Below are 62,225 nucleotides of genomic sequence, written 5' to 3' on the forward strand. Positions count from 1 at the left end.
CTGGATTTGAAGCCTCTGAGGTCTCTCCCTGGATTTGAGATCTCAGAGGTCCCTTCCCTGGGATTTGAGATCTCAGAGGTCCCTTCCCTGGGATTTGAGGGCTCGGAGGTCCCTTTCCCTGGATTTGGGGGCTCGGAGGTCCCTTCCCTGGGATTTGAGGTCTCGGAGGTCCCTTTCCCTGGATTTAGGGGCTCAGAGGTCCCTTCTCCCGGCAGCCGCATCCCTGTCTCCGCTCCAAGCCGCCGCGGGAAGAGCTGGAGCGCGATGGGAAAACCGGGATGGGGGTTTGGATCTCCGATCCCAACAGCTGATCCCACCCGGCGGGGGCTGCCCCACCGCTCTCCCCGCAGCCAGAGGAGATGAGTGACCTCCTCCGCCCCCCAAACACCTCTGGAGAAGCATCCCTCGGGCTTGGAGAGCTGGGAATCCGCTTGTGGGGATGGAGAGAGAGCTGGAAGGAAGAGCCGGACAGCGGAACGGGCGCTGCTCGCCTTTATCAGCCCCGGGCAGCGGCGGCCGGCGAGGCTCTGCTGAGGAAAAGCTCTTTACCCAAAGCACTCGGGTTTGCTGGAAATAGGCTGGAATTTCAATGGGAATAAATCACTTAAAGGACGGAAAATGGGAGGGAGATGCTGCTCCCGAAGGGAATTTCCAGCTGTTGCATGAAATGAATGAAATTTGGCTGGAAATAAACCCTGTTGAGTTCCGAGGGATCAGAGGGGCTGGGGGTGATTATTTTAATTCCTGATTGTATCGAATTGGGCACGAGAAGTGTGGTCATGTTCAATAAAAACCTTCTCGATCAGATGCCCAAAAATGGGGATTACTGAAGGAACAGAAGCAGGTTCAGAAGGGAATCTTCTCCTCGGATGTGGATCTGGGCAGAAAGCTGGGTAATAATCATGGATGAGAGAGCGTGTATTTAATTAATCTCTTTAGCATACACAAAGTGTGGGCCTTGATATTGAAATAAATCTTAATCGGACAAAAGCTATTTTTTATTTATGTGGTAACAGAGGTAAAGCTTTGCCTGCCCTCCTAGAGGAGACTGGGACGGGATGGGGACTTCGGGGACATCGTTTGTCACAGGGACTGGAAGCCCGGGCATTGACAGGAGCCAGACCTCCCCTGCAAGGACTCAAGGCTTCCTTTGATTCGCCGAGGACACCGCGGTGACAAATTGGGCGGCGTGGGATGACACAGAGGGGAACACGCGTCCCTCGAGAGGCCGGACGAGCCGCGGCACCCGCGGGAGGGACACGGACCCGTCTGTGCGTGACCAGTGACTGCCACCAATCTACAGGGCAAGTGCGACAGCGGCAGAGCTGGTCACACCCCCAAGGACCCGGGATGAAGCTGAGGAGGAGGAGGAGAAGGAGGAGGAGGAGGAGAAGGAGGAGGAGGAGGAGGCAGCGCTTCCCTGCCAAGGAGCGGTTCAGATCCCGTTTCTCCTCGGGGTGCTGAGCTCAGCACCGGACGCTGGCACTCGGGTAGTGCCACGCTCGGTTTGCTGCGGGCTTGGATGCTGACGGCTGTCAACCCCCCCCCCCAGGGCTGCTGTCCCCCCCTCCAGGGCTGCTGTCCCCCCCTCCAGGGCTGCTGTACCCCCCTCCCCAGGGCTGCTGTACCCCCCTCCCCGGGGCTGCTGTACCCCCCTCCCCGGGGCTGCCACCTCCGGCCACCCTTTTCCAAGGAAAACTCACTGCGGTGAAAGCCACGCTGCCGCTGTGGGTCCAGGATCCCAGAGGGGCACTGGAGTAGGGAAAAGCACTGCTGGTGAAGGCTCTGGAGTCACCACCGAAGTCCCGTTCCCTTGGGGATCAACTCCGGCTCTTCTCCGCTCTGGGACTCTGCTCCATCTCCGCAGGACGTGGCACGGCTGGAGGGGTTTGGCTGGGAACTGTCCCAGCGCCGGCGAGCCCGGGAGCTCTCGGCGTCCTCATCCATTCTTCCTTCCTCACCTTCGGAGCTGGGAAGAGGAGCCGAGCCCCTGTCCCGTCCCGCTCCCCGCCGCAGCAGAGCGGGGCCGCTCCCTGTTCCTCCCGCGGGGCCGCTCCGGGCTGTGCCCAAGCTCCGGGCGATGCCGCTGGAGTCGCCTCCCAGCTCCAGGACAGCGCAGGCGAGAGCTGGGACCGGGCTGTGGGGTGGTTTTGGGGCAGAGCGGCCCCCAGCCCCCTTCCCGGGGGTTCCCCATCCCGCAGGAGCCCGGACTGTCCCAGGCGCTTCTTTGTCCCAGCGAGTGGTGCCAGGAGTTAATTGCCCTGGGATGAGGCCAAGCAGCAGCAGGTGCTGCGCAGCCCTCCCCCCTCCCCGCGCCGCTGTCACCGCTGTCACCAGAGCTCTCCCCACCGGGACAATGGCACCCCTGCGACCCCCGAGGCCGCTGTCCCCAGCTCTGCCCATCCCAGTCACTCCAGTCAGGCTCCCTCTGACAAAAAAGGTGGATGAATTCCTCCGTGATGCCCCTCCAATATCCCCCATCCAGGGAGCCAAACTGGGGCTTTGCCCTGCTCCCCGTGTCCCGGTGAGGGGTCCCGGCTGTCCCTGGTCCCACAGCCGCTGTCCCCGGCCCCGCAGCCCTGCAGCTGCATTCCAAGCCTGCAAAACTTACTGGAAATCCTGTGGATGCAAATCCTGGCCGCCGGTCCGTGCCAGGAACTTGAGCTGCAGTCCCGAGAGGGTAGTAGGCTCCAAGCACAGAGGCCGCCCCCTCGCCATTCCCGGCCTCTGGAATTCTCTTTAAAGTCTCATCAGAGCGGGGGACACGAGTGGTTCTGCGGGACCCCCGAGGCCGGGCAGGTGTGGGGCAAAGCCAGCAAATCCTGGGATGCCTTCCCAAAACCTCCACCGCTTCTGATGGATGGGTTGGTGCCATGTTGATTCAGACTGCCTGGCTCCATCCCAAAACCTCCCAGCTCCCAGATCGATGGAGGTTCCCAGGGTCTGGGCAGGTGATAAGGTGCGGGTGGGACCTGCCCAGCGCGTGTGGTGACCCCCAGCCCCAGGAATTACCCAATTCCCACCTGCCCTGGGTCCCTTCAAGTGAGCACCCAAGTCCTTTCCAGGTCACCTCAACCCTGCCCCCTCCACAGCCCCGAGGTTTTAATCAATCCCAGGTGAAACCTAAACCTCCAACGAGGGGCATGTGCTGCTCCAAAGGCAGCGAGATGAAGGTCAGGGTGCTCCCGCTGGAGCATCTGCCGGCAGAGAGGCCAGATGAGCTGGGGGGATGCTCCAGGGAGCGCTTTTTGGGGGGACGCAGGAGTTAGGGATGGACGGAGGGGAGAATTTAGTTTGGATTTCCAGGATTTCAGCCTCCACGGCTCTTATCCCGTCTCGCTGCGTGGGGTTTTCGTGGCATCCTTGGAAGGTGAATTGTGGGTTTAACAGCACCATTTCCTCTGAGTAAATAAAACTGTCTATTTGCTGTGTGTGATTCCCGAGACCTCCCAAATCCCGCAGTGCTCACAGGGGCCCGCGCTGTGCCAGGATCTCTGGCTGCCACTAAATAATTCAAGCCCTGGACTTGGCCTCTGCTCCGGGAGCACCTGGAGGGGTGGGCAGGGGGCACTCGGATTCTCCAAAGGTGCGAGAGCACGTGGGTACAGCTGGGATCGGCCCCCTGCTTTGCTTGGAAAGGGAATTCCCAATCCCCTGCCTGTTTCCCGATGTGTTGGTGGGGGGTTGAGAGGTGGAAGAGCAAAGGGCTGCGGGTGTTGATTGGGAAACACTCGGAGCCTGGCTCGAGGCTGAGTCTGCGGAGGGTGGGTGGGGGTGGGATGCTCCATCTCCTGCAGGGATGCTCCATCCCGTGGGGATTGGGAGGCTCACTTTCACTCCAGGATGCTCCACACCCCGTTTGGGATGTGGTGTGGGATGCAGTTTGGGACGCAGTTTAGGGGGCATTTTGGGATGCAGTTTGGGAAGCAGTAAGTGACGAGGTTTGGGATGCGATTTGTTTTGGGATGTGGTGTAGGGTGCAGTTTGGGATGCCACTGGGATGCGGTGTGGGATGCAGCTGGGATGCGGTGCGGGATCCTCACTCGCGGGATGCCCCAGCACGCTCCCCGTCCCCAGCAGGGCCCCCTATCCACACCGGAGGTGACAGCAAGCCACCCACACCCCACCCCTCCACCCCCGCCGCCGCCGCCGCCGCCGCCGCCCCGCACGGCGCTTTCCCCGCCCGCCCCGTCCCGCGGAGCCCCGGGGGCGGGGGCCAGGTACGGCGGGGCGGGCCGGGCCGGCGGGGCGGCGGCGGGGGAGGGCCCGGCGGCGGCGGCGGGCAGCTAAAGGCAGGTGGCCCGGAGAGCGGCCCCGGGCTGGCTCGGGGGTCCCGCGGCGGCCGGGGCCATGCGGCGGGCGGCGGCCTGAGCGGGGCGGCCATGGCCGGGGCGGCGGCGGCGGCGGCGGCGGCGGCGGGCGGGGAGCGGCGGGCGGCGCTGACGGCGGTGCGGACCGAGGGCTCGGGGACCCCTGGTCCCGGCAGCGGGACCCCCCCGCCGCAGCCCCCGCCCCGCCGCCGGGGGCTGCTGGCGGGGCCGCGCCCCGGGGCCGCCCCCCGCCCCGCCGGGGCCCCGCGCTGCTGCCGCCGCCGCCTCCAGAACTGCCTCTACAACGTGCTGGAGCGGCCCCGCGGTTGGGCTTTCATCTACCACGTCTTCATGTGAGTACCGGGCACCGGGGGGGCCGCAGCGGCCCGCCGACCGCGGGGCTGGTCGGTGGGTCCCGGGGCGGCAGGGAGCGGGCGCTGCCGGGGAAGGAGCACCGGAGGTACCGGGAGTGCCGCGGGGCTCCCAGCGAGCCCCCCCGGGCTCCACCGGGAAGTTTCTCCACTGCGTTTGGCGGGGGGGACGCGGCCGTGCCGCTCCTGTCCCCGGTCCCGTGGGGGAGACGCACCGGTGCCGCTCCTGCCGCCGGTCCCGGTCCCGGTCCCCGGATCCGCCACCGAGGGGGAGCGAGTCCCGCGGCCGGTCCGTGGCAGCGGGTCCGGTGCGAGGAGCTGAGCGCGACCCCGGGGGTGGGACTCAATCTCCGGCGTGGCCCAGAGCCCCTTCCCGGTGGCACCGCAGGGAGCCGCGTCACCGTCCCGCTCTGCCGCTGACCCTGAGCTCGGGAGGACCCTCAAGGGCAGGAGACCCGCCAGGGGTGACAGGTCTGGGTGGGAGCGGGGACCCTCTGCTGTCCTGTACCTGTAGCAGTGCTGGGACAAGGCAGCAGTGCCACCCCAGAGCCGTGTCCGGGTGCGATGGGGACAGCGGGGGTGCTCCTGTCCCTGCTGTACCCCGCGAGCTGCGCCCATTCCTGGGTCGCCGTTGATCCCCAGCACTGGAAATCCCTCTCCTGAGCCGGAGGGATGCTCCCGGGAGCACACCTGCTCCTTGCCCTGCTCGCTGTGTTTTCCCGAGCGCTGTGCTGCTGCTCCAGCTTTCCTCGCTGGATCTGAACATCCCATGGCTCTTGGCATGTGGGCTCAGCTCAGGGCTCAGAACAGCCTCACCCCCTCGGGGTTGCTGCCTCGGCGGTGGCTGTGACACCGAGTCGGGGAGTCCCCAACACACCTGGAGGCTGCAGGGACAGAAGGGGCTCCGTGCTGGGGGGTTGTCCCAAGCCAGGAGCCAGTGGCACTGCTGGGGACACTGCCGGGACATCACCGCTGCAGCCATGGGGCAGGAGGTGTTTTCCCTCTCTGCCTCGCGTGTGCCAGCTGTGGGCACAGACCCCTTCTGAGGGCACGAGGCGAAATTTTCCCTCCTTCCCTCTCCCCTGGAGCGGTGCCGCGGGGCTGCGTCGTTTCTGGGGTGCGGAAGCCGGAGCTCGTTAAGAGGCAGGAAAATGGGTCTTGCCTAAGTTAGCACATCGAGCTGGCAGCAGGAATTTGTCACTGGATGAAAGGGCACCTGAGCTCCCCAGGGAGCCGGGACACGAGCCCGGGGCCCATTTGTAACGACACCTCCACAGCGGGCACCCGCCAGAATTCCTGCGTGGAAAATCCCACCCTGGGAAGAGCTTCTCCCGCAGGGAAAGGCAGCCAAACCCCCTGCCAGGGGAGGCAAGCAGGATTTATGGCACAGATACCCATTGGATATGGAAGAGATGTGCCCCTGCTCATCTCCCAGCTGGGACATCCATCCCTGAGTGCCCTCCACCAGTTCTTCCTCCCAATTTGAGCCCGTTTTACCCCCCAAACAACCACATGGGACAAGCGGCCCCCTTCGCAGACCCCCCAAGCGCCCCCAGTCCCTCCCCTGCCACCCCGGCGTGCCTGGCCCGCAGATCGTGGGTGCTGGGCTTTGTTCCACAAGATGTGCAGCCGCCGGCAGCAGGAGCCAAACCTCTCCAGCCTTTGCTGGGGAGGCTTTTTTGTTCACTTGCCCGCTTAATTTTAGGGCTGAGGCAGCTGCAGGGCAGAGTCCTGCCAGGGACCCCCCGAATCCTGTGGGAAGACGCCGCAGTGGGTGCAAGGTGCGGACATCTGTTCTGCGAAGCCTCTCCCGTAACGTTGCTCATTTCTGGCTTCTTCCAAGTTTTCTTGTTGGGTATTTTTTTTTCTCTCTCTCTCTCTCCCGCAGCAGATGGGAGCTGCGAAGCTGTTGCAGCGGCGCTAAAGTTCTCGGGGATGATTTGTGTGCCGCAATCCCTGAGTTTTAACAAAAGAGGAGGAAGGTGTTACCCCCTCCCCACCCCCCCACCTCCCCCCCGAGGCACTGGAGAGTGATGGAGCCTCCGGCCAGAGGTCGGGGCAGTGCTGGTGACAAGGACCGGTCCCCCGAGCCCCGGCTGCGCTGCCTCCCCCGAGCAGGCTGGCTCCGAGACAGGGCTGAACGCTGCTAAAATGGAAATACCCGCTGAGAAGTGACGCGCGTCCCTCCCGGAGCCGCCGAGCGGGGCCGAGCCCATCGCGTTTATTGAGCGACTTCAGCCTCTTTCTGTCGGCGAATTGATCCCAAATCTTGTCCCAGCGCCTACTCTGGGCTCAGTGGTTTGGTGGCTGCATCGTTTCTGCAGCACCTCAGCCTGCTGGCAGCTCTGCCCAGGGGTTGGGGGGGCTTGGAGACACTTTTGGGGTCTGATGGGTGCCCCCAAACGCTCCCATGCTCCGGGAAGGGGATGGTGTGAACATGGGAGCCCGTGCAGGTGTAAATGCAAGGTTCTGAGGTCTCCCCCGGCCCCTCCAGCCCCGCGCTGACCGTGCAGAGAGGCGCTGGCCGGCCTCACCAAGCCTCGCCTCGCCCGCTTGGAATGAGAATTCCCAGCCCTGGAGCTTACGGAGCAAATCCGGGAGGGAGCCCAGAGCATTAAGCGAGAGGCTTTAGAGCCAGGAGGCGAAATAAGAACTTCCTTTTTCCAATCTCCTGCTCGTTAGCCGGCGGGAAGGCTCTTCCCTGCTCCCGGCAAAGCTCCCATGGGCTTGGCACGGGCACGGCTGCGTGTCCCGTGGGCAGGGGCTGCCCTGCCAAGGGGGTCTCCTGCATCCTGGAGCTGCACCACGCGGCTTTCCGCGTCCAATTCCAGCTATTCCCGCTGCCCATTGGGGTTTATCCCTGCCCACCCGCCAGCCCCCCGCATTCCCAGCGGCTCCCGGGGTCTGGGAGCTGGTGCCGATGGTTATGAAACGGCTGCTGGGTGCACCAGCAGCTCAGCTCAGCACTTTTCCCGGTCCTGGAGGAACAATTCCATCCAGAACAGTTTAACCTGGAGCAAATTAGGGAAGACTGAGCCAGCAGCACCAGGAACAACCGCAATCCCCCGCCTGGAGCAGCGGCCCCCGTGCCAGGCCAGCTCCCTGCCCGCTGCTGTCGGGGTTTATTTCCCACGTGGGAGAGGAGGGGCAGGGAGGGGACGGGAGCTTTGTCCCCGCTGGGTATTTGGTGTCGTTGTGGGGACAGAGGGGTGGCAGCTCCTGGCTGAGTCCCAGGGCAATCCTGGCACTGGGTAGGCGATGCCAGGCACAGGCTCGCCCTACTCAGGACTGGCCTCCGGTGGGAAATCCCGGCTGGATTGGAACGGTGGCAGTGGGATGTGTTCCCCCTCCACCAGGGAGCAGGGTGGTGGCAGCCTGTGCCCTCCCGGAGCATCCCTGTGCCCGGCTCCTGTGCCAGAGGGATGTGGAGGGCAGGATGGGGCTGCCGCTCCCCTCCGGTCCCTCTCCCCTACCTTGTCACATCCCCCCAGCACTGCTTGGAGAGAGGGAAACACTTCCCTGCCGTGCTGGGAGTGCCACCATCAGTGCCAGCCCTTGCCAACACTCCCGGGGCAATTCCTAGGGCTGGAGGCCTGGGTGATTTGCAGGAAAATCCCTCCACCCCTGCTCAGCGCTGACTCTCCACCGCCTGCTTGGGAAAACATCTTGGATTTAACTCTTACACCTCTCTTAAACTCCTGAATTTAACTCTTAAACTCTTCAATTTCACTCTTAACTCTTCCAAATTCGCTTTGAATTTAGCTCGTTTAAGGCTTTTAACTCGCTGCCGCCGGTGTGTCCCCCAGATGGGGTGGTGGCATGGCCACAGCCAGAGGGACTGGAGGCTGTGCCCTTCGAGCAGGGCCTGTGCCCCCAGGGCCACCTTGCCTGGGGCTGAAACGGGAGCTGGTTCAGGGGCAATGCCAGGGGGAGGAGAAGCCGGCACAGCACTTTCCCCGGCCCGATGTGGTGTCACCAGGGCATAAAATTAAGCGACTTCGGCGCAACATGAAACGGTGCATTGATTTTTCCTTCTGTTTTTTTTCCTTTTCCCCTCTTCCTGCTCCCGCCGGACACCCCCAGGCCGGCGCAGGAGGTGCCAGTTTGGGTGCCCCAGTGGGGTGCATCACTGCCGGGGTGGACGGGGGTGATGCTGGAGAGTTTTTGGTCCTTTGTCCCCGCCCCGGCAGCGATCCCAAACCTGCCCGCGGTGCTGCTGCCCTCCACTCTTTGAGGTTCCCAGCTTTGGGACGACTTCTCGGGCTCAGTCACGTCCCCAAATGTCCCCGTGCCCTGCGGACCCCCCAGGTGCTGGAGGAGAGTGACAGCCCCCATCCCTCTCCTGGGGTGCACCGGAAAACGCTCCGGTTCCTTCCCCCCCTCCAGCCCGTTCCTTGCCAGATGATCCAAGAGCAAAACTATCCCGGCTGCTCCGTGTGAGTGTCTTGGCACGGGCCGCCGCAGCCTTGTGACCGTGCTCCCCGTGGGCACGGCGGGGCCGAGGGGCGCTGGGTGCCACGGGGGTGCCGTGCCAGGGGGCCGGGTGATGCCACCGGCAAGATTTGCCTCCCAAAGCACGAAGGTTTTGGGGCCACGGGCTCGATGCCACCCCAGCTCCCTGCCACGGCGTGCAGGAGAGGTTCCGCATCCCAGCTCTGCTTCCAGCCTTCCTCAGGGTGCTGGAAACGTCCCGTCCTGCCTCAGCCCAGGCTCTGGAGGGCTCTGGGAGCAGCACCCTCCTTCCTGCAGCGCTGATAACGGGGTCAGGGCCAGGCTCTGAGCGTGTGCCGGGCTGCGCGGCGCCTCTGCCGCGGCTCCGGGGGCTCCGGCTGCGCTCCCTGCCCGTGGGGAAACACTCGGAGCTTTTCTGCTTCTCTTCTGGGCGGCGTGGGACGCTCCGTGCCATGGTTACGGGCGCAAACAGGGCCGCTACAGCCCGGTTATTTATATCCCCCGGCCGCCTGCTCCACCTCTCCTGAAGGGCTGCGGGGCCGAGGGACGGGGATTTATGGGACACGCTGTTTATACAGCTGCAGACGGAGCTGAACTTCGCGGCATGGGGAGCCGGGAGGGTGAAACACCATCCCCACGCCCGCTGGAGCTGCGCTAGGGCAGTTTTGGTCCAAATCCCAAATTTCCAGCGGTGGCACAGCTGGAGGGGTACGGCCTGGGCCCTGTGATGCCGCCAGGCTTGTCCAGGGAAGGGATCTGTGCCTTCCCAGAGCCTGTTTGCTCGCTCATCCCGCGGCTGAGCTGTTTATCCTGCGGCGCGTGGTGTTTTCCTTCCGCTGAGTTATCGCCGCCTGTGCCCCGGCCCGGGGCATCCCCGCGGGGCTCGGGCGGAGCGGGGCCCGGGACAGCCCTGCCGGTGCCGGTGTCACCCCCTGCCAATCCCGGGAGGGCTGGGGGACGAATCCTGGGCGGGCTGGGCTGTTCCATCCCCATCCCGCCCCACGAGCTCCCAGGATCACGGTCCCTCAGCTCGTCCCAGGCTGTTTCGGGGCGCAGCCCTTCTGCTCAGCGGGGTTTTGGGGGCATCGGGAGCCAACTGGTGCCCGCCTGCCCATGCAGGGAGGCTGACTTGGCCCTGCTTCCCCTGAGCTCAGCAGCTTTCCCGGCTCACCTGTTCCTCAGCCAGCTCGGGCGGCAGCAGATGGCGAAGCCCACCCTAATGAAGATTAATTGAGGAGATTTCGCCTTCCCCGCGCCGGCCCCTGCGGCGTTTTCATTATTGTTTTGGGGAGGTTTCATTAGTGCTGGGGCCGGGCGCTGCTCCCGCCGGGTGACAGCAGCCGGAGGGTCCTGTCCCCGTGGCCAGGCTGGCAGTGCCATGTGCGGGAAGGGAAGGGAAGGGAAGGGAAGGGAAGGGAAGGGAAGGGAAGGGAAGGGAAGGGAAGGGAAGGGAAGGGAAGGGAAGGGAAGGGAGGTGCGGGACCCTGCGGGGAGGGGGGCTGGAGATGGGAATTTCATTCGGGAGAGGTGAAACACCGGCTCAACCTCTGCTCCCTCCCTCCCCCGGGATCCTGGAGCAGGGCAGCGAGGAGGCGCTGAGGCTCCCGTCCCCACTCTCTCTGCCCCCTCCCCATTTCCCTGCCAGCATTCCTCGTTATTTCAGCTCCTCTTGGTGGGTGGGAAGAGCAGCGAATTGAGATGGGAGCCTGGCACTGCCGGGTCCCCCGCGGTGTTTGATGGAGGGTCGAGGGGGGGATCCCCCCCTGGGTGCGGGGAGCAGAATTCCTGCCCGGGAGGGATGGGGAGGATGCTGGTTCCTGGCTCCCCGTGCTGCCTTCAGGCATCTGACCCTTCCCTAAGCCGCTTAAGCGCTGCCGGCAGCCAGGACGGGGCGTTTGCCCAGGCTTTACAAGTTAATTCCTAGCAGGTGATGTGTTCCCAGAAAGTTCCTTTCCCAGCCAGCCCCGTGGGGCCTCTCATGCCCGTATCCTTCCCCAAATCCTACGGGATGCCGGCTGGGAGGTTTCCCCACCCCACAAGGGGGGCAGGTTTCCATCAAGGCCGGACCAGCGGGTGACCTGCGGGGCTCCAGAGTCAGGGCCACCCACAGCAGGTCCCCGCGTGTGCCCAGGCACCGGGGACGCCCCTCCCTGCTGGCTGGGATGAGGCAAGAGGCACAAATCTTTGCAGGCTGGGAGATTTCTGCGTTCTCTTCTGCTTTGTGCTCCGCTGCCCGGGTAATTGCCTGCTAAATCGTGCTCGGATAATCTTCATTGCTGATGATGCACAAAGCTCAGGGCTCTGCCCTGGGCCGTGTTTGGCTCCTCAGCCCAGGGCCCGGCGCTCCCTGCCCGTGCCTCGGGGGTGCCGCTCTTCCCAGCGGGGGTTAATTCCAGAACTGCTGCGCCAAAGGAAAAAAAAAACAATTAATAATTCAGAGGGAGAAGGAACCGGCTCCAACCTTCTGCTTTGCGGGTGGGGAGTGCCCGGGAGAGCAGCGTCGTCCTCTGCGGCGAGGGCAGGGCGGTGACAAGGCTGTGACACCCCTGGCCCCTTCATGGCTCCAGCTCTCCCTCCTGCATGCTCTGCATCCAGCTCTTTTCCCATTCCCAGGGATTTTTTTGCTGTGGGTCCCACTTCCAGCAGCATTTTGGGGGAAAGGGACCCAGCTGTCCCCTTTAGGCTGTGTCACCCCACAGCCTCCTCATGGCACGGCCAGGTTTGAGAGCCCCCGGCCCCACACGGGGCTGTGGGGTCAGTGGGGAGGGGCCTTGGATGGTCCCACTGAGGGCACAGAGCATCGTCCCCTGGTGCTGTGTCCCCCGGTGCCTCCTCCCCGGCGCTGGGACAGGTTTCATCCCTCCGATGGCCCAGGCAGCTGATTCTGCCCCAAAATTCCACATCGACAACATGAGGAGATGGGAAAGTGCTCCCGAGTGGGCCCTGAGCCCCCCTCACCCCTCTGGATCACCCCCGATGGCCCCTGGGCATTGTCACCGTGAGAACACAGCGCTGGGGGTGACATCAGTGCCACCAGCTCGAGGACAGGGTGCCAGGGCCACCAGGGCTCAGCCAGGCTGTCCCAGTGCCACCCACTGTGGCCATGGGTGCCCGGAGTGCCCGGTGCCATCACGGAGCCGCGGTGACGGAGCAGTGGCCCTTTGCTCGCCGTCACGTGGGCCGGTGGCACAAGCCCTCCGCTTTCCTTTTTTAGAATCGCTGGATCAGGGGAAAAAAAAAGTATTTTTGGAGGTTTCATTTGCTTCAGCTTCGGAGTCGACTTTCTTTTTGTCTTTCTTTCTTTTTTTTTTTTTTTTTTTTTTTTTTAATTCCCCTCCCTATTTTAAATGGGCCAAAGCCCCTCGTGCCTGAGCCCAGCCCTCGGGGAGGAGCAGCCTCGGAGCTGTTCCTGGGGACTTCTGACACTTCCCAGGTGGTCCCCGTGTTGCTGGCAGGTCGCCACGGTGGCAGTGATGCTGGGGACAGTCCAGAGAAGCTCTGGTCCCCTTCCTGCAGCAGCAGAACCCTCCACAGTGCGGGACCCCCCGCCTCCCTCCCTGCCTTTAATTAAGAAGCTGCAGGGCTGCGGCAGAGCTGGCACCGAGCCCCACGGCTGCTCCTGGGCTCCCCAAAGGCTCCATGCCACCATCTAGGGGCAAAATGTGTCCCCCGCGGCTCAGATGTGGCCGTGGAAGACTTGGCTGGGGGGTTCAGGCTGCGAGTGGGGGGCAGCACTGTGGGCTGGGGTCCCCTGGCTGTCCCGGTGCCCCCACTGACACTTTCTCCTTGCAGATTCCTCCTCGTCTTCAGCTGCCTGGTGCTGTCGGTCTTCTCCACCATCCAGGAGCACCAGAAATTGGCCAACCAGTGCCTCTTCATCCTGGTGAGTGATGCAGAAGCAGGGCTGGTGCTCGGATTTTCCCTCCCCACTTTATATCCTAAAAGAATCGGGCAAGATCACCAACAAAAAACCCCTGTGACCCCATCCCCAGCCGGGATGTCGCTGACGATCCGATGGCAGCCACCCTGGCACGGGGTGGCCCATCCCACCATTGTCCCTCCGTGCCGCGGGGAGAGGCATCAACCGCTGGAAAAGGCAGGGCACGAGGGGCTAAAAAAGGCAACTTTCCCCCAAACTGTCAGAAAGAGCTGACGCAGGGAGTTCTCCCGAGTGACGGAGACTAAATTGGGAAGGTCCTTGTGACTTTTCCGGCGAGTAAGCAGAACGGGGGCTTGTTTGTGCGAGAGGTAGGAGGACAATGCTGACAGCGGAGGAACAGGACCCAGCTCGGGGTGAGGCAGCAGAGCCGCGATGCTCAGACAGCCTCGACGGCTGCGGCTCCCGGGATGGCTCCGGTGGCACCGCCCCGATCCCCTGGGATGGCTCCGGTGGCCTTGGGGGGGGACACCAGGCACCGCGCTCAGCCCGATTCATTTTGCCCCCCTCCAAGCCGAGCCCCCCCACTCTGCCCTGCCCCTCTCACCGCCTTTGCCCCCCTCTCCCCCGGCAGGAATTCGTGATGATCGTGGTGTTCGGCATGGAATACATCATCCGCGTGTGGGCCGCCGGCTGCTGCTGCCGCTACCGCGGCTGGCGCGGCCGCTTCCGCTTCGCCAGGAAACCCTTCTGCGTGATCGGTACTGGGTTGGGATTCGGGGACGGCGGAATTTGGGATAACCCACGCACCCCCTGAGCCTCGCCGTCCCCTCAGATTTCATCGTCTTCATCGCCTCCGTGGCCGTCATCGCCGCGGGCACGCAGGGCAACATCTTCGCCACGTCGGCGCTGCGCAGCATGCGCTTCCTGCAGATCCTGCGCATGGTGCGCATGGACCGCCGCGGCGGCACCTGGAAGCTGCTGGGCTCCGTCGTCTACGCCCACAGCAAGGTGAGAAAAATAATCCAGGTACATCCCCCGCCACGTCCCCGAGCCCGTGTGACCCGCCGTGCCCCGCAGGAGCTCATCACCGCCTGGTACATCGGCTTCCTGGTGCTCATCTTCGCCTCCTTCCTCGTGTACCTGGCGGAGAAAGACGCCAACGTCCAGTTCGCCACCTACGCCGATTCGCTGTGGTGGGGCACGGTAAGCTCGGCCCCCCACGGCCCCCCGGCCCCGGGAGGGGAGCAGGAGGGTGGGACGGGGCCGTGGTGGGGGAGCGCCCTCCAGGCCCCCCGCTGCTGTGCCCCCGGGCAGGTGACCCTGACCACCATCGGCTATGGGGACAAGGCGCCGCAGACGTGGCTGGGCCGGATGCTGGCGGCCGGATTCGCCCTGCTCGGCATCTCCTTCTTCGCCCTGCCCGCCGTGAGTAGAGGAGAGGGTTTTCTCGGCAAAAATAGGGGAGAAAAGGGGCAGAGCCGCCTCTGTGTGGGGCCCGGTCTGTGCCACCACCACCCACGGCGCCGTGTCCCCTCCCGTCCCCAGGGGATCCTGGGCTCCGGCTTCGCCCTCAAAGTGCAGGAGCAGCATCGGCAGAAGCACTTTGAGAAGAGGCGGACTCCGGCGGCGAACCTGATCCAGGTAAGGCAGGGCTGGCGTGTCCCGCCCCAGCCCATCCCGCCCCAGCCCATCCCGGGAATGCTCTGCTGTCCCCCTCCCCGTCTGCTCCGCCCGCCACCAAACCACCCAGACATCCGGCCCTACATCCAGCACCCAGATCCTTCCTTTGGCTTGGTCGCTGCCTGTGGGGGGCCCAGGATGGATGGAGGGGTCCGGGGGTGTTCTCCCATCCCGACTGATCCCGATTCCCGGAATTCTCGCTCCCGTGCAGGCTGCCTGGCGCCTGTACTCCACGGATGTGAGCCGGGTGTACCTGACGGCCACGTGGTGTTACTACGACAGCCTCCTGCCCGCCTTCAGGTAGGCGGGAGGAGGCGAGGGCTGGGGGGCTCCCGGGGGTCCCTGTGGGGATGAACAGCCTGGGAAACCAGGAGGGACCTTGTGGAACCATCGGGGGCTCGGTGGAGTGGAGCAGCACCGACACCTTCCCAGGATGGGAGCCCAGCACGGCGTCTGCTGAAGGAGCCTCCCTCATCCTCATCATCCTCACAGCGCCCAGCAGCCATCCCATCCCCTCCTACCCCACTCATAGCCTTCCTCCAGCACCACAGGGAACAGGATGGTGCCTCGGGGACCCCATGGCTGTGGTGGTGGAGCCACAGATGGACAGGAGCTGGTTCCAGGCCTGGACCCAGCTGGACACGGGGGGTCCAGTGGGAGCCCCATGTCCCTTCCCTGCAGCGTCTCCCTCCCGTGACCCCTGGGATGTTGCCATTGCGGGTGGATCCAAGGCTCTCCAAAGGTTTTCCAGACCTCTCTTCCAGACCCCGAGGGTTTGCCACATCCCTGTGCCGCATCCCTGCCCTGCCTGCGTGTCCTGCCCTCCTCTGACCGAGTGACAAATTCATCCTTCTGTCCCACACTTAATTTTTCCAAGGGCAGGGCTTTTAACAGCCCCAGCGCTGACTCCCAACTTCCCGAGCATCACCCCGGATCCTGGGAGTCGCTGGGGGCTCTGCTGACCCTCCTGCTGCGCCAGGAGCTGTTTTCCCTGCAGTGCAATTCACACAGAGCCAGATTCGATCCCTGCTGGATCTGAGCTTTCCCCTCCTGGCTGCTCCAGCAGCGCCCAGGATCTGATGGTGACAGGTCCCCATGTCCCCACCCCGTCCCAGGTTTGTCCTTGCCTGATCCATCCCTCTCAGCACATCCAACCCTTCCCTCTGTGGAATCCTGTCCCAGGACTCCTTCTTAGCCCCATCACCCCTAATTAAGAAACCATCTTTTGAACAAAAATGCTGATTTTTTTTTCTTGTTTTGCTCCGGTTTTGCTTTGGTTCGCGCTCAGGAGGACCCGGCGCTGCTCAGCCTCGCTTCGCTCATTTCGTTTGCTTTGGAAATTTTAATTTCTCCCCGTTTTTATTTCACCCCGACCTCAGAGAGCTGGTCCTTATGTTTGAGCATTTGCACCGGGTTCGCAACGGAGGATTTAGGAATTCAGAGGTGAAAAAATGGCCCGACAGAGCCCCACCGCCCTACCACTCCTTCACCCCTGCCCAGAAAAGCGTCAGCCTGGCCACATGTGCAGGGGAAAGGTAGGAGGGGGCAGCCCCCGTGTTCTCCCTCCTCTCTGCTCTGTCTCCTCTGCTCCTCTGTGCCCTCCTGCGATGTCACTGTCACTGCCAGACCGGACCCCAGAGATGCCACCACCCCAAACTGACCCTGCTCGCCACTCATGCTGAGCATCCCTCCTGCTCCTGGTTCTGCTCTCAGCTCTGTTCCAGCTCCAGAAGGGGCAGATTTGATCCAGAGGGACGCTCTGGGCTGTTGTACCTTCGTGAGGTCACCTCGCTGCCCTTTTTATGTGGCCGTGACCCCGGGATGTGGCACAGGGTAACCAAGCGTGGCACGAAATCCCTTGGCAAGGGCAGCGGTGCCATCCCGGTGGGATGGAGCCGTGTGGCTGCGCTCCAGAGCCCGGGAAGGAGCAAATCCCAGAGCCTGGGGCTATGAAGGGCTCCAGCTGCCCATGAAGAGGGGCAAGAGAGGGGTTGAGGTTGCCCTGCTGCTGATGGCGGCTGCTCTGCACCGTGCCCCTTGTCCCCTCTGCCTGAAGAGCATCCCGGAGATGCCAGCGTGCCACCACCGCTGGCCACCCCCCAGGACATCGGGCCAGCACCAGGGTTAGGTGGGGAGAGGCCTCGTGCCTCAGTTTCCCCCGTGATGCCACATCAGCAGGGCTGAGGCTGCAGGTGTGGGGCTGAGCGGGACCTGCTCCCCCAGGTGAGTTCGGGGCTTGGGGGGCTCCTCCCTGGGCTCCGTGCCCAACCAGGAACTGGCAGGGGAAGGACCGAACCCCACTCGGGGGCCCGAGCCCGCCCATCTCCCCCGCGAGCATCACCTCTCACAACATCTCATCTTCTCTCTCTCTCCTCCCCTCTCCCGCTCACCCTCCTCCTCCTCTCCATCCCTGCACCCTCCCCCCACACCCGCCATGCCCCCACTCCCCCCAAGCTGGAATGAGGAGGACGCGCAGCCCCACAAGTGTTTACGCCTCAGGTAACGCTCGCCCCCGAGCCCCGACGGGGTTTGCGGGGCCACCACGGTCCCTCTGCTCGGCGACCGTCCCCAAATCCTTCTGGCAGAGCCGAGGAACCGCACAGGTGTTTATGCAGGACCTACACAGACACCCTGCCCTCCCAGCAGCGGCGGGGCTGTCGCACTCACCGGTGGCACTCCGGGGGACGGGAACGCGGTGGCCCGGGACGCTCCGCTCCCCGCCGGCCGTGGCTGACTCTCTTTTCTCCTGTGTCTCTACCCTGCCCCTCCAGCCCCATCTTTAGTGGTAAGAGGAGGCTCTTGCAGACGTGGGGCACGTGGAGACGGAGGTACCGTGTCCTGCCTGTCCCGCCGGAGAGCGGGGCAGGGAACCCCGGGATGCATGGATGCGCTCCCTGCCTGGGTGCCTGCGGCATGGAGAGGGCTGGGGACTGAGGCTCGGGGGGTGGAGGCTGAACTGGGTGTCCGTCCGCAGGGCAGGGGGGCTGTGCACGGCCTGGGCTGAGCTGACTGTCCCCTCTGTCCCCAATGTCCCTTACTGCCTCAGTTTTCCCGTCGTGCAACGTGGATGAGCACGGGCTGCTGGTGACACTTGGATAAATCCCGTAAATCCCATCCCACCTGTGTGCTGCATCCTGATTCCCGGGACACCGCCCTTCCCACCCTCTGGCACAGCCGCTGGATGTGTGGGATGTGTGGCAGCCCCCCTGCCTGCACGGGGAAGGGCTGGGAGCCCCATGTCCTGCCTGTACCCTGCCTATGGAAATCCAGGAGTGTCCCCAAACACCGGGGTTCCATGAAGCCTGTCCTGCAGCGGCTGTGGGATTCACTCTGTGTCCTCCCCGGCTTTGGGGTCTTGAGCTGTGTGTCCCCTTGAGCTGTGTGTCCCCTTGAGCTGTGTTTGGGGTCTGTCATCATGCAAAACACGCGGGGTTTGTGTAGGTCCTGCATAAACAATGCCTGGTGTTTCCTCCCAGCCCAGCAGAGCAGCTGGGTTTGGGAGCAGAACTCGCGTTAGGGCAGGAGCAGAGCCTGGATTGGGAGGTGCAGCCTGGAGGAGGAGGAGGAGGAGGATGAAGCGGCTTGGCCGGGTTTGGACACCCCGTGCCAGCAGAGATGGAGCAGGAGCAGAGCTCTGCTCCGCTCAGAGGTGGCTCTGCCGCATGTCCCCTGCTGCCACAACTGTCTGTCCCCTCTCTCGTGGTCTGTCACCTCCTCTCTCTGCTCTTGGGACCAAAACAAGGGGTTTAAAGAAGCAACCCCAGAGCTGCCCCTGCACGAACCGCCTGCTCCTGGCCTGGTTCATGCCCATCACCTGCCGGGGGCTCTCTGTGAGCTCAGCACGGCCACCCCCACTTCACCCCAGGGACCACCCCGTCCCCACGCCCCTAACACCGCCCTCCCGCTGCCCCCCCACGCAGCAACAAGATGGGCATCAAGGAGCGGATCCGGCTGAGCAGCTCCCAGCGCCAGGGCAGCCGCGGCCGGCAGCAGCAGCTGGGGCCGCCCCTGCACCGCTCCCCCAGCACCGAGGACGTCGCCGAGGCCTCCAGCCCCACCAAGGTGCAGAAGAGCTGGAGCTTCAACGACCGCACCCGATTCCGAGCGTCCCTGAGGCTCAAGCCGCGGACCCCGACTGAGGGTGAGCCCCTGGGTGGGGGGTCTGGGGGACGCTGCGGGGCTGCAGGGTCGGGGGCAGCCCTCGGGGTCTGCCATCCGCCCGCTCTTGGCACCCACAGCCGACTGCCCGCCCGAGGACAGTGGCGAGGACAGGAGCTCGCCCAGCGACCTGACCTTCGAGGACATCATGCCGGCAGTGAAGACCTTGATCCGGGCCGTCAGGTGAGACTGTCCCCTCCCGTGTCCCCCAGCGTGCGCAGAGCCCGCTCCGGGCACCCCGTTCCTGCCTCCAGCCCGCCTGTCCCTGCAGGATCCTGAAGTTCCTGGTGGCCAAGAGGAAGTTCAAGGAGACCTTGCGTCCCTACGACGTCAAGGATGTCATCGAGCAGTACTCGGCCGGACACCTGGACATGCTGGGCAGGATCAAGAGCCTGCAGACGCGGTGAGGTGCCCTGCAGGTGACCCTGGGGGTTCTCCCACCACGAGATGAGGTGGTTGGTGGCCCATCGCGATGGTCGGGATGCATTCCCAGAGCTCCATCCCCATCCCTGGTGGTCTCCCCAGCCCTTGGGAGTGATGGATGGGCTCTGCCCCTTCCTTCCCTCCCTGCCAGCGTGGACCAGATCGTGGGCAGGGATCGGGCGCTCCCTGCAGACAAAAAGGTGCGGGAGAAGGGGGAGAAGCCGGCGCTGGAGGCGGAGCTGGTGGACGAGCTCAGCATGATGGGGCGCGTGGTCAAAGTGGAGCGGCAGGTCAGGAGGGGACACCCCTGAGTGTCACCGTCCCTTTGGAGGCGGAGCCGAGCCCCCCGGGACCCCTCCCGCGGGGGTGGGCCCGGCTCAGCCGCACCCCGCGCCCCTTGCAGGTGCAATCCATCGAGCACAAGCTGGACCTGCTGCTCGGCCTCTACTCGCAGTGCCTCCGCAAGGGCTCCACGAACTTCTTCAGCCTGGCCGCGGTGCGGGTGCCGCCCGGCGAGCCCGACATCACCTCGGACTACCACAGCCCCGTGGACCACGAGGACATCTCGGTGTCCGCCCAGACCCTCAACATCTCCAGGTCGGCCAGCACCAACATGGACTGAGCAGGAGGCAGCGGGATGGACCCTGCCCGCCTGGGATGGGGCGCTGGGAGCGGCGTGGCGTTGTCCCCTCGCTGTCCCCTCGCTGTCCCCTTGCCGTCCCTCGCCGTGTTACTTGAAGCAAGTCTTCCTTTGCGGGGACATGGCACTGTGGCATGGCCACCCCACGCTCCTGGGATGCCCCTGGGATGTTCTGGGATGCTCCCGGGATGTTCCTGGGATGTTCTTGGGATGTTCCTGGTCTCCTATGGAATGAGACCCCCCCAGCTCTGGGGTCCTGGGTGCTCCCCAGCTGTGGTGGGGATGCTCCGGGCTGGCCCCATCCCCTGGGGTTTGGTTTGAACCCCACCCCAGCCCTCAGGACAGCTCCTGCCTGGTCCCCCAGAGCTGAGCCGGGGCCACCACCAGCTATGCAAGGTCCCACCTCCCTCTTGCTGCCAGTGCAGGGGTGTGGGGGCACGACCCAGGGTGGTTTTACCTGCGTCATTCGGGGTTCCCAGTGTGGGGAGCAGGGGACTGTCCCCCCTCACCAGGCTGCAGCCCTCCCGAAGCACAGCAGAGCCTTCTGCCTGCCCGTGCATGCTCCCAGGGCAATATATATATAGAATATATATATTTATGCAATAATGTCTTAATATGCAACACCCCTGGGAAGAGCAACCCGAGGGGACAGAGGCAATAAGCAACCCCCTGCCAGCTCCCAGGGCTGGACTGTGCTGCCCAGGAGGGCCTTGGAGGTCCTGAAGGCTCAGGGCCAGCCGGAAAAGCTCCACCCGATGGTGGTCCTGGAGTCAGGAAGCTGAGCAGGGGCTGTGGGGAAGGCAGGGATGCAGGCACAGGCGCTGTCCCCAAGGAGCGTCCCTCCCCCTGTGTCCCAGCCCCTGCTCCTGCTTAGAGGATTCCTTGGCTGCTGGGTCCTGCGGTGCTCAGTTTGTCCCTGCCCGTTTCCCTGTCCCCTCTGTGGTCCGGGCAGCACGGGCCGGGCCTGGTGGGGACAGGGCGGCGTCCTTGCATGTCACCTATAGCAGAGCCACGACAGCTCCCACGCTACCCCAGTCCCCTTCCCTGCCCCGCTCCCTGTCCCGGCGCTGGTTTCCAGTCCAGCAGCACTGGGCTGAGCCAGGCTGGGCTTGTGCCAAAGTGCCAGGCTGGGGCTGCAGCCGAGGGTCCCGGGGGGGGCTCGGTGGTGACCCCACAGTGCCGGGATCTGTCCTGGGCTGCTCCCACCGCTCCCCTCGCTGCCAGCGCCGCCCCTCTCTGGGCTTCGGATCGTGGGATTCGCACCCCCTTTTCCCGAGACCCCCTGTGCCTCTGCTCCCGGCAGCGGGGACCCCCGACCCTGCTCGTTTCCTCACCCCGTTAGTGCATGTGGCCAGCGCGGGCCGTGCCAGAGCTGCTTGAACCCCACCCCCCACCAGAACCAGAGCTCCTGCAGCCCCCCGGCCCCCTCCCCTCGCCCCGGGGCTGCCCGGGCGGTGGGACACGAGGGGACAGCGCTGGGTGGGTGCCCGTGGGGCGAGGTGCATGTGACAGCTTTGCCCGCAGCCGCACGCAGGAATTAACCCTTAGGACCCCTCCCCTCCCTCCCGGGGCTGGCTGGTCCCCGCAGCCCCCCCCCCCCCCCCGAGCCAGCGGTAGTTACCTCACTTGATTAACTTATTAACTTATTTGTTTCATTAAAATTTGGAGTAGAGGCCGCCCGCCTGCTGCCGTCTGTCTCCCGGCGCTCCCGAGAGGTGGCACTCCAGCCCTGCCGCCGAGCCGCGGCCGGGGGACAGCAACGTCCGGCCGGGGGACACAAGCGTCCGGCCGGGGCACACAAGCGTCCGGCCGGAGGACACAAATGTCCGGACTCCTCCCTGACCCCTTAAGCTGCAGCAACCCACCGAGATGGGGTCGAGACGCCAGCTCCAGCTCGTTCGCCCCCCAGCTCCATCCTGTGTGCGGGGGGTGCAGGGTTGATGTCACTTCAGAGTGACGCTCTGCTGCTTTGGCACCTTACGGGGAGGGGCCGCTGCCCCGGGAAGGGCTGTGCCCCATCCCCCTCTTTTTGGTGTGTTCCCCCCAAATGGAGACGACGCTGCGATGTCCCCAAGGCCATCCCAGGGAGGTGAGGGTGGAGCCGTCTTGCCCAGGAGATCCCAAACCCCTGCAGGGACAGGAAAGCTTCGCCCCGTCGCTGTCTGCTGGCACCCCGGGGACAACACGTCCTCCAGCCTGCGACATCGAGGGCTGAGGTGGCCCCTTCCCGTGCCGCTGGCTGGGGAGGAAGCCGGGGCTGGCCGCAGGTCAGTCCCTGCCTTTCCTGGCTGCCTCCTGCCAAGAAATTCGCTCCAGGATCATCTCGGAGCCGAGCACTGCGGGGGCAGCACCTCCCTGCCCCGCTCACACCGGCCCCGCTGCCCCCAGAGCTGCCCTGGCCCGGGGATGGGGGTCTCGTGGGGACTCCAGCACCCCGGTTCCGCGGAGTGCCCGATGTGTGGGGTGCAATCCATGGGGGGTTGGCTTTGAGGGGGATCCGGGACGCAGCAGCACCCCGAAAGCCGTAGGGGCACCGTACCGGCCTCTGCCGGTGTTCCCAGCTGGGTGTGCGGCGTTCCCGGGTGGGTTTGGAGGGATTCATCCCTGCAACAGTGGGATCTTCACCCTGCCCCCCACGGGAGTGGCAGCTCGGCAGAGCCCGTGCGTGTCCATGGGGCATCCAGGGCCAACCCAGCTGGGTGTGGGATCTTCCCACGCCTCTGAGCAGTGGGGACAGGGTCCTGAGACCTTTTCCCTCCCCCAGCATGGCCGGGACGGTGGCACACGCAGGGCAGGGGGTGTGTGCCAGCCCGCGGCTCTGCCTCCCGCCGTCACATGGCCCCAAGGTGCCCCGGCAGGACTTTGTTCCCCTCCACCTTGGCTGCCCCACGTGTGCCGAGGCTGCCACTCCCCGGAGAGGGGGCACGAGCAGGGGGGAGACGCCAGCGTCAGAGTGACACAGAGGGAGCTGTGACCTCGCAGGGCCAGCTGGCCGCATCCCGCCGGAGCCCAGCCGCAGGAACGGGGTGAGGGGATGCTCCAAACGCTTGGACTGTCGCCACTGCCGCCTCCGCGAAGCGGCTCTTATCAGCTGGCAGGGGAACGGGGTTGTTACGGGAATGCTCAGCTGTTCCCGCAGCACCCCACGGCGTCCTCTGAGCTGTCAGGGAGCTGGCGGGAGCACAAGGACACAGAGCAGTGGCCGGGGATGTCCTTTGTGCCAGTGGCTTTGCTTTGTTCCCCCCGGGGGTCTTGGGGGAATTCGTGACTCACTGTGGATTCCTACGAGTCCAGTCATGCTGGAGACATTCGGACTCTGGGCTGGACCCAGTTCCTTCCTGCGGCGCTCCAGCCTCCAGCTCCGCGCTGCGTGCGCTGCCCAAGGACGCGCTCACAGGAAAAGGCCCTTCCAAGAGCGCTTGGAAGAGGGGCTCCCGCAGGATGGGCTCCCGCAGGATCCCCGTTCAGGCGCCCAGAGCGCCCCGGGGAGCAGGCAGCTCCCGTGCCCGGCGGGATTTGGTGCTCCCCACTTCCACACCCTTCCCCGGAGCGAAGCCCGCCCTGGCCGCGGCATGTCCCCGTGGGCTCAGCCAGGAGCCCGTGGCCCGTGGCCCGCGGCCGTCCAGGGAACCCCGCCGTGCTCCCGTCCTGGCTGCCGTGAGGCATCCTCGAGGAATCCTTTGGCAGGGCTGGGAGATGCTCCTGGCGGGCCAGGGACAGCAGGAGCCCCGAGTGGGCGGCTGAGATCCCGCAGCAGCTGGTGCTGGTGCTGCGGGGGGGGGGGACCAGAGCCTGGGGGGTGGCCAAGACCCCCCCGGTCCTGGTCCCTGAGCGTGTGGCTGGGCGGTGGCAGCGGAGACATGGGGGTGGATCCAAGTGACACCAACTCCGTGCCCTGGGCTGGGGTGTGCCTGTCTCAGCTGTACCCAGCTGCCCACACCCCTGGAAGGGGGAGGAATGCAGCCCCCTCCCCTCTCCACCCTCCCTTCCCGTGCTCTCCACACACCTGGGGAATGGGGAAACGGCCCAGGATGGATTCCCCCCTGGATGGAGCAGGGGGTGCTGGCGCGATAGCCGGGACCCCCCATCCTGCGAGGGCAGTGCCGGGGGGCACCGGGAAGGGATCAGGAGCCGGGGACACCCCGGCCCCGCGGGGACAGAGGTGTCGCCCGGGACTCCGGGCGAAGGGGCCACAAATTCGGGGCTGTGCTCTGCAGCCCCAGGCCCGACCCCCGCCCCGCTGTGCTCCGCCCCGGGCCGGCCGCGGCTGCCCCGGCGCCTCCCCGCGCCCCCCCGGCCGGGGCGCGGCTATAAGGAGCGGCGGGGCCGGCGGCGGGCGCGGAGCGCCGGGCGCGGCAGGTACGGGACCGGCTCGGGGGGGACGGGGTGGGGCTGGGGGGGGGGGGGTGCCAGGCAGGAGGAGAGAAGGGTCCCGCCCCACGACTCCCCGGTACCGGACCCCCCCACTCCTCTCCCGGGGTCCCCGCACGGCGGGCGCGGCAGGTACGGCCGGGGACGGGGAGGGAAGGAGAGGTTTCCCGGGATTCCCGGGTCACCCCCTCCCCGCTTTACGGGGGTCGGGGGAGTCCCCGCGCTGCAGGCGGAGCAAAGTAGGGCCGTGGGATGGGACCCGGCAGGAGAGGGTCCTTCCCCGTGTGTCCCCCGGATTGTCCCCACTGGCCTCTTTTGGGGTCCCCGCCGCCCCCCTCGGCCACCTGCCTGCCATAGGGACTGGGGGTGGCGTTGGGAACGAGACCCGGGCAGCCCCCCCGAGTGTCCCGGGGAGCCCCTTCCCGCGGGGGTTTTGCTTTTGGAGCCGGTGGTTAAGGGCTGGGCGGGCACGGGGCCCCTGAGATGCCGGGGAGTGGGGACCTGGGGGGAGAGGGTGTTTGGGAGGTTGTGGGAACCCTGAGCTGCGCGGTCACAAGGGGAGTTACAAAACCGGAACGTTTTGAGGTGGGAGCAGCGGCTGTCGTGCCCTCACTGCCCTCCCTCTGCAGGTGTGGGGACATGACCGGGGACATGTGGGCCCTGCTGTGCGTCTGGCTGGTGGCCCAGGTGGCCCTGTCCTCCCGGGTCCGCACCCGCCGGGAGCTGGGGCCCGGTTTGTACGAGCACGGGGTCTATGACGCCGGGGGCTCCTACTGCCAGCGGGGGGACGTCTGCTGCCACGGCCGCGACGACGGCTGCACCGTGCCCTACCACGACACCCTCTGCTACTGCGACCTCTTCTGCAACCGCACCGTCTCCGACTGCTGCCCCGACTTCTGGGAATACTGCCTGGGCATCCCGGCCCCCTTCCCCAAAGCCTCAGGTGAGGAGCGCCCAGCCTGGCTGTGGGTGGCGGGGGACAGTCCTGGGGTGCTGCTGGTGCTCCTTGGGGTGATGGATGTGGCGCCTCACATTCCTGCCCTCACTGCAGAGTTTCTCCAGACAGCTCGAAGCTGTGGAAACTCCTACAGGATGGGGATGGACTCGCAGAAAAAGGTGTGGGAGCAGCCCGTGATCCCACAGCCCGTGCCCTGGGGAAGGGGCAGCTCCAGCAGCGCCTGTGGGCAGAGCAGGGATGTGCGAGGACTCCATCCCAGCTTGCCCGGTCACGTCTGGGGCAGGCAGATGTGGCCCTGGCTTAACCCTGTCGGCAGCTGGGGCGGCCGGGGGCGAGGAGGGGGCACGGGCAGCCCCCAGCTCGCAGCACAAGGCTCTCTCAGAAGTCCCTGCGGAGCAGAGCCAGCTCCCGGGCACAACCGGCCCCTTTATCCCTGTCCCGCCAGGCTGAGCATATTTAACCCTCCCGGCGCCGAGCCAGCCCCGCTCCCACCCACCCTGCACCGGGGGGGAACCCACTGAGCCCCATCATAACTTTGGGGGTGCCAAGGTGCAGCCCGGATTTAAGAACAGCATTGATTTTCCCTTTGCTTTGTACCCCCGGGAATATGGGGGTGCTGGTGGGGACCCCCGGCACAGCCAAGCACTCACCAGGGGCTCTCCCATTCCCATCCAGGCTGTGCCCGTGCCGGACGCAATTATCCCACGGGAGCCACGTACCGGGAGAACTGCAACCTGTGGTGAGTGAATGCCGTGTGGGCACCTGTGGCATGTCACCAGCATGTCACCAGAGGAAGGTGTCGCGGTCCTGCGGGCTCCTGTAAACCTCAGGGCTCGGTGGAGAGCGAGGCCCGAGCTGGGTGGTGGGAGCTGCTGCCAAAACGCCTTTGCTCCAGCAAATCCAGAGCCAAGGGCCTTGAGCCGCTCCCAAGTTCCAGCGCATGCCTGCGTGGGAGCCGCTCGCCCCGGCGGGACAACGCACTGCCCAGGGGGGTTTTGGCCACGCTGGTGCCGGCCCAGCTTGCCCAAGCCTGACGGGACGCTTGGGCAGCCGCGGCGGTTTCGTGCCAGCGGCCAGAGTCCGGCTGTGCCGCCCGCTCGGCAGCCCCTGGAGCTCGCTGCTGGAGCAGCGCGGGGGTTATCTGGGAATACTGGTATTACTGGCATCCGGAGGTGGGGGATAGGGGAACCTGCAGGCGCGGAGCTGCCGGAGACGAGGAGTGAACCCGGCGGGGCGATGCGGCAGATAAGGGGAAATCAAAGGCAGCGTCTGGGGCGTGTGCGAGGGCAGGGGCGCGTGTGTGAACATGCGTGTGCGGGTGTGCGCCGGGGCTGCAGGTGAAAAGCCAGCCCGACCCTCCCCACAGCTCGCGGGCAGCCTGGAAGTTCTCCGGGATCGCGGTGTGGAGCACTCAGGGATGGAGGGTGTCCCCATCCCCGCGGGGAATGTCAGTATCCCAAATCCATGCCCGTGCTGGGGGAGAATCTCTGGCCCGCCAGCGCTGCGGAGGGGGCAAATCTCCTGTTCCAAACCCTCCTCCCCCGCACTTGGCGCCTGGAGAACGGGAATTCCTGCAGTGCTTCACCCCCACCCCTGTCCCTGCCGGGGTCCCGCGGGGTCTGGGAGGGGTGGCAGGGGGCAAAAATTATGGTGGGGTGATGCAGAGCGTGGGCACCCAGCTGGTGTCACCCCGAGATGCTCCCAAGTCCCCACGTGTCTCACGCAGCGCCGGCAGTGCTCAGGGAAGGATGGAGGAATGCAGGGATACAGGTGCTGCCGGCGGGATTGCGATGGGGGTGTCTGGAGGGACGCGGCTGCGGCCTCGTTCAGCTCCATAAAAGGGAAATGTGCCGGGATCTGGGCAGGAGGGAGCATGCCAAGCATTGCTCACCGCACGGGGGGAGCACAGCCCGGGGCTCCCCAGGGGACCCGCCACACCCCCACAGCCCCCCCTGCCCCAGCTGTCCCCGTGGGGGCCGCAGGAGTGAGCTGGCCAGAGTGGGTCACTCATGGGGACACCCAGTCCTGACCCCCAGTCCCGGGCTGGTGTCCAAGCCCCTCTCTGATGTCTGCAGCCCTGGCAGCTTTTCAGCTGATTTTTCTATCCCATGGCCTGTCTGCCCTCGGGGCTCCAGCGGGGGCTGGGGCAGAGGGGGACAGCTCCCAGGGCCACCCAAAGGCCACTCGCAGGGTCACCCGGAGGGCTGCCCACGGCTTCACCCCGTTCCGAGGTGCCAAGCCCTGGTGACCCCTGACAAAAGTAGCCCTGAGCCCCTCGCTGGCTGCCCAGTTGGGGAGAGGCAGCGTCCACTCAGGGTCCCCCTGGTCACTCTGGGGACATCATCTCTCACTGGCTGTCCCCTCCGCAGCACGTGCGGGCCCGGCGGGCAGTGGCAGTGCGAGGACCACGCCTGCCTGGTGGATGGGGAGCTGATCGACGCCGTCAACAGGGGCAATTACGGGTAAGCACCGGGCACCGCGAGGATGGGGAAGGGATGCTTCACCCCCTCGCTGCTTTTTGGGGTAACCCCTGACCCGTGGTCCCTCCTCCCACGCAGCTGGAGAGCCGCCAACTACAGCCAGTTCTGGGGGATGACGCTGGAGGACGGGATCCGGCACCGCCTGGGCACCTTCCGTCCCTCTCCCACCGTCATGAACATGAACGAGATGCACGTGAGTGCCCCGGCAGGGGGGAAACTGAGGCACGCCAGGGGTTATCCCTGCCTATCCCAGCGATTCCTCATCCCTGGGAAGGGGCTCCCAGGGGGGAGGCAGGGAAGGTTTGTGTTTGGAGACAGCAGCTCAGCAAATTCCCCGGGACAATCCCCGGGCTGCCAGTGTTGTTTTTTCCCCCCTCTCCTCCGTGCTCTTTTCCCATCGGAACGCCGGCCCCGCCGCTGCTGACTCAGCAGAGCCGGCTGCTCCAGCGCTTTGCCTCTGCCCGCACCCAAACCCCGGATGGGCACCCTCCGGGGGTCCCTGGGGTGCTGGCAGAGCTCGGTGCACGCCCAGCCCCTCGCTCCGGAGCCTGAGGTTTAATTTTAGAGGCGCTTCCTGTGCTGGGAGAAGCCAGAGAGTTGTGGCCGTGTCCTCCCCAGGAAGGCCGGGGCGGGGGCTCCATCCCCGCTCCCGAGCGGAAAGGCTGGGCCAGAGGCCACCATGAGGGGCTGTGTCACCCAGAGCTGTGTGCTCGGGGTGGCCACCGAGGGCCTTGCTGGGGTCCGGGTCAGGCCACTCGGTGCTGGTGTTCTACGAGGAGCTGCTGGGGCTGTGGAACCCAAATTTGGGAGAAATTGAGGGATCTGGCCCTTCTGGGATAAGGGGGATGCCCAAATCTTTGTCGCTTGTGGTGGTGTCCCTGTCCTGAGGGGGTCTCGCAGTGGGTCTGAGGACACTAAAGGGGGCTGGGGATCATCTCAGAGGATGGCTGGGATGGCAGGAGAAGGACATGGGGTCCCACAGTGGGGCTAGGGGACACTAAAGGTAGCTGGGGACCCTGCTCAGAGGGTACCAGGGATGGCAGGAAAAGAATCAGTGAGGCTGGTTGGGGACTCTGCAGAGGATGAGTGGGATGGCAGGAGGCGGACATGGGGTCCAGCAGTGGGGCTGGGGGATACTAAAGGGGGCTGGGGACCCTGCTCAGAGGATGACAGAGATGGTTGGGATGGCAGGAGGATCTGGGGGTGTCTCTGTGGCCTGAGCCCCCCCGCCTCTGCCCCACAGATGAACATGGACTCCAATGAGGTGCTGCCGCGTCACTTCGATGCCGCCGCAAAGTGGCCCGGGATGATCCACGAGCCCCTGGACCAGGGGAACTGCGCCGGCTCCTGGGCCTTCTCCACGGCCGGTGAGGGGGGACGGGGTGGGCTGGGTGGGGACAGCGGGGACGGAGGGGGAACCGCCTCCCCCTGACCTCCCGCTCCTCCCCAGCCGTGGCCTCCGACCGCATCTCCATCCACTCCATGGGACACATGACCCCCGCCCTGTCCCCTCAGAACCTCCTGTCCTGTGACACCCGCAACCAGCGGGGCTGCAGCGGAGGCCACCTGGATGGGGCCTGGTGGTACCTGCGCAGGAGAGGGTGAGGGGGTTGGGGTGGGATGGGATGGGGTGGGATAAAGTGGGTTTGAGGCTCTGGGGAGAGCCCAAGAGATCCTCCTGTCCCTTGGGCAGGTGGGGGAATGAGGGCTGCCAAGGTGGAATGGAGAGTGGGGTTTGGGGTGAAGGTGGAAGTGGGGATTGGGATATGGGTGGGATTGGGATGGGGATGGGAGCAGGATTTGGGGTGGAGATGGAGTGGGATTTGGTGTGGGGATGGAGAGTAGGGTTTGGTATGGGGATGGGATTGGGATGGGGATGGGAGCGGGGTTTGGGACGGGGATGGAGCCGGGTGGTCCTCCCCCTGCTCACATCCCTGTCCCTCCGCGCAGGGTGGTGACAGACGAGTGCTACCCGTTCACGAGCCAGCAGAGCCAGCCGGTGGCCCCGCCCTGCATGATGCACAGCCGCTCCACGGGCCGGGGCAAGCGACAGGCGACAGCGCGGTGTCCCAACCCCCAGACCCATTCCAACGAGATCTACCAGTCCACCCCCGCCTACCGCCTCTCCTCCAGCGTGAGCGCCGGGCCCCGGGGGCGGAGCGGGAGCCCTTTGGAGTGGGGAGAGGGGGAGCGGGAAGGGGCTTGGCTCGGGCTGCTTTACCTGGGAAAAACCGAGTTTGGGAATGCGGCTGGGAAAACCCCACTGTGGAGCCCGCGGGGGAGCGGCTCCTCAGCCCGGCATCTCCACAACAGCCACCCGTGGGTGCTGGAGCAGCTCTGCCTGCATCTCTGGGGGTGGGGAGGGCACTGCCGGGGGTCCCGGCCCCGGTGCCACCCGGTGCCACCCGGCTCTGTGCTTGCAGGAGAAGGAGATCATGAAGGAGCTGCTGGAGAACGGCCCCGTGCAAGGTACGGAGCTGGCGGGGACACCCCTCTGTGCACCCCAAAAGGTTGGGGGAACAAGGTGGGGGGCAAAGCCGCTCTGCCCGGGCTGGGGGAGCTGTCATGCGAGCCAGGAGCCCCCTCAGCTGCTCCCCCTGCTCGGCCTCAGCCGCGTGCCCGGGCAGTGCTGCCCCAGTGCCCGTCACGCTGCCCACCCCAGCGGGCACTGGGTTGCTCATTAACTCCGAGATTTAATCACCGTCTTGGCAGCTGGGTTTGTTTAACTTGATTTTTTTCTTTTTGAAACCTCCTCCGAGTGTTGTTGCATGGCCCCGGGGAGGACCCGGCTGCCGCCTTCCCTCCTGCTGGCAATGCGATGCCCCGTGCCCCGCTGTGCCCGTATCCCCCACCCTGGGGGACGCGGAGCCCCTTCCCTGGGGACAGTGGCAATGTCCCCAACCCCTGTCCTGCTCCCCGCAGCCATCCTGGAGGTGCACGAGGATTTCTTCATGTACAAGAGCGGGATCTATCGGCACACGCCGGTGGCCGAAGGGAAGGGGCCGAAGCACCAGAGACACGGGACCCACTCGGTCAAAATCACCGGGTGGGTGTGGGGGTGGCCTGGGGGGGCTCCAGGGGGTGTGGAAAGGGTTGGTCTGGGTGGGAAAATTGTTCACTTTGGATGTCCCCAGGCTGGGAAAGGAAGCAGAGAGGGAAATGGTGGCACAAGTGACACGAGTGGGGTGCTCAGCACCCTGGAAGAGGGGGCGGGCTGGATGGAGGTGCAGACCCCAAAGAGGGGAGCGGGGCCGGCTGCCCTGTGCCGGTGTTTCCTTCCTCCTGCCGTGGCTAAATATTCCTGCCCGTATTCCTGGAGCGGATGTCAAAACCTCGGCCTGGCCCTGGGGAGGCGCCGGGGGCAGGAAATGAGCAGGGTCAGCACCCCCCAGTCCCACCACGGTGCTGGGGAAGGGGAATCCCACAATCTGGGGGTGCCCGGGGACCCCCCTCACTGTCCTGTCCCGCTGCAGGTGGGGAGAGGAGCAGCTGCCCGATGGCCAGATCCAAAAATACTGGGTGAGTGTTGGGGGTGAGTTTGGTGAGGCTCAGCCATGAGGTGCTGCTGCTTCTCCGCACCCATTTGGGGTCCAGCTTGGGTTCGGGGGATCACCACCCGTGTCCCGTGTCCCCTCTGCAGACGGCGGCCAACTCGTGGGGCACGGCGTGGGGCGAGGGCGGCCACTTTCGCATCGCCCGCGGCGTCAACGAGTGCGAGGTGGAGACTTTCGTGGTGGGGGTTTGGGGCCGCGTCAGCATGGAGGACATGCCCCACAAGTGAGCCCCCCGCTGCCCCCGATGTCCCTGTCCCCAGCTCGGCCCCGCAGTCACAGCACGGCGGGCGGGGGGCTGGAGTCGTCCCCTGGGTCCCCTGGCCGGGGGCTGCGTGTCCCCGCTGTGCTGACGCAGCGGCTGGGTGCAGTGGGGCGTGCGTGGGGGGTGCCGCGGGGGCTGCTCCCGTCTCCCATGGGATTTACCCGCTAATCCCCCCGCCCCGGGCTCGGCTGGGCTGCGGTGGCGGCGGGGGGCTCTTCAAAGGCAGCTGCACCCCCCCCCCCCATCTCGGCTGGAGCTGCGGGATTCCCCCTCCTTTTCCCAATGGATGGGGCTGGGAAGGGTCCCCCATATTCCGGTCCCTCCCATCCTGGCCCCACCACTCCCCCCCAGCAGGGCAGCCCTGGAGCTGGGGGTGTGGAATAACCCAGAGGGGGGGTCCCCTGAGCCCCCAGGGCTGGGTGTCGCCAGGATGGGGTCCCCACCGTCCCCCCCAGCCCGTCCCTATGGTGCTATGGCCCCGCCACCCCTCTGGGGACAGCGGGGACAAGGGAGGGCTCAGCCCCGTGATGTCCCCGTCCTGGTGGGGCCACAAGTGGGGTCCACGCAGCAGCGCAGCCCGGGACCTCTCCCCTCTCCCCCCCCCCCCCCCGCCAACCCAAGGGCTGTACTTTTAAGATTTTGTATTTATTTTGCTTTTGTTTGTAAATAAAGTTATGGAAGCCTCAGAGCCGGCAGGGTGGACTCAGTGCTCCGAGGGGGACACGTGGCCCCTGTCACCCCCGTCTGGGGGGCCCAGCGTGGCCTCGGGAAGGGCTGGGGGGTGAGATAAGGCCCCGCTCATTGTCCACCTTCCGGTCCCGCCGCTCCGGTGACCGCGGCCAGCGCTGGCCACGCTGCGGGCACACGCAGCCATTCGGGCCACCACGGCCGCGGTGACCGCGGCCAGATGTGCCACCGCACCCAGATGTGGCGCTGCAGTCAGCTGTGCCACCACACCCGAGCGTGCCACCACAGCCACCGTGCAGCTGGGGGTGCCACCGCGGCCAGCTGGGCCCTGCAGGTGCCACCACAGTGAGATGTGCCGGCACAGCCCCCGCGTCCCCGCGGCCACCCCGCTCCATCCCGGGGGTAGCGCTGCGGTTGTTGTGGCCTTTTCCAAAGGTCTGCATTCCTGGTGGTCCCTGGCCCTTTCCGGGTCGCCTCCCTCGGGTCTCCCCCCCGCAGCACAGGGGGACACAGAGTGTGGAGTGCGGTGCCACCTGGTGGTGGCTGCCTGCAACTGTAGGTATTGATATATTTTTTTTTTTTTAAATATTTAAAAATATATATATATTTATATGTATAGATAGAGATATGGATGTGTATAGATGTGTCTGTATATATATATTTTATAGATAGATATAGGTACAGGCGCCTGTTTGTGGTCAGACATGAACACACCCATCTCGATGTGTATCTCAATGTATATCTCGATGTGTATCTCCATATATATCTCCATATATATCGCTATATATATTAATCTCTATATATCTCTATATCGATATACATATCTACATATCTCTCTCTATATATATCTATATATATCTATATGTGTGTATATACATATCTGTATATTCATTTATATATATATATATATAAAGAACACCCTGTGTATATATTTATATGTGTATATATGTACATGCATGTACATGCAACCACCCCCCTGCATATATATATATATATATATATATATATATATATATATATAAACATACAGCCCCATACTTAGGTTTATATGTATATATAGGTAAACACACAGCTGTTTATATGGTTATATAATGTACACCTGCCTGTATGTACACTTATATACACACCCCTGTATTATATATAATATATATAATATATAAAATATATATTATATTATCTATAATAATATCTATAATATCTATAATATCTATAATATAAAAAATATATACTATATGTAATGTATATAAAAATATATATTAAAATATATATAATATATAAAAATATTTATAATACATATATTATGTATAATATATACAATATATATTATATGTTATGTATAATATATATAATATATACAATATATTTTATATATATTATGTATGATATAATATATACAATATATATTATGTATATAATATATATTATGCAATATATATAATATACATTATATTATGTATAATATATAAAAATATAATTTATATCATATATAGAAAAATTATCGATATAATGTATATAATACAAAATATACTATATATAATACACAATAGATAAAATGTATATAATACAAAATATACTATATCTAAAATAAAAAATATGTAATAAATAATATACTCTATATAATATATATCCTCTGTATTATATATCATCTATTTTATATGTAATAGGTGTGTGCCCATATATTTACATGTACATATGTGTACATATATAAACACACACATCTATTTATGTGTACATATACATGAACACACCTATATCTAGATTTTAATTTCTATGTTTATAAACACACACCTGTATTTATCTCTCTACATGTGCCTGTATATATATATTTTTACGTGTATACATGTAAATATATAAATTTATATTGAAAATATGCCTGTACACAGACCTGTATATATAAATATGTATGTACACCTGTATATATTTATATATATATTTATATACATTTTTATATCTACATATATACATATATGTACCTATACAGCTATATAGATAGAGATAGATGATATACACATAAACCACCCCCCTCTATATATTTATATGTCTATTTTTACGTAAACACTAAACATAAATATTTCTATATCTATTTATATACCCTATACATATATTTTTATGTGTATTTATCCATGGACACTCAGAGGGGTGTCAGTGAGGAGTTTGGTTTGGATCAATGGCATTTTAGATATATTTCTATACGTTAAAATATAGAAATATATATTTATAATATATGCAGGTATGTATATAACATCTATAAATATAGATATAATTCTATTTATGTGTATTTTATATTTTTTTATATTTTTGTATGTATTTTACAGAGATGTATTTCATATTTTTAATATATTTTTATATATCTTAAAAATATCGATATAAAATACATCTATAAGTGTATAAAAGATATAAAATACATCTATAAAATAGATATTGATATATTTATAGATATATTTACAACCCTCAACCCCAAGCAGGGCTGAGCTCTGACTCAACAGAAATACTGGGAATGCTCAGGGGGGAAATATCCTTGGGATGCTTGGGAACAGCCAGTCCTGCCCCGGGCTGGAAAACACCGAGCTCACAGAAAACACCGAGGTTGGGCCCTTCCTTCTGATCTCAGACCTTGGAACCTTTTATTCCGTAAGAATTCCTTCAAAGCTCTTGGAGATTCCTCAAGGCAAACTCCAGGTTCATCCTCTGGCCATCACTTGGGAAGAAAACTTCGGCATTGTTTGGATTTTTCTGTGCCTCAGTGCTTTCTTTTCTCTATTTTGACATGAAATTCCCAAGAATTGATTTTAGGGAATGGTATCCAGCCCTGGGAATGGGGAGAGAGGCACACGAGGCACCTGATGTCCCCTGGACCCCCTCCCCGGACACAGAGACCACAGAGCAGCCGGAGCACGACGCCTTTTATTCCAAAGCTGGAAAAATTGAGCTCTAAACTTCGTCTGGATTTGGCTTCAGGATTGGCAACAGCGAGGGGACGATCCCATGGGGCTGCAGCAGCACATCCCATTCCAGCAGCCCCCCAAAAACAGCAATGAGACCCCCCCAGAAAACATTCCCAAGGGTGTGATGGGCTCCCAGGGCACTCAGAGAGGGAAGGAAGGAGCTTTATCCTCATTTTCCCCCTTTCCTGCTGCTTCCAAACCCAAGGCTCAGCTTTTCCTCCCCAAAACGGGGATGTTCTGCTGCAGACGCCTTGGGATGAAGCTGGAATTTGGGGCTGGCACGGGATCTAAGCTGGTTTGGCTGTCCCAGTTTGGCATGGGATTCACCCCAACTCCCAAGGAATCCAAGCCAGGAAAACCCCAGCAGGCTTTGGGTGGATCACGTTGGGAATTTGGCCCCGGGAGAGGGGAGGGGGAACTCTCACAGAGGCTCAGCCACATTTAGAGGATAGATGAGGATGGCTGCAGCTCCTGGAGAGCTCCAGAATTCCCAGCCTTTGGAGCAGGGGATGTCACAGCATCCGGGTCACCACCATGGCGAGGAAATCCTCGTAGCTGAGCCGGATGTTTCCCACCAGCGCCGTGTCCTTCTCCCGGAAGGAGTCGGTGAGGCTCTGCAGCTGCATGCAGATGTGGATGAACCGGTCCAGCTGGATACTGGGATTAGGAGAACGCTGGCTGTACCGGGCCAGCAGCAGCTGGCTGAACTGGGGGCTCAGGTTGTAGCCCATCTGGGAGAAAGCTGGGAGCAAGGAAAACTCGGATTAAACCATCCCAAAGGGATGGAGAGTGGCTGTGCCCTCCTCCCCCATGCCCCATCTCTCATTCCCACCACCCTTCCCACACTTCCCGCTCAGGGTGTGCACGGGCAGGGCTCTCCAGAGGAATCAAGCCACAAATTCCAGGCATTTTTCCCTTCACACACACCCAAGAGCTCCTCCCAAAAAACAGGTTCCAGCCACACATCGTTGAGAGAGGATTCTGGGCTTCCTGCAGGAAGGAAGCCCGTGGCACAGCCCTGCTGCAGCTCATCACCTCCTGTCCCCTGGGAAGCTCCAGTGGATAATTCCCAAGCTGCTTTGGAAGCATCCCAGGAGCTCAGAGCCCCCCAGTCCAGCTGCAGGGACCACTTCAGGAGGAATTCCAGCTTCCAGCTGGGAATAGAGCCAGGCAGTGGCTGTGGGGGGGTCAGGCCAGGCCAGGCTGGTGCCCCTGGCCCTCACCCACCTTGCTGGAGCTCGCTGAAGCTGATGGAGCCGGATTGATCCCTGTCATACTGCTGGAAGAGGCTTCTCCACTGCTGGATGAAGCGCAGCAGGGCGGAGAAGCCGTAGACGTCGATTCGCCCCGACCGCGTCTTGTCGAACATGTCTGGGCAGGAGAGCAGGGCAGGGAGGGGTGGAAAGGATTCAGAAACTTCCAGAGAGCTCAGGATCCGCACCACAGCTCCCTGGAATTCTGCTCTGATCCCAAAATCCTCCCTCACCAGGACAGCGATCGACTGGGACCATTCAACCCCCAAGGCTGGTAAGAAACAGCACCAAAAGCTGAGGTCGGGGCAAGCTCTGGGTCAGTCTCAGCATTTTTTGGGCTTTCCCTCCCTTTCCTCCCTGTCTTTTTGGGATCTGGGGCTTGTGCAGCTCTGGGATTTCCTTTTCCAAGTGGGATTTTGGGCCTTTCACTCACGTCCTCCACCACTGGGAGCTGCTTGGTTTGCCCAGCTCTGGCTCCAGCCAGGAGGCGATGCCCAGGGAAAAGGGGAATGCCACAGGGATGGGCTTCACCCCAAACCCAAACAAACCAGATTAACACCGGGAAGAGGGGAAGCAGATCCCAAACTCACTGATCATGAGCAGACAGGTCTCATCGTTGAACGAGGACCAGTTGTTGTTGACCAGCGCCTGCTTCAGCTCCTTGACGGAGATGAACCCGCTGTGATCCGCATCCACCGTCTGGAACCAGGAAAACGCCTCGGGATCCACCCCTGGCGGGGCATTCCCTGCATGGGAAGAGGCCATCGGCGCTGTCACCCCCTGCTCGGAGACGCCACGGGCTAGGCTGGCCCCGGGGGTGGCTCACAGGGCCGGGCAGCGCTTCTCCTCCCACGGGTTTTACAGCCCTGTAAAACCCTGGGAAAACAGGGCTGGGATGGGCACGGAGCGGCTGGAGCTGGGAATGGGCTGCGAATCAGAGCCTGGTGGAGCTCTGGGATGGAGAGGAAGCCACGGGACCGCCCCATAAACCCGGCAGCACCGGGGGACGGATGTGGGGTGTGAAGTTTTAGGGCTGCCTGGCACTTCCTCTTCCTCCTCTTTCTCTTTTTCCTCCTCCTCCTCCTTTCCCTCCTCCACTTCCTCCTCCTCCTCCAGAATTTCTAAATAATAAACCGGGACATTGAATTTCATTCTCGTGGCGGCATCTACCGAGCTGGCGACCCCCTCAACCCCCACCCCTCCCCCAGGCACCGGACTGGGAACTCCCCAAACCCCCCGACCCCACACCAGGCTGGGGACCCCATCGCTCCCCACCTCCGTCCCGGGTACCGCGCACGGAGACCCCTGGACTCACCTCCTGGGGCCGCCCCGCCGTACGGCCCGGGCTGGGGGCCGCCGTAGGAGCCGCCGTAGGGACCCCCGGGCGGGGGTTGCCCGTAGGGCCCTGGGGGTGGCCCCCCGCCATAGGGACCCCCAGGTGGGGGCTGCCCGTAGGGTCCCGGGGCCGGCCCCCCACCGTAGGGGCCCCCATGATAGGGGCTGGCCGGAGGGGGCTGTCCTGCGCCGGGGAAGCCCTAGGGAAGGGACAGAGACGGTGTGAGGCGGATACCGGACACCGGGCACCGAGATGGGCAGGGGGATGGACCCCGGCGTGACTCCCAGGCCCCCCTCCTCGGATCAGCCGCCGGTCGCATTCCCGCCGCGGGTCATAGTCCGGGTCCCGGTCACAGTCCAGGTTCTGGTCCCCGGTCCCCGCTCCCGGTCCCGGTCCCGGTCCCCGTTCCCTGCTGCCGCTGCCGCTCCCGGTCCCGGTCCCGGTCCCGATCCTGGTCTCGGTCTCGGTCCCGGTCCCGGTCCCGGTCCCGGTCCCGGTCCCGGTCCCGGTCCCGGTCTCGGTCCCGGTTCCGGTCCCCACCGCGCACCTGCCCCGGGTACGCCATAGCGCGTCCTCCGCCCCGGCCACACCCCGATGACGTCACGGAAACGACGCGCGCCCATTGGCTTCGGCTCGCACAGACCACGCCCCCGGGCGGGGCGGAGGCCAAGCGGTGACGCGCGGGAAGCGCGCGCCCGACGAGGCCTTAAAGCGGCAACGGCGACCGGGGTGGGGCCCACCAGGATGGGATGGCACCGGGAGCTACCCGGGAGCGGGGTTGGAATTCTCCCGGAGTTTACCCGGGATCAGCCCGGGAGTGAGGCCAGGACCAGCCTGGGAGTGGGGCTGGTGACCCCTCAAAATGAGGGCTGGGGTTCCTCTGGCAGCAGGAGCGAGATCCCTCTAGGAGCAGGACTGGGATGGCGGTCGGGGATTCCCGAGGATTCCAGGCATGGTCAGGATCAGCCCAAGAGCAGGGCTGGGCTCAGCCTGAGAGCAGGGCGAGAATCCCCACAAGATGAGAGCTGGTGTCTCCACAGGAACTGGATTGAGATCCCTCCAGAGGCAGGACTGGGATCCCCCCAGATCACAGACAGGAGCTCCTGGGACCTGGGCTGGGATGTGCTGGGATGAGAGCGGGATCTCCCCAGGAACGGGGCTGGGATATGCCCACATCACGGCTGGGATTGCCCCTGAGGCAGGGCCAGGACCCTCTGGGATCAGGACTGGGATCCCCCCATCAGTCCCAGGGTCACAGGGAGCCCAGGGTCACCGTGTCCCCAACCAGAGTGGCCTCAGGACTGGCCCCGAGCAGCATCCCTCGGGGACAGGGCTGGGCACAGGGATGAGGAGGAGGCAGAGACCCATCCGTGTCCGATCACAGAGCCGGGAGGCGCGGGGGCACCAGCACAGGTGTATTTTTGGGGCAGGATCCACCCGCCCCCGCGATTGCTCCGGAGCTGTACAACCCCCGAGCCCCCCGCGACAGGCACGGCCCCGGCACAGCGGGGAAACAATATTAACAGCAAATTCGGGGGGCACGGGGGGCGCGGAGCCCCTCAGCCGAAGGGACCCTTGACGTTCTTGGGCTGGAAGAGCGGCTGCTCCATGGGCATGGCCCCCAGGCACTCGGCGGGGCTGCAGTGCCCTGTCTTGCCCGGCTGCCCCGTGGCACCGGGAGGGCCGGGGATGCCGGGGATGCCCTGCTGCCCCACGGGGCCCGGGGGACCCATCTTCCCGTAGCCTGGTGGCCCTTGGGGACCTGGAAGAGATGGAGAGAAAGGGGGGGGGTGACAGGATGAGGGGGTGGCAGCAATGCCCAGCGTAGGGCTGGGGGCCACATGGAGGGATGGGGCTCACCTGGGGGTCCCGGGGGGCCGCTGTCCCCCATCAGCCCCACACCTTTCTCGCCTTTCTCTCCTTTGGCACCCGGCTCACCTGGGAGAGAGGGGGATGGAGAGGGGTGAGATCCCGGCACAACCGCAGCATCCCAGCAGCCAGGGACACCGGGAATGTCCTGGGGACACCGGCAATGCCACAGGGACTCTGGGAATGCCCCAAGGACACCAGGAACATCTCAGGGACACTGCGAATGCCCCAGGGACACTGGGAACGTCCTGGCAACGCTGGGAACACCCCAGGGACACCCATAACGTCTTGGGGACACTGGGAATATGATGGGGACATCAGGAACGCCCCAGGGACACCGGGAACGCCCCAGGGACGTAGGGAACATTCCGGGGACATTGGGAACGTCTAAGGGACACCGGGAACATGATGGTGACATCGGGAATGCCCCGGAGATCAGCACGTACCCCGCATGCCCGGCACGCCCTGCCGCCCCTCTCTGCCGATCTGCCCCGGCATCCCCGGGGAGCCGGGGGGTCCCGGCCGGCCGGGCAGCCCGTCCTTCCCGGGGGGACCGGGTCTGCCCGGGGATGCCACCATCTCCACCGGGAAGTGCAGCCGGGAGGTGTAATACGCCATCCGCTCTGCGGGGACAAGGACCGAGCTCAGCGCCGACGGGGACAGGGCGGGGACACGGGGAGGGTCCCCGGGCCTCGCCGCCATCCCCCCGGTTACCGTCAAACATCTTGTTCAGCTCCTGCCGGATGAACCTCTTGACCTCGTCGTAATTCACCACGTCTCCCTGCGGGGACACGAGGGGACACGCGACGGGCCACGGCCACCGCGCCCCGGCAAAGGGACAGGGTCCTGCCCCCCGACGCGGCCACCCGTCCTTACCATCATCCCCGGGGGTCCCGGTAGCCCGGGGCTGCCCGCGGGGCCCGGCGAGCCCGGGGGTCCCCTCTCCCCCGCCGGTCCCCGTGGCCCCACGGGTCCCATGGAGCCGCTTTTCCCCGGACCCCCGGGCATTCCGGCTCTGCCCTTCTCCCCGGGGTACCCCCGCTCGCCGGGGGATCCAGAGTCACCCTGTGGAGAGGAAAGGCTCAGCCCTGGGGTGCCGGGACAGCTGTGGGACACCGGGGAGGCGGCGGTGGCACTGCCAGGCTCCCCTCACCTTCTGTCCGGCCGGTCCCACAATGCCCGGTTTTCCTGGGGGTCCCTGGAAAACAGCAGCAGCGTGGCAGGGATGTCCCCACCCCGGCGACCCTGTGTCCCCATCCCTGTGTCCAGCGGGGCAGGAAAGCTCCAGAGCCCCCGCTCCTACCTCCTTCCCAACGGGTCCGTCCGGTCCCTGCTCCCCCTGCGAGGTGGTGACAGAATGAGGTGGTGACACCACGGGGCCACCCCCAAGGTCGCCACTGCTTCGGGGTACGGGGTCTGTGCCCTGCTGCACTCACCGGTGGTCCCGGGTGTCCCGGGGGTCCCGGCTGTCCTGGCATCCCCGGCAGACCCCGCTCCCCCACGGAGCCGCGCTCGCCCTTCAGCCCCTGCGCGGAGGAGGGAGCCGGGAGCATCGGGATCAGCGCGGGGCGGGGATGGGGACCCCAAACCCGCTCTCCGTGGTCCCATCCCGACCCCAAATCCCAGAGTGAGGGCTCCAGCCCTGGCAGTACTCACCACTCCAGCGAGGCCAGCGGGACCCGGCTGCCCCGGGCTGCCGGGGGGTCCCTGGGGACAGAGACAGGGGGGTCAGTTGGGGGTCACAGGTGATGTCCCCACTCCCTGCACCAGAGGGAGTCCCCGCCGTGATCCCCCCGTGGCTATGTCATGGGGGGCAGCTCCAACTTACGATGAGCCCTGGGGGTCCCTGCCGGCCTTGGGGTCCCATGGGTCCGGGGTCACCCTGAGGAAGGCGAGATGAGGAGGAGGAGGTGGGGAGGGGTGGTGACAAGGAAGGCAGGGTGGTGACAAAGGGCCCCAACCTGCCCAGGGGTCACCCAGCCCTCGCTCACCTCCGCTCCCGGCCGGCCCGTGCTCCCCGGGGGGCCAGGTTTGCCACAGTCACCCTAAAAGGAGGAAGGGACATCATGGGCAGAGCAACGAGTGGAGACTCTGGCCAGGCCCGAGGTCCCTGGGGATGTCACCACCCAGCGTCACCATCGCTCACCTTCGGTCCTGGGAGCCCTGGGTGTCCTGTCTTGCCCTTGAAACCCTGGAGAGAGAAAAGAGCTGAGTGGGGGTCCCAGGGTGCCACCAGCAGAGCCCAGCAGGTGACTCTGACTCTGCAGTGCTGGTCCAGGGCCAGCACCCAGAGCTCAGTGTCCCCAGGAACACGTGGTGGGACAGTCCCGGCTCAGGGGACCCCAGTCCTGGCTGCAGGGACATGCCAGGCACGGAGCACTAGGGAGGGGTGACAAGGAGGGCTGTCACTCACCGGAGGACCCATCATCCCTGGTGGCCCGGGGGGACCAGGGTCACCCTGGGGAGAAAGAGATGTGGGTTGGGGGTGTCCTGGGGGGGTGGTTCAGGGTGGCCGCCCCCCACCAAAACCCAAGAGAGCGCCAGAACCTCACCCTCAGCCCTGGCTTCCCGTCTTTGCCATCCAGTCCTTCCAAGCCAGCAGGGCCCTGTGGGGACAAGATGACAGTGACAGAGGGTGGTTTGCACTGAGGAGCTCTGGGGGTCCCCGAGGGACTTGCTCAGGGCACCCCAAGATATGGGAACAGATCCCTGGGGAATGGGAACGGGTCCCTGGGGAATGGGAACAGATCCCTGGGGAATGGGAACAGCCAGCGGTGTTCCCAGGAGCACCCAAGGGTGACACATGGAGGGGGTCTTACCTGGATTCCTGGGGGTCCAGGGGGTCCAGGGGGTCCTGGCATCCCCGCGGGGCCTCGCATGCCCTCACTGCCCTGCAAGAGCCACAGGAGGTCATGGGCAAAGCCAGGGCTGGGCACCAAATCTGGGGGACAAGGGGTGACACCACAGAGCATTGCCCGGTGGCACTTGCCCCTGGCACTCACCTTCTCGGCCACAGGCCCTGGTGGCCCAGCTGGACCAACCTTTCCTGGGAAACCAGGAGGACCCTAAACAGATGAGGGGTGTTGAGTTAATGGGGGATCCCAGCAGAAGAGCCCAGCCCATAAATCCCGCTCTTCCCCAACTTATTTTAATGGGATTGCTCTGGAGCTGCTCCCTGCACCTCATCCCACTCGTGTCCCCCGGGTAGAACCCCCTGTCCCCATCCCTGGCCCTGTGGGGACACCCAGACACACAGCCAGGGATGGGCACCAAGCCTTGGAGACACCTTCCTGGAATTCCCGGGGGGATGTACTCATCATTCCCAGTGGGATTTACTCACCGGTGGTCCCGGGAAGCCAGGCTGGCCCTGGAAACCCTACAGAGACACAAGAGCTGAGCCAGACCCCACAGCCACATCCTGCCCCATGGGGGTCCTCAGGGGGGTTCTGGCCCCTTTGGGGACACTCACCTGGTCGCCTTTCTCTCCAGCGCTTCCCGGTAGCCCACGCTCGCCCCTGGGACCCTGCGGAGAGACGGGACGAGGTGGTGGGAGCACCCCACAACACCCACAGCCACCCCTCTCCCACCCCATAACCCTCAGGGTGGGCACCTACCGCTGGCCCCACAGGACCGGGCAGCCCGTCCACGCCGGGGGGTCCCTGGGAAGGACAGGGATGGGATCAGATGGATGTGGCTGGAAGGATCCCAGTGCCGGTGCCCACGGAGAGGGGGGCACCTGGGGGAGAGCCCGGCCCCACTGCCCCTGATTAGGGCCCCGAGGGACTCACCAGCTCCCCTTTCTCTCCGGGGGGGCCCACGTAGCCTCGCTCGCCTTTGATGCCCTGGGGAAGGAAGGGGACAAGGTGGGATGTGGGGCAGGGATGGGATTTGGGGAATGGATGGGAGATGGGGCAGGGGTGGGATTTGGGGCAGGGATGGGATATAGGGCAGGGATGGGTTTTGGGGCAGGGATGGGTTTTGGGGCAGGGATGGGACATGATGCAGGGGTGGGATTTGGGGAATGGATGGGAGATGGGGCAGGGGTGGGATTTGGGGCATGGATGGGATTTGGGTGAGGGAGGGGATATGGGGCAGGGATGGGATTTGGGGCATGGATGGGATATGGGGCAGGGATGGGTTTTGGGGCAGGGATGGGTTTTGGGGCAGGGATGGGTTTTGGGGCAGGGATGGGATCTGGTGCAGTGATGGGACATGGGGCATGGATGGGAAATGGGTGAGGGATGGGATATGGGTGAGGGATGGGATTTGGAGCACAGATGGGATATGGGACACAGATGGGATATGGGGCAGGGATGGGACATGAGACACGGATGGGGCACAGATGGGATTTAGGGCATGGATGGGACATGATGCAGGGATGGGATTTGGGGCAGGGATGGGATTTGGGTGAAGGATGGGATACGGGGCATCAGTGGGATTTGGGGCATGGATGGGATATGGGACATGGATGGGACATGGTGCATGGCTGGGATTTTGGGGCATGGATGGGACATGGGACATAGAAGAGGAGAGATGGAGACACAGCCGGGGCATGCTCAGGGCGCAGGTGCCCTGGCATGGATGAACAGGATGCTGGGAATGTGTGGGATGGGATTGGATGGACAGGACAGAGATGAGCCCTGCAGGGACACGGCGCTCTGTGCCCACCGGGGTCCCCAAATGCAACATGGGGGGGGGCTCTCAGTGAGCACCAGGAGGGACACGAGGACCCCCAGGGGCTGCCTGGTGCTCCCAGTACTCACAGGAAGGCCGGGGGGCCCTGTAGCTCCGGGGTATCCGGGTTGTCCTGGAGGTCCCTGTGTGTGAGGACAAGGACACTGAGCCACCTGCAGTGCCCCAGCCAGGTGCCAACCCCCGCGGGCCACCAATGTCCCCCTGTCCCCTCGTCCCACAGCACTCACCGGCTCCCCTTTGGCTCCGGCGAGCCCGGCAGGGCCACGTTCCCCTTGGAGACCCTTTGGGGGGAGAAGAGAGGAGATGCAGGGGGGTCTCCTCCAGCCCCTCCCGGGGCTGTGCCCACCTGGCAGCAGGACCTGGGCACAGTCCATGGGTCTGTGACCTCTGCCAGCCTGCTGGGATCGCGGCTGGGCTCCCTCCACCCCTGGCACAGCCACGGGCACCGGGGGCAGTGCCCAGGCATGGGGGGGGGGGATGCTCAAACCCTGGCGCTGTGACCCTGGAGCCAAGGAAAGCTCAGACCTGGGGGGACTGTGGGGGGTGCCCAGAGCTGGCTCCAGCCCTCAGCTCCAGCCTGGTGCTCCCCATCCTCCCAGGGTGACACGGGGACAGCCGGGAGCCCAACAGGGACCTCCGGGGTGGGTTAGTGGAGTGACGTGGTGCCGAGGTGGCAGAGAATGACAGGACACGCTGGCACACCGCAGAGCACGGCCCACAGAGAGCCCCAGAGAGCCCCAGAGAGCCCCAAAGAGCCCCAGAGAGCCCCAAAGAGGCCGTGGGGTGACGGTGACATTAGTGGACGAGGGGACACGAGCAGGAGTGCAGGATCCTCCGAGAGCCGCCGGCACAGCCCCACCACGGGCTCCTGTGGGGAGCGAGCAGGGCGGGAGCAGGAGGATGGAGATGGAGGTGGAGATGAGGATGAAGATGGAGATGAAGATGGAGATGGTGGTGGAGGCTGAATGACCACAGAGGAGTGACCGAGGAGGAGGATGAGCCCAGGCAGCACCGGCCACACACGGGATCCTCCTGGTCGCCACAAATGTCCCTTGGAAGCCACCAGGTGCCCCCCCGTGGGAGCTGTGATGGTCACCCAGCTGAGGTGGCAGGTCCCTGGCACACCTGGAGCCGCGGAGCTGCGCCAGGTCCCGCGGTGGTGAAGAGACCCAGCACCAGATCCCTGAGCTGAGGAAGATCATCCCGGGTCTGCCGGGCCCCCCTGCCTTGGGATGGAGGAATGGGAATGGAGGGATGGAGATGGAGTGGGAGGGGAGGGGCAGCTGTGCTGCGGCTGCTCCCGGCGGGGACGGGGACAAGGGACACAGCCAAACCAAGCGGCAGCGACACAAGGGCACAGAGCGGAGCCGTGCTGGGTTCTTACGGGCAGTCCGGGTGCGCCCGGCGTTCCGGGAAAGCCTGGGGGGCCCTGAGGGGAGAAACAGGGAGGTCACAGCTTGGAAAAAGTGCTGGGGAGCCCGGGCTGAGCCCTGGGGGTGCCACAGAGCTCCTGTTCCACCTCCGGGCTGGCAGCACCTTCACCTCCATCTCCAGCCTCGCCGGGGACATCCGTGCCATGCCGTGCCACGCCTGTGCCTCGCCACGGCCACGCCCCACTGCCCGTCACCACGGCCTCAGGGCAGGGTGCCAGGCCCCTTTGGCAATCAGCTTTTAAGGGCTCTGAGCCCCCCAGAATCCCCCCACCCCGGGCAGGGGTACTTACGATGGGCCCAGGTGGTCCCGGGGGTCCCCGCAGTCCTGGCGAGCCCTGGGGAGGGACGGGGTGTGGTCACCAAGTGTGACCACAGAGGCGGGGACAGCCCCGAGGGGCACCACGGGACCTGCCCCAGCCCCCGGGAAGGGCTGGCATGGCAGGAAAGGGGGTCCATGGATGGGTTGGAGCTCACCCACCTGCTCTCCTCTCTCTCCTGGGATGCCCGGAGCTCCTGGCAGCCCGGGATCACCAGCGCAGTCAGGGCTGTCACCCTGAGGGGAGTGGGGGACACATCAGGACCCCAGACCTGCCCACCGCCCATCACCCACCTCCGAGCCCTGCCAAGCACCCCGCAAGCAGCTTCTACTCCCCAAAGCCCCCACAGTTGGTCCTGGATGCCCAGCAGGGACCGTCCCTGGGGAGCAGGGGGTGGGACAAGGGCCCCAGCGCCACTCACCCGAGGCTCCTCCGCTCGCGGGAACTGCACAAAGCACTGCAAGAAAACCTCGGAGTCACCCCGCTGCGACAGGACGAGCCTGTCCCCTCCCAGGATCCAGGCGGTGTCCGGAAGCCTGCCCGCATTCCCAGTAGGACCAGTGTCCCCAAAGCGTGCCCACAGTGTCCCCAAAGCGTGCCCACTGTGTCCCCAAAGCACGTCCAGTGTGCGGTACTTCCCCCAACTCCCACACAATCCAAATCGCCGGGACTCGGGAGCACCTCTACAGCTCCCCCTCCACGGCCAGGAGGTGTCGGGCACCCAAATTCCCACCCGGAGCTGTGGGAATACTCACCCGGGCACAGTTCTCGCTGCCAGGGGCACCCGGCATGCCCCCATCCTCCTTCTCCCCCTCCAATCTGCCGGGAGCTTCCAGGGCCGCCTGCAGCTGGGCACAGTCCCCGCAGAGAGTCTGGGGGGGAAAGGGGGAGTCAGGGGCACCCCGAGGGGTCCCGCGGGGCAGGAGGGTGACCCCATCCCCACCCTCTCACCTTCAGCACCTCGATGTTCCTCTCGGCCATGACGGCCAGAGGTCCCTGGAAAAGAGGGAAGGAGGGATGGAGAAGAGGGATGGAACGACGGGAGGAGGGAAGGATGGGAGGGATGGAGAAGAGGGATGGAACGGTGGAAGGAGAGAAGGATGGGAGGAGGGATTGTCCCCAGGGATGGGGGAGCAGGGCAGGGGACACTGCCGTGGGAATTGTCACCACCTACCAGGTCTCCAGCCGGTCCAGGCAGTCCGGGCAAGCCGTTGTGTCCCGGCATTCCCTAAATCCAAGGGGACACCGAGTATTCAAACCCTGCCCTAAAAAGATGGCGATCATTCCTGCTCTCCCATGGCTCACCTGGCGACCGGGGGCACCGGGCGGCCCAGGGGGACCGGGAGCTCCGGGGGGACCCTGCAAGACCCCAAAAAACGATCAGAGGGAGGCAAGGGGGGTGTGGGAGGGGCACAGTGGGGGTGACACCGACCTGCGGACCAGGCTGGGGCTGCCAGGACATCCCGGTCCATAATCCTGGGGCTCCCTGCGGGTGAGAGACGGGGAAGAGAATCCGGGAGGGTGAGACGGGGCCGGGGGGGGTGCCCGTGAGGGTGACACGGAGCCGGGGGAGGGGGTGGCACTCACCGGCATCCCGGTGTAGTTGGGGTCCTGGCGGGGGCTGGGGGCACAGGAACACTCCCCGGGCTCTCCCTATGGGCAGAGGGGGTGAGGAACAGGGCGGGCAGAGGGGGTGGCACGGGGGGCACAGCTCCACCCGGGCCCCAACTCACCTTCTCTCCCGGGGCGCCCTTCTCCCCCTGCCAGAGGAAAGCCGAGATGGGCATTAGGGTGGGTCCCCGGTGCCCCCCACCCACGGCGGGGCACCAGCTCGGCCACCCACACCCCTGGCACAGCCCCCTGGCAGCCCCCCGGACCTACCGGCTGCCCGCTGGACCCGGGGAGCCCTCGCTGCCCCTCGGGGCCCTGCGAGGAAGAGGAGAGTGAGGAAACTTCCTGGCTTGGCCAGGGTCGAGGTGCCAGTGGGGTGGCACTGCCCATCCTGGAGGACAGGACCTACCGGTGGCCCTGTGACGCTGCTCCCTGGTGGTCCAGGGGGTCCCGTGGCACCTTTGGGGCCCGGAGGTCCCTGCAGAGGAAGGACAGCAGGAATGGGGAGCACGGGGCACACCGAGGGCTGGGGGACGCTCTCTTACCTTGGCACCTTTCTCTGCTGCCATCCCCGGGGGTCCCTGCGGTCCGGGGGGGCCCTGGGGGCAGGACAGGGTGTCGGTTCCTCCCAGTGAGGGGACAGCAGTGTCCCCAGAGCTGCCACAACCCACACAGGGGGCTGGCAGGAATTGAGGGCTGCCCCATCACCCAGGGCTGGGCACCCCAAAACCCCACCCCCAAACCCTACTCACGGGGGGTCCGGGGGGTCCGGTGCTCCCGGGGTCTCCCTGGGAAAAGCAGATTGTGTGAAAGCCACCAAAGCCACCCAGCATGGCACGTGGACAACACCGGCACCCCAAAACCCACCTGCGGTCCCGGCTGGCCGATCCCCCGCGGTCCTGGCTCACCCTATGGACACAGAAGAGCAGTGAGATGCCCCCAAGACCCCACACCCAACCCCTGCACCCCATTAGGGACACAGAAGGGCAGTGAGGTGCCCCCAGGACCCCACACCCAACCCCTGCACCCCATTAGGGACACAGAAGGGCAGTGAGGTGCCCCCAGGACCCCACACCCAACCCCTGCACCCCATTAGGGACACAGAAGGGCAGTGAGGTGCCCCAGGACCCCACACCCAACCCCTGCACCCCGTTAGGGACACACAGGGGCAGGGAGGTGCCCCCAGGACCCCACACCCAACCCCTGCACCCCATTAGGGACACAGAAGGGCAGTGAGGTGCCCCCAGGACCCCACACCCAACCCCTGCACCCCATTAGGGACACAGAAGGGCAGTGAGGTGCCCCAGGACCCCACACCCAACCCCTGCACCCCATTAGGGACACACAGGGGCAGGGAGGTGCCCCCAGGACCCCACACCCGGCCCCTGCACCCCACTCACCTGCAGCCCCTTCGGCCCAGCGGGGCCCTGCACCCCCGGCAGTCCTGGCTTCCCCTAAAACACAGCAGGGTCACCCCGAGGACACGATGCCACCGGGGCCCTGTGGCCGTGGGGAGGGGGCACTCACGGCTCTGCCCGGCTGGCCGATGCCCGGCGGGCCCTGGTCCCCTTTGGCACCGGGTTTTCCCGGGATGCCCACCACGTCCGAGAGGTCCCCGAGCACGGCGGGGCCGGGCTCGCAGGCGTCTCCCTGCGGGGAGGGGACAGGAGAAGGATGGAGGGGTGGGTGACACCGAGGTGACGGGGCACAGGTCCCCAAAATGTGGGGGGGGGTCTCACCTTGTCGCCTTTGGGGCCGGCCGGTCCCCTGATGCCAGGCTCACCCGACAGCCCTGGGACACCGGCCATGCCCGGGGTGCCCGGGTCCCCGGGGCTGCCAGCGTCGCCCTGGCGAAGAGAGGGGACAAGGCTGGCACGGGGAGGCAGGGGACAAGGCACGCGCAGAGGTGCCAGCCCCCTGTGCCACCACCAGCGCCACCAGGAGCCACCCCGAGCCCCTCTCACCTTCTGTCCCTTCTCGCCAGCGTCGCCGGGTCTGCCCTGGGGAAACGCAGGAACGGGTCAGGCTGGGGCATCCCCCCCCAAAAACGGGCACGGGGGGCACGGGGGGCACGGGGGGCACTCACCGCTCTGCCCGGGGGGCCACCAGGGCCCCTTTGTCCTGCTGGCCCCGGCACTGCCACCAACGTCGCTGTCCCTTGGAGGGCTTGCGGGGTGGGAGGGCACTGCCCGCATTGCTCGCCCTGCGGAGGGACGTGCCCGCTGCAGGGTGGCGAGTGGGGGACGGGGGGTCACGGCCCCCCTGCCCTCCCCATCTCAGCGCCGTCCCGTGCCAGGAGCTGCCCAGGTCTCAGCTGGGGAGGCGGCAGGGACAGGGCAGGGACAGGGGTGTCCCCAATGTCTCACCTTCTCTCCCTTGAGCCCCCGCACACCGGGATCTCCCTTCTCTCCCGGGATTCCCTGGGCCCGGAATTCACAGCACAGGTGAGACCGCGGCCCCCAAAACCCGGCTCCGGCACCCCTGAGCCCCCAGACCCCTCCTGCACCCCTGGGCTCCCCACCCCGAGCCCCCAGACCCCTCCTGCACCCCTGGGCTCCCCACCCTGAGCCCCCAGACCCCTCCTGCACCCCTGGGTTCCCCCCCCGAGCCCCCAGACCCTTCCTGCACCCCTGGGCTCCCCACTCTGAGCCCCCAGACCCCTCCTGCACCCCTGGGCTCCCCCATCCTGAGCCCCCAGACCCCTCCTGCACCCCTGGGCTCCCCACCCTGAGCCCCCTCTGTGTCCCCACTCACCGGTCTGCCCGTGGGTCCCACATGGCCGCTGTCCCCCTGAAATGGAGCGGGCTCATGGTCATCAGGGCCAGGATCAGGATTAGGGTCAGGATCAGCCAAGCCTGCCCCGACCCCATGGGATGATCCAGCCCTTCCCGCTTCTTCCAGGGGTGTGAAGAGTGGGGGTCACTCACCTTCTCGCCCTTGATCCCAGCCAGCCCGGAGAGCCCCATTTCGCCCTGCTGGACACCCCATGGTCACTCACCCGGCACCCACAGCACCTCCGGGGTGCCAGCCCAGCACGGGACAGGAGGGTCTAGCCCCGGCACTCACCGGCAGCCCCGGCTCCCCCTCGAGCCCCTCGGCGGGGCCGCGGCGCAGCGCGGCGAGCACACGGAGATCACAGGACAAGCACGAGTCCCCCTGGGATGGCGGGAGGGGACAGCTCAGGGTGGGGCGCAGCGGCCGAGCGCGGGGGTGGGATGGCGGGTCACACACTCACCTTCTCCCCTTTCATCCCCTGGATGCCGGCGTCTCCCTGGGAAGGAAAAGCAGGAGCTGGACGCTGCTCGGCGTCCCCCAGGTCCAGCTGGGGACAAGCCAGCTCACCCCGTGTCACCTACCCTGTCCCCTTTGGGTCCTGCGGGGCCGGGTGTGTCCTGGGAACGCGGAAACAGAGGGAACATCAGGGATGCTGAGGTGAGACAGCTCTGCCCTCCACCCCACTCATCCCTGCGTTCAGACTCACCGAGACCCCGTCCCTGCCGGGCGCTCCGGGCTCTCCCCGCGGTCCTGGCTTGCCGGGAATTCCGATGGCACCGAGCATCCCCTCCGGACACACCTCGCACGGCTCGCCCTGCCCGGTGGCAGCGGTGAGACAGAGCCCAGCTTGGGGGTCCGTGGAATGCCCCCCGCGATGCCCCGAGGCCGGGGGATGTGCCCGTGGGCACCCCCGGGCCACTCTGTCACCGCACCCACCTTGTCTCCTTTCGGCCCCAGGACACCGGGGGGACCCTGCGGGAGGAAAGCGGGGACGGGGCTGCTTCAGGGAGGCCAAGGTGTGCCCCATCAGTGCCACCCAGCACCCCTCAGCTGGCCACCAGCCGCGTCACGGGATGATCCCAGGATGGTCATCATTTGGGATGATCCCAGCCCCGAGCAGGGCCGCCGGTTTTCCCAAAGCCCTCTCGACTCCCGGGCTCGGATCCCGTCACCTCTCCGGCCAAGCAGCCCCGACCCCGAGCCAAGAAACCCGGCCCTGACCCCGGGCTTTGGCTCCCGGTCCCGCTACTCACGGGTGTCCCAGGCGATCCTCCGGGTCCAGGAGCTCCCGGGCTGCCCTGGAGCCAGAGATGGGAAAACCGGAGCTCAGCAAGGGGAAACACCGCAGCTCTGGGCCCTCTGTGATGCCCCTGTCCTCCCGGGGGGGGTTTCCTGCCCCCCAAGCCAGGTCTTTGGGCCACCCAAGGAGCTTGGCCAGCCACAGCTCAGCCGTGCTGGATCCGGCTCCGGGCATCGGGAACAGCAGGGACCCCTTTCCCTCCACTCACCTTCTCTCCCTTCGGACCCGGGGGTCCACCGGGGTCACCCTGAAAGGGACAAAGGGTGGTGTTAGCCCTGCTCAGGTGCCCTGGCCAGCCAGCCCTGGCAATGCCCACCGTGGGGACAGCACCGTGGCACACGGGTCCTCACCGGCTTCCCTGGAAAGCCAATCCCTGGAGATCCTGGCTTCCCTGGGGGGCCCGGTTCACCGGCCAACCCCTCGGGTCCCACGAGGCCGGGGTCACCCTGGAGGACAATGGAGGGGTGGCAGTGCTGGCAGTGCCACCAGGTACCCCGTCTCCCACCCCTCACCCCCAAAGCCCCAGGTACCTTCTGGCCCTTGGGCCCCACCACGCAGATCTCTCCAGGCCGGCCCTGGCAGGAGGGGATTGGGATGTGAAGGCTCCTGTGGCCAGGCCCCCTTGTCCAGGGAATGCCCAGGGGGTGCCCAGGGGGTGCCCAGGGGGTGCCCAGGGGGTGCCCAGGTACTGCCCAGCACTACTCACATCACGCCCAGGGTGCCCTGGCTTGCCCTGCAGTCCCCCATCGCCCTTCTCGCCCTTCTGGCCCTGCAGGACAGATGAATGTCACCCGTGGTGTCACCCGTGGTGTCACCCATGGTGTCACCCAAGCTACCCAAGCTGGCACTGGCATGTGCTGCCACCTCTGCCACCATCCCAGGTGTCCCTGCTGCGATGCCCACAGGTGGGCTGGACTCACCTTCTGCCCATCAGTGCCCGCTGGCCCCGGGAATCCCTGCACGGGAAAAACGGGACAAAGGGGGTGCCCAGGTGGGCTCAGGCAGGGTCCCCTCCTGCTCCTTTCATGCCCACACGGAGCTGGACCCCCCCCACCACAGCCCAGGGCAGGGGACTCCCGCAGTGTCCCCACGCCGTGGCCCCACAGCCGAGTGGCACTTACCGCCTGCCCACGCTGCCCCTTCTCACCCCGCGGCCCCTCAGCGCACTGGGAGGAGGAGGAGGATGAGGAGGAGGAGGTGAGAGGAGAGGCAGAGACAGGGAGGGGGTTTGGGGAGGGTTTGGGTGGGCTCTCACCTGCACGGGGCCACCGGGGTGGGTGCGCACGCAGTCCAGGCCCTGCGGAGGGGGGGAGGCGGCTCAGGGATGAGGGTGGGGGGGTTTGGGGATGGGAGCACCCCCAGGGCAGCAGGACGCCCCTGTGCTGGGGATCCCACAGGGAGAGGCCCCCCAGCAGAAGGGGACAGGCCAGGGGTAGGTTGGGGACACTCACACGCTCTCCCTTCTCCCCTTTGGCACCGGCGGTGCCAGGGAGGCCGCGCTCGCCCTTGGTGCCCTGCAAGAGAGGGAGGGGTGGGTGACAAACAGGCACGGGGTGGGTGACAAGCGGGCACAGGGTGTCCCCCACAGCAGGGCCCACAGCTCCTGACAGGAATGCTCCGGCACAGCATTCCCACATTTCCGCTGGAGCTGAGCTCTGGGTGTCCTGGGAGGTGGCAAACCTACCTTTGGACCTGGGGGACCAAGGGTGACCTGTGGAGGCAGGAGAAAGGTGTCCCCCAAGGGCACGGTGGCTTCACATGGCAGCAGGAGAGCCCTGAGCCTGCCACGGTCCCCATCCTCCCAAAACTCCTGTCCCCAAGTGCCACCATGGGGCACAGAGTTCCCAAATGCCTGCCATCCCCCTGCCATCCCCCTGCCATCCCCCCACACCCCCAGCCAGCAGCTGCTGTAGGAATGGGGCCACATCTGGAAAGGATCAGGGACCTTCCAGATGTTGCAGGGCCCTGGGCCAGGAGGAGCTGTGGGGTCGTGGGGGGCTGGTGACAGCACCCCGGTGGCTTTTGCCACCCCCAGCTCACAGCCCAGCTGGGCCAGCTCGGCGTCCCCACGTCCAGTGCCACACTCACATTTCCTGATGCCATCTGGGGCGAACAGGGAGGGCACTGGAAGAGACAGGGATGGAAGCTTGGAGCAGATCCACGCACTGCCCACGGCACCCCAAACCCCACAGCACCCCAAACCCCACAGCATCCCCAAACCCCACAGCCACTGCCCTGCTCCCCTGGGCACCGCACCCCTCAGGGCTCCCCCAGCAGCATCTTCCCCCAGCCCTGGAGCGCTCTGGGCACTGGGAATTCCTGGATGGAAAAGGGAAAAGCCGCCGTGTTTCCTCCCCGGGGAGCTGATGAGGTGCTGGCCTGGCTCTCTCTGTGGATTTGTGGCTTGACCACGGCTCTGCTGGGCCAAACCAGCCCCTCCAGGCTGCTCCCCACGGGACTGGGGACAGGTAGGATGTGGCTGTGTCCCCATGGCCTCCAGCCCCCAGCCCTGGCAGGATCCCAGCCCTGGGACACAGCAATGAATCCCCCGTGGTGGGATGAGGGATCCCAGAGACACTCAGGGATGAGGAACAGGAGCGCTGGAGACATTTCCCAGCTCTGGCAATGCTCCGGAGACGCTCGGAGGGAACAAAGAGGCCCTTGGCCATAGCTGGGATCGCTCCAGCAGCAGCACAGAGAGAGTGGGGCCTCAATTCCTGCTCGGGGGAGCAGAGCAGCCGCTCTTCCCGGCATCCCAGGAGGGCTGGAAGCAGCTGGGACTTCCCAAATGTGACAGGGACAGAGCCAGACTGGGTCTGGGATAGTGGGTGGCACCCTGGGATAGCACTGGGAGGGTTGAGCGTGCCAGGACTGGGATAGCCAGGCTGGGACACCCTCACCTTCTCCTTGGGATCTTCCCTCAGGCTGGTCCTTCCCGAGGTTCTTCCCGGCTCCTGTGGGGAGAGAAGAGCACCGTGGGTGTCATCTGCCTGCGTTATCCCACCCCTGGCTGCTCCCTCTCCATGAATCCCGGGTTATCCTGCCCGGGCACCCATGGATGAGGCAGCGGTGGGACCACAGGAGCCCTCCCCTCCCTCATTCCCAGGCCTCCAGTCACCGGCACCTCCCTCCCGAGCCTCGCACCGGGTGGAAAAAGGGAGGAAGGGATTTTCCAGGGGCTGGATCAACGTGGCTGCACCGGGCACCACCGAGCTGCTGGCCACCCCAAAGGGCCAGGAATGGGATGGGGACAGGGGTGGGGATGGAGATGGGGACGGAGATGGGGACCAGGATGGAGCCAGGGGTGGAGATGGAGTCGAGAGCGGGGATGGGGACCGGGACGGGGATGGGGATGGGGTCGGGGCCGGGGATGGGAACCGGGATGGGGCCGGGATGGCCCTGCCGGAGCTCACGGTGCCCAGCGGCTCCTCCAGGCAGAAGCAGCGGGGTGAACACCCGGCCCTCGGGCTGCGGCACCATCTCGATGAGGTTGCTGCTCTGCATCAGCTCCGCTTGCCGGCGAGTCTTGGGCGCTTCCGTCTGGCACTGCAGGGACACAGCGGGGTGGCGGGGGGGCTGCCGGGGGACAGCCGGGGCCGTGGGGACAGGCAGCACGAGGAGGTGACACGCTGGGGGACAGACCTGCCCTCGCTGCGCCTCCCTCTGGGGAAAACCCTGAGCGTGCACGGGGCAGCTCCAGGGTCCTGCCAGGATTGGGGTGGGCACTCAGGGGCACTCAGGGGCACTCACCCCGCTGGCCGAGATCTCGCAGCACCCCCTCCCGCCTGCCAGCTCAGCGTCACAGTAGATGTGGGCTTGCTGGATGTCAAACTGCAGCGGGACGTGGGTGGCAGGTCAGGGGTGACCCTGGCACCAGCGGACGGAGCTGCCCCCACCCCGCGGGCACTCACCCGGACCGGGGTGCCACGCACGGCGTCCAGCCCCAGGAAGGTGTTGCCCTCCGGGGCCAGCGCCTGCCGCGGTCCCCAGCGGCTTGGAGGAGATGGAGGCACAGTCCAGGTGCACGGGACACGGCGTGGCCCTGCACGGCCACCACACCTTGTGCCACCGCCCGTCGAACAGGGATGCCACGGCCTTGCCCGCAAAGACGGCGCTGACGAAGGTGGCCCCCGGCGCCCTGGCCTGGAACTCCAGGCTTTTCTCGGGGCCGTGCACGGCCAGGGAGAGCTGGGCACAGAGGGGACAGCACCCCGCGCTCGGGGACGGCTCCTGGCTGTCCCCCTGGCGCGTCCCGCCGCATTCCCGGGATGTACCTGGGGGTATCCTTGGCGGTCGGTGACCTGGAAGAGGTACCAGTGCTCGCCGGGTGCTGTTCTTCTTCAGCAGCAAGGTGAGGACCAGGGTGAAGGTGGGGGCCAGCCCCCGGGGAAACACTTGCCTGTGGGGACACGTGTTGGGGTGGCCGGACCCTGCGGGGCACTCTGGGGACGGGGTTGTGCCCATCCATAGGGCACTTTCAGGTGGCAGCATCACCCCAACAGCCCCTCAGGGGTCCTGCCACGATGTGTCCCCACTGGTGGCACTCCAGATGCCATCACGGTGGATTCGGCCCCACACTGTGCACCCCAAACACGGCCCTGCTGGGGGCAGCTGCAGCACCCAGGGCCATGCTCTGATCCCAGAATTTTGTCCCTGGGAAGCTGGGAAATGCATCCATCATCCCTGTGGCAGCCTTTCTCCAGCTTGCCCACAGCCCATTAAACCACTGGAAATATTTGCTCCGGGCTCTGCTCCGCTCCCGGCCTTGGCTCCACATCCGTGATTTTCCAAGCCACCGCTCTGGAGCTGGACCAAGGGACTGGGACAAGGCCAGTGGTCTCCTCTGCTCTCCGTGGGGCACAGGGACACCTTGACTGGGCACTGAGGTGGGTGGGCAACCAGAGGAGTTCACAACCAGGGTACTGGGGCTGTCCCCATGTCTGGATTCCCAAGGCTGGATCTGGGATGCCACAAGCCCCCGGCCAAGAGCAGCACCAGCCTGGAGCATCCACCATCCATCCCAAAGCCATCCAAGGATTTGGCTGCCCAGGCTGGATCTCCTCACCCTCTGGAGAGCCCCATGCCCGGCACAGCTCTGTGCCAACCCTGGAGTGATGTGGGGACAAACCGCAGCCGTTTCCTGCAGGAACAGCTCCCGAGGACGTGGATCTGCTCCCGCTCTGCCACGCTGCAGCATCCCTGCCAGCCCTGGCACTATGGGCACCGGAGACGGAGGGGACAAGTGCCAGTCCCCGTGTGCCCCCCCAGCAGCCCCCCACACACCCAGCAGTGCCTGCTCAGAGCTGAGCAGCCTCTGGAGCTCGTCTGGAGCCCATGGGCGCCTGCCAAGAGCAACCGCAGAGCAGCCACAGAGCCCTGCTTGCGCAAGGTCTGGCCAGCACCCAGCCGAGCCGTGGCAGCCCGGGATTTTCTTTCGAGGAGGAAGGTGTTCGGGCAGCCCCGGGGTCTCCTGTGTGCCCACGGGTGACACGGAGCTGCCTGGCATCCCTGGCACCAGCTGAGGGCAAAGCCCATCCAGCTTCACCCAGACCCCAACCTTACAACACACACGGGGATGGTGCCTGGAGGAGCTTTGGGTCACCCAGGGCCACCTCACGGGTCACCCAAGGCCACCTCATGGGTCACCCAGGGCCACCTCATGGGTCACCCAGGGCCACTCACTGCGTGGGCTGGACCAGGGGCACGGTGCCCAGGCGCAGCACCGCTGGCCCCCGGGCGCTGCGGATCTTCTTGATGGACGAGATCTTCAGCAGGTCGAACCTTTTAATCAGGTTAAAACCTGCAGGACAGAGTGGAGGACGTAAGACCTGGCCCAGGGACAGGTGACAGTCCCCAGGCAGGGCACAGAGCCCATCCCCCGCCTGTTAAGGGACCTGAGAGGGTCTTTTCTTACCCGTGACGTTCTCATACTTGTCCCCAGCCAGATCCTCGTCCCAGAGCTGCGGGCACAGCTGCCCTGTGAGGCAAACCAGCACATCACTGTCACTGCAGCGTCCCCAGGCACGGTGGGACGAGCAGGGTGGGACCACACAGAGCTCCCCAAGTCCAGGAGGTGTTGCCAGGAGCCCCCCGAGGCAGCACAGACCAAGCAAACCCCGCTCCCAGGGCAGCGCAGGCTCCCGGCAGCCGGGAGGAGCGAAGCTGGAACGCTCCAGGAGCAGTTTGGAAGGGTCCGAGCTGGCCCTGCTGCCTCCCACAGGTGAAATGCTTTTCCCAGCTCCCGGAACAGCCCCGCGGCTGGAATCAGCATCAGGAGGCTCGGACGGGTGCCAGGGACACCCACAGTGCCACGGAGAGCTGTCTGCTCCTGTCCCATCCCGGTGACAGCTCGGAGCTGGCGGCCCCAGGGGACAGGGGTGAGGGTCCAGCCGGAGGCTGAGGCGCAGGAAATGCCGCGTCAGGCGCGGTCACGGGGGTGCTGCTGGTGTTCGCAGGGATAAATCACGGCTCCAGCAGCACCGAGTCACCTCCAGATGCGCCAGATGTTGGGAGGTGCGAGATAAAGGAGTAAACAAGGCGGTAGGGAGAGAAGGATTTGTTTTGTCTCCATGCACGGCGGCCCTGGAGCAGGGATGGGCACCAGCGATTCTCCCACCTCTTCCTTGGATGTTCCTGGGGGGTCTCTGACCGCCCCCCCCCCCCCCCCCCCCCCCAGCCCTTGCCCATCTCTCTGTCCAAGAGCTTGGCACCACAGTGGCTTGTCCCCCATGCTGACCACAGGGCCAGCAGTGGTGTGGGGACATGCCCTGGCCCTGGGGACCCCCGACCCAGCCACAGCAGTGAGGGTTGTGAATGTCCTGGCCACACGCAGAGTCCCCTCGGGGCCTGTGGGTGTCACAGCCGGGGGCAGAGTCCCCTCCCGCCGGCGCTGACATCACCCTCAGCAGGGCAGGGGACACAAAGCGCAGCATAAATCACCCCCGTGCGATCTCTTTGAAGCCTCTCCCAGCCCTGCTGCTGATCCCAAGGGAAAATCTCGCCTGTCCAACCCTCTATCCCTCAGGAAAGGCCAGGACACGGGAGGCTACGCCGTGCCGGGCAGCAGGGACCCCTCCACGGGCAAACCCGGGCCCCTCGGGCTGAGCCACCGCTCCACCCCCACCGAGCCTGATGCAACCACGGCGTCGCTTCCAGAGGCTCCTCCCCTGGAGCCCATCCCACGCCGGGAGCCACACGCAGGCCGGGGACACCCCGGCAGCGCTGGGCTCAGCCACGCTCCCCCTGTCCCACGTGGACACCCCCCAGCCCTCCACCATCGCGTGGGTCATGGCCAGACCTCTTCCCGACTCGCAGCTGGAGGCCAAACCTCTCTCGGGAGCTCTGTGCATCCTCACCGCTGCCCGGAGCGGTCCTCGCTCACCTGCCCCGCCCGCTCCCGCCCGGACCCGGCTCCACACGCGCTGCCGGACGCCGCTGCCTTGGCCGCCAGCTGGCACCGAGGGACGGAGAGTGGCCAAGCCCCGTCCCTCCCTGATGGCCGCGGCTGTGGCAGCGGTGTCGGGGTGTCCCGGGCTGGCTCCCCGCAGCCGGGCTCGCTCGGCTCAGCTCTGCCTGGCCCCCTGCCCGCACGGGATGCTGAGCAAAGCCCCGGCGCTCAGTCAGCAGCCACCGCTCCAGTCCTGGCACGTGGGGACCTGGCACAGCTCACGGTGATTCCGGCCACCTCCGTATTGTCACCCCCTGGGTCTGACCCAGCCCTCGCCTAAGGGACAGGCGAGGAGGGAGGTGGCTCCCAAGGCCTCGCTCCTGGTGGTCCTTACCTTCCGCTGGTGGCAGCTCCTTCCCCTGGCAGGCACTGACGAGCCCGGCGAGCGCCAGGGCCCAGAGACCCCTCATGGTGCCCGTGGCAGAGGCTCAGGGCCCGCACGGCTGCCTGCAAGAGAGAGACTCCAGGCAGCAGCGGGGTGGGCACCTGGTGGCCACCAGCCCATGGAGGTTGGCCACACCAGCAAAGCCACCAGCATGGAGCAGCGCTGACCCTGCTGGCCATGGCTCGGTGACGTTTTGGGGCTCAGTGTGACCCCCATCCATCTGCTCCACACCCAGCCCAAGCCTCAGCATCCCAGCATCCCTGGGCGTCAAACCCCAGCACCCGGATTTACTCCAAACATCCGGAAATGCGATGGCTGAGGTTCCCCAGAGTGGAACCGGGCACCTCCTGCGTGCACCCACCCAGGAAGGTCTCACTGCCTCCCGTTTTATCCCCCGGTGCCGTGCAGATCCCGGGGTATCCCTGCAGGTCACCCCGACCTGGCCTCCCTCCTGCTTCCTGCCACGAGGCACGGTCGGGCTGCAGGCCGGGAGCAGGAGCCGGGACAGACCGGACACACTCGGCTCCAGGGGCTGCTGCCAGAGCGGGACGTGCATTCATGTTCCTTCATCCCCCATCGCACAGCCCCCGGGACCCCCGGCAGCGGGGCCACCTCTGCCCTGCCTGCACGGGGCTCTCTCGCACCCCCAACTCTTCCCAGACTCCCAGCCCCCCTGTCCCGAAGCACAACCCCTTCACCGGTTGTCCCCCCTGCTGCCACCCGCCTGGCCTGGCCTGGCACTGCCTGCACCCACCTCTGCTCCCATTGCACCCACCCCCTGCACCCCTCCACCCCCGCTCCGCTCCCCAGCTCCCCCCGCCCGCTCCCCGCCTTCCCTGCGCCGCACCCTCCGCACCGGCGGGTCCCCGCGGCCCCGGGGCGTGATTAACTCCGGTGATTAACGGGGAATCCCCCGCTCGTCCCGTCCCGTCCCGCCGCAGGGCCGGGTTCCGCCGGGCTCCTCCCGCCCCCCGGTGCGGCCCTGCCCGGGGCTCACCTGAGCGGGGCTCGGCGGGGACGGGGCTGCCGGGGGGTGCGGGACACCGGGAACTCCGCCGCGGGACACCGGGAACTCCGCCGCGGGACACCGGGAGCGCCGCCCCCGCCGCCTTCCCCGCCTCCCTCCGGGGGGGGCTCGAGCCGCCCCCCAAGCGCTGCCCGCCCTCCGCACCACCCCCCACCCCAACCCGGGGGGGGCCCGGCCGCCGCCCGCCTTCGCATCCCCGCCCTTCTCCTCCTCCTCCTCCTCCTCCTCTTCCACCCCCGGGCGCCTCCCACGGCAGCGCCTTCCCTCCCTCCCCACCCGCCTTCCCCCCCCCCCCGCTCCGGGCGCTGGACCCCCGCCCAGAAGAGGGGAACCCCAATCCCGCGGGTGGGGTGTAGCCCATTCCCTGGCTGCCATCCACGTGGAGCGGCTCTTCCTCTCTTCAGGAGCACGGAGGGGATCCAGGTGCTGGCACCGGTGGTGGCATCGCTGGCCAGAATGTCTGTCCCTGCAGGAGGAGGGTGTCCCTCAAGGATGCTCCTCCACTGGCACGACCCCAGGAGCAGCTCCGGGCAGACCCCGAGGCACCGGGATAGCCAGCCCGCGGTGTGACACGGAGCTGCTGTCCCCTCCCTGCGCCTTGGGGTGGCTTGGGGACAGTCTGGCTCAGGACGAGGTGCCCGGGGTCAGAGCGCTGCGACGGGAACCCTGCCACCATCTCTGCCGCTGGCACCGCCACGTCCCCAGCAGCAGCAGCAGCAGCAGCAGCAGAGCTGCTGATTTCCCAGAGCCCTGCCAAGCCCTGGAGGGATCCGGCGCCCATCCCGGCTCCCAGCGCCCCCGCGCAGCATCCAGCCCCGCGCCACTGGGACGTGCCAGCCTGGAATGCTGCCCCGGGGCCTGGCTGCCCGGCTCTGCTCCATCTTCCCATTGCGTTCCAGGCCGCCCTGATCCCCCCAAAAACAAGCAGGGAACGAGCCCAGCCCGTGCAATTTTGGGTCTGCAAAGCATCCCCTGGCATCTCCATCCCTGCATCCCAGCGCTGGGATGGCCCAGGACCCCGGCTCAGCTGCGTTTTCTCCTAAATGGTGACGGATCTATTTAGGCTGCAGTTTTACAAACGCGTGAGGGACGCGTGGAACCCCATAAAGTCGCTAATTAACAACTGCTGGTTAGGCACAGGCAGTAAATAAACTGTCGTGGGCAACCCCAGGGGCTCGGCTCCGCCAGTCCCGGCGACGTGGTGACAACGCTCCCTCGAGGTGCCTGCTGAGGTAATTAAGGGTAATTAAAGCAAGTGGGAACGAAAACGCAGCGAAACTTCTCTCGTTCCTGCGTTTGGGATGATTGTTCACCTCGAGATGTTCTTTGTTTGGGGCCACCCAGCAGCGATGAACCCGGGACGGGGGCACTGCAGGGGGTTTGTGTGTCCTGTGGATGTGGGGCACGGCCCCAAAACTGGCCCCACATCCCACCCCAACCCCACAGCAGAGCAGGGATGAAGGGCAGCCTCATCCCGTCCTCTCCAGCTCCCAGGATCCTCAATTCATCCGCAAAACGCTTTGGAGAGGTCCCAACTGAGGCACCCTTCCCGTGCCTCAGTTTCCCTCACTTCCCAGGGTGCTCCCCTGAGTTGGTTGCCCCCAAC

General features: G+C 64.7%; 4 protein-coding genes across 6 annotated transcripts; 2 read left to right on the forward strand and 2 right to left on the reverse strand.

The window, feature by feature from the left end:
- The first annotated feature begins 4,050 nt into the window (after positions 1 to 4,050).
- Positions 4,051 to 21,587, forward strand: KCNQ4 (potassium voltage-gated channel subfamily Q member 4). The gene is made up of 16 exons (XM_048326752.1): positions 4,051 to 4,220; positions 4,487 to 4,663; positions 12,926 to 13,016; positions 13,645 to 13,771; positions 13,846 to 14,021; positions 14,091 to 14,216; positions 14,328 to 14,438; positions 14,559 to 14,654; positions 14,905 to 14,993; positions 16,073 to 16,228; positions 17,148 to 17,192; positions 18,614 to 18,834; positions 18,932 to 19,034; positions 19,123 to 19,254; positions 19,426 to 19,564; positions 19,678 to 21,587. Exons 1-16 carry the CDS (start codon positions 4,051 to 4,053, stop codon positions 19,894 to 19,896), a joined length of 2,178 nt encoding a protein of 725 aa, XP_048182709.1. The 3' UTR covers positions 19,897 to 21,587.
- A 1,147-nt stretch (positions 21,588 to 22,734) lies between these two features.
- On the forward strand, positions 22,735 to 32,227 carry TINAGL1 (tubulointerstitial nephritis antigen like 1). Of its 3 annotated transcripts, none has more exons than XM_048326982.1 (12): positions 22,735 to 22,940; positions 24,915 to 25,228; positions 25,919 to 25,982; positions 27,613 to 27,705; positions 27,802 to 27,916; positions 28,967 to 29,090; positions 29,174 to 29,324; positions 29,674 to 29,857; positions 30,147 to 30,192; positions 30,646 to 30,769; positions 31,197 to 31,242; positions 31,364 to 32,227. In XM_048326982.1, exons 1-12 carry the CDS (start codon positions 22,750 to 22,752, stop codon positions 31,502 to 31,504), a joined length of 1,593 nt encoding a protein of 530 aa, XP_048182939.1. In that variant the 5' UTR covers positions 22,735 to 22,749; the 3' UTR covers positions 31,505 to 32,227. The 3 variants fall into 3 exon arrangements, with proteins under 3 accessions (XP_048182939.1, XP_048182941.1, XP_048182940.1); XM_048326984.1 differs by lacking the exon at positions 22,735 to 22,940 and adding an exon at positions 24,243 to 24,273; XM_048326983.1 differs by lacking the exon at positions 22,735 to 22,940 and adding an exon at positions 24,366 to 24,417.
- A 2,885-nt stretch (positions 32,228 to 35,112) lies between these two features.
- On the reverse strand, positions 35,113 to 38,370 carry PEF1 (penta-EF-hand domain containing 1). The gene is made up of 5 exons (XM_048327003.1): positions 38,308 to 38,370; positions 37,740 to 37,959; positions 37,015 to 37,170; positions 36,399 to 36,542; positions 35,113 to 35,913 (listed from the first exon to the last, which is right to left on the reverse strand). The coding sequence occupies exons 1-5, from the start codon at positions 38,323 to 38,325 to the stop codon at positions 35,684 to 35,686; spliced, it is 768 nt and encodes a 255-aa protein (XP_048182960.1). The 5' UTR covers positions 38,326 to 38,370; the 3' UTR covers positions 35,113 to 35,683.
- Positions 38,371 to 39,160: 790 nt separating this feature from the next.
- On the reverse strand, positions 39,161 to 60,716 carry COL16A1 (collagen type XVI alpha 1 chain). The gene is given in 74 exon segments (XM_048326979.1): positions 39,161 to 39,522; positions 39,621 to 39,698; positions 40,076 to 40,252; positions 40,344 to 40,410; positions 40,506 to 40,694; positions 40,783 to 40,827; positions 40,933 to 40,968; positions 41,066 to 41,155; positions 41,286 to 41,336; positions 41,458 to 41,511; positions 41,621 to 41,674; positions 41,776 to 41,820; positions 42,043 to 42,087; positions 42,182 to 42,235; positions 42,449 to 42,520; positions 42,632 to 42,694; positions 42,970 to 43,005; positions 43,099 to 43,152; positions 43,244 to 43,288; positions 43,418 to 43,471; positions 44,393 to 44,446; positions 44,552 to 44,605; positions 45,709 to 45,753; positions 46,048 to 46,092; positions 46,236 to 46,310; positions 46,496 to 46,531; positions 46,830 to 46,946; positions 47,026 to 47,070; positions 47,249 to 47,302; positions 47,380 to 47,433; positions 47,507 to 47,560; positions 47,662 to 47,727; positions 47,808 to 47,834; positions 47,956 to 48,000; positions 48,095 to 48,163; positions 48,231 to 48,284; positions 48,438 to 48,473; positions 48,553 to 48,594; positions 49,086 to 49,139; positions 49,213 to 49,335; positions 49,425 to 49,532; positions 49,650 to 49,685; positions 49,772 to 49,888; positions 50,052 to 50,105; positions 50,440 to 50,475; positions 50,613 to 50,657; positions 50,752 to 50,841; positions 50,921 to 50,956; positions 51,042 to 51,077; positions 51,167 to 51,274; positions 51,397 to 51,432; positions 51,714 to 51,758; positions 51,969 to 52,007; positions 52,111 to 52,206; positions 52,291 to 52,335; positions 52,467 to 52,529; positions 52,681 to 52,716; positions 52,882 to 52,926; positions 53,016 to 53,057; positions 53,212 to 53,274; positions 53,445 to 53,471; positions 53,849 to 53,884; positions 54,661 to 54,714; positions 55,174 to 55,206; positions 55,208 to 55,306; positions 55,511 to 55,591; positions 55,672 to 55,746; positions 55,748 to 55,948; positions 56,035 to 56,085; positions 56,087 to 56,159; positions 57,443 to 57,560; positions 57,675 to 57,737; positions 59,542 to 59,654; positions 60,590 to 60,716. Coding segments are annotated over 73 exon segments (4,824 nt in total). The 5' UTR covers positions 59,618 to 59,654; positions 60,590 to 60,716; the 3' UTR covers positions 39,161 to 39,319.
- Between the last annotated feature and the right edge of the window lie 1,509 nt (positions 60,717 to 62,225).

Source organism: Corvus hawaiiensis, chromosome 23 (assembly GCF_020740725.1).
Source record: "Corvus hawaiiensis isolate bCorHaw1 chromosome 23, bCorHaw1.pri.cur, whole genome shotgun sequence".
NCBI classification, from domain to species: Eukaryota; Metazoa; Chordata; class Aves; order Passeriformes; family Corvidae; genus Corvus; species Corvus hawaiiensis.

What these genes read in the sequence shown, in the direction of transcription:
- PEF1 (XM_048327003.1), bottom strand. An exon ending in GACCTGTCTGCTCATGATCA is followed by an intron (nt 36,543 to 37,014) that starts GTGAGTTTGGGA and finishes TCTCCTGCCCAG; the next exon opens with ACATGTTCGACAAGACGCGG. An exon ending in CTTCAGCGAGCTCCAGCAAG is followed by an intron (nt 35,914 to 36,398) that starts GTGGGTGAGGGC and finishes CCTTGCTCCCAG; the next exon opens with CTTTCTCCCAGATGGGCTAC.
- KCNQ4 (XM_048326752.1), top strand. Translation starts at nt 4,051, where the DNA reads ATGCCCCAGCACGCTCCCCGTCCCCAGCAGGGCCCCCTATCCACACCG. An exon ending in TCGTCTACGCCCACAGCAAG is followed by an intron (nt 14,022 to 14,090) that starts GTGAGAAAAATA and finishes CGTGCCCCGCAG; the next exon opens with GAGCTCATCACCGCCTGGTA. An exon ending in CACAAGTGTTTACGCCTCAG is followed by an intron (nt 17,193 to 18,613) that starts GTAACGCTCGCC and finishes CCCCCCACGCAG; the next exon opens with CAACAAGATGGGCATCAAGG.
- TINAGL1 (XM_048326982.1), top strand. Translation starts at nt 22,750, where the DNA reads ATGGCCCCAAGGTGCCCCGGCAGGACTTTGTTCCCCTCCACCTTGGCT. An exon ending in CCCCTTCCCCAAAGCCTCAG is followed by an intron (nt 25,229 to 25,918) that starts GTGAGGAGCGCC and finishes ATTCCCATCCAG; the next exon opens with GCTGTGCCCGTGCCGGACGC. An exon ending in TGGTACCTGCGCAGGAGAGG is followed by an intron (nt 29,325 to 29,673) that starts GTGAGGGGGTTG and finishes CCCTCCGCGCAG; the next exon opens with GGTGGTGACAGACGAGTGCT.